Source organism: Simochromis diagramma, unplaced genomic scaffold (genome assembly GCF_900408965.1).
Source record: "Simochromis diagramma unplaced genomic scaffold, fSimDia1.1 OVJJ01000545.1, whole genome shotgun sequence".
NCBI lineage: Eukaryota > Metazoa > Chordata > Actinopteri > Cichliformes > Cichlidae > Simochromis > Simochromis diagramma.
In genome coordinates, this window is record NW_024387371.1 from 1 (window position 1) to 71,382 (window position 71,382).

The following is a 71,382-nucleotide window of genomic DNA, read 5'->3' on the forward strand; positions in this document are numbered from 1 at the left end:
GCCACCGCGTTGATGCGTTTCCGCTTGCAGCAGGCTTTATTCAGAAAACATCAAGTCATCCGGGAGGGAGTCATTCAAGCTGGGAAGCAGAACTTTCTAGACAAGGTCTTTGTGGAGCCGGAGATTTCCACCTCTGGTTGTGGAGGAATTTATCCCACCCATGATTTACGACCACCTGCGTCCCCTGTCCCGGTCCCCAGCCCTGACACCTTTGTTGGACTGAACAATTTGATCCGACTAAAGAAAGATGACGGCACTCCGGTGAGGACGCTGGTGACCACAGGGCTTCCAGGAGTTGGCATGAGTGTGTGTGTGGGAAAATTCTGCCTGGATTGGGCCGAACAGCGGGCCAATAAGGTGAGATGTTTACAAATCACAGCTTCAGTAAAGCCACAGCAGGGTGTGTTCTGGGCTGGTCCTGAGTGGGGAGGTCTGAGTTCTCTGAGCCTTTATGCTTTACATTCTGCGTATCCTGACCCAATGAGCGCCTCAGGGCAGTCCTGACAAGAAAAAGCGTTCGGGTTGGACCCTGCTGTGGATAAACACGTGGTTATACCGTCACTCCAGCAGGAGCTCACTGTTTGAACTATTTTCCAGTCTCGTGCACTTGATACATGAAGAGCGTTAGCAGTTACTTTGAAAGAACACAGAAATCCCAGCAGCTTCACTCGGTCTGTTTCACTCTGATAACAGCTGTAAGGGGAATGAACTTTTTGTATATGTCATCCATCCATTCATCCTCCTGAATGCTGGGTTAGGGGCTGTAATTAGCTCGTTCCATAAATGAAAGCCAGTGTGAGTTCTAGATGTGTTTGATATTTGGAATTACACAATATTTTGTCTACATTTCCCTTTTTATCATCTTATATACTGTGTGAAGCCTGAGCACTGCAGTAGCACGCAGCGTAGTTGGTTTGATTCGCCAGTATTTGGTTTTCCAGCTGCAGCAGAGACGAGCTGTGCTACTGTTCCTGTGTTTCGCTCATTACCAAAAGCTTTTCTGTTGATCTTTCTATCCAGGATATCCAGTTTGTCATCAAACTTTCATTCAGATCTTTGTGGGTCCTGCGAAACAAACACCTCCCTCCTTCTCAGACGATGTCCATCATGGAAATCATTGAATATTTTTATTCTGACTGCAAAGACGTAAAGCCTTTCCTGGAGGAGGACGAATGTAAATTTCTCATCATAATGGACTCATTTGATCGTTACCAGAGTTCTTTGGACTGGGAGGTAAACCCATCCATTCACATACTTTGATGTCTGACTTATTAACATCATTGGCTCAAGTCACATAAAGGAAACAAACACACGTCGATATTTAAAGATTTGAGTGAAAACCCTTTTTATTCTGTGAGACTAACTTCCTGTTCTCAGACTAACTAAACAGAACAGCAGCAGCGCCTCCTTCCAACCACACAACAAGCTGCACACTCATCAAACCATCTTTGATATGTAGTGTCAGTGTAACACATCTTCATCTCGTTCCCACAATGTCACCGGCATCATTCACAGCAGAGCTGTTCTGCTTCTAAAACAGCATCATGTTCCCCACAGAGGACGATGCTTGAGCAGTGGCATTGTGTGTGCTAGGAGCACATGGCGTTGTTTTTGCAATGATATCCTGACATGACACAGCTATATTAACCTACTGACCTGAGCTCTGTCACTGGGACCTGATGAATGTAAAAACTAAGAATTTTGTGATTTTTTTTTTTTTTTTTTTTTTTTTTTTTTTTTTTTTTTCTTACCTGATTTTTGTTTCTGAGAAAAATCAGATCCACACACGAGGACATTCGTTTTACATTTGGATAGAACAGTGGCAGCATAATGTCCCTGTAAGTGGATATCAGGCCCAACATTCAGTGTTGTGGTCTGGACAACCCAAAATTCAATGTGCAAGAAACCACACATTTCTAAAGGAAATGTGATGTCCACACATGTGGAGGTCAGGTCCTAGGAGGTTAAATGAAGATGGAGTAAAGTACTTGTGACGATCTTGTTTGTAACTGAGCAGGTTTAGCCAGCAGGAATAAACCTGGCTGCTAAGATAAGTGGCTGACTCAATCAGACGCATTTCTGTCTGTTTCCTTTTTCTGTCTCCAGAATGCTCCAGTCATACATGACAACGACACTCCGGCACATCCTGACGTCCTGGTAGTAAACATCATCAGAGGCACTGTGCTCCGCGGCGCCCGCCTCTGGATCCTGGGCAGACGGGGGGCTGTCTCACAGATACCTTCCAAGTTCATCGATGCGGTCACAGAAATCCAGGGCTTCAAGTATGGCGGCTGCTTCTTTCTGACGTCTGTGTGCACGTGATTTTGTTTCAGTGCTGTGAGTTAATCCGTTTGCCCCCTTTGTCCGCAGCGATGACATGAAAGAGTCCTACCTGAAGAATCGCTGGCAGAGCAATACGGATCTGGGAGCAAAGATCTTGTCTCATTTTAAGCGCCTCCCCACACTTGTCATGGCCGCTCGCCACCCGTTTGTGTGCTGGATGGTGGCCACGGTGTTCGAGCGTTGCTACCGTTACCGGGGCTACGGGAAGGATCCTCCCAGACTGACGCCGTTCTACGTCAACATTTTGATGGTCCAGATGAATCGCAGGCTGCAGTTTTACTATGACAGGAGGGAAAATGAGCTGGTAACGTGTCTGTGTTTCATTTCCAAACAGCTTCCAGTCCTGCTGCAGACTACTGCTGCTCTAGTTTGCTAGCTTTAGGAGAGAAAGAGCGGCTTTGTCCACAGTGTGTATTACACGAGTTTCTGAAGTGATGTCACAGAGGATGCATCCATCTTTTATATAATGTCTTTGTTTTTAAACTGGCCAAGTTACAGCCTTAGTATGACTTTGATGGGTCATATACTGTCTATACTGTCGGTGACTGAGTGTTAATGTATGACTGTCGGGTGTATGCTGCAGTCCCAAAACAGCAGAGTGGATGACATCGCAGCTGCTGTGAAAAGAAGAGCTGTTGAAACAGAAAAGTCCAGATGTGGCCCAGCTTTAAAGGAGCAATAAATCAAACACAGTCAAATCCCAGTTTATTTCCATTAAGACCGATGAACAGGCATTCGCCCTGGAACTGCAAAGCTTATGTTCGGTGTCAGAGCTTTGTTTTTATCTTCTTGTGCTCTTTGCACTCAGAAATGGTCCACTGATGATAAAAACCTGGTGGTACAGTTGGGAAGGATGGCCTTGAAAATGCTGGAGAAGGATACCAGCGTGTTCTATGAAGACGATCTGAAGGAGTACAGCCTGAATTTGAACGAGGTGGCCGTGTTTTGCGGCATGTGCACTGCGCTCCCCGCCCCAGCTGCCAATGGGAGGACAGTGTACTCCTTTATCCACTTCACCTTCCAGGTAAACATGTTCGTGCTTATTCTTTTCAAACAGACCTGACATAAGCTCTCTTCACAGGTCCCTGTTGCTCGGACATCAACCTTCCCATAAACTTTACTGTCTAAGGTTACGTTCACACTGCAGGCGAAAGCACATCAAATCGGACTTTTCTGACCCTATGCGACCCATATCCCATCATGGTATGACAGTGTGAACAGCACAAATCCGATCTGGGTCACTTTCGTATGTGGTACTGAATCCAATACATATCTGATGTTTTAGAAAGCGACTGCTGTTTGAATGGTCATGTTGCATTAAATCCGTCTTTTACGTCACTGACACAAGACAGACGCCAATTATCAGCGAGACAAACGAGAAAGCATGGCGGCCATTGTTAAAGCACAGGCCCTCTCTGTTTTCTCAGTGTCCTTCTTTCTCTAATTAATTTGTCAAAATTATGTCGGTTACGACTGTGCAGAAGTTGATAGACTGCTGCAACAACACCTACTCGCTCTGTAGCCGCCATTTTTACTTCCATAAACAGAGCACGTTGTGTGTGACATCTAAGGAGCTTGGAAAGAAAAGCATCTGGACTTCTTTGAGTTGCTTGAAGACGTTTCACCTCTCATCCGAGAAGCTTCTTCAGTTCTAAGGGTCAATGGTGGGGAGTCCCAGATTTAAAGACAGGCCTGTTGTGTCTGTCTTTCTTATCCTCCCTCGCTGGTGTGGGACTCTGGGACTCTCTGGGACTCCCCACCATTGACCCTTAGAACTGAAGAAGCTTCTCGGATGAGAGGTGAAACGTCTTCAAGCAACTCAAAGAAGTCCAGACGCTTTTCTTTCCAAGCTCCTTAGACTACGATGACCTGGATGACTGAGAACCTTCACAGACATATTGTGTGTGACGTCTTCTTTTGCACATGCGGGCTGCTTTGAGGGCCGTGACCCGTTCACAGTAGAGCATGTTTGCTGTCACATTTTATTTGTAATGTGAACAACCAGAGAGAAAAAAATCAGATTTGATCAAAAAATGGGAATTGAGCATTAAGACCTGCAGTGTGAACGTACCCTTAGACTCCATAAAGGTAGTGAAGCTAGCACAACTCAAGCTGCACTGCATCTTACACACTAACACGCCTTCTAGTATATCAAACATACACTTCACATGTAGGGGTCTGTTGAAGCTGCAGACTTTCCCATCTCTCCCTCTGTTTCAGCTACCCTAGCATTCGTGTCTAGATTTTTATTTTCTATTTAATTTCTATTTATATCATATGTGGTTAGCAGAGCATTAGATCTGAACTTGGGGGTTAGCATCTTTCCCGAGGCATTTGGGATGCAGCCTGGAGCAGCCAGGGATCAACCCACCCACCACAGAAACAGTATTTGTATGTGATTTTTTAAAAAGGGATGAAAGAGTGTGAAATGAAATGGGACGTGTCCATATTTTATTTTTGGTCTTTAGTGGAGCAGTTTTGTGTGATCTGGAGTTCGGAATAACAAGGACCGGACAGGGAATCCTTTTATAAATGAAACATTCCAACTTTTCTGATTGGCTGTCCTTCACAGACAGAAGGTTTGAACACTATGTGAGCTTTGTACTGAGAGAACCATATCAAGGATGTCCACTTTCACTGACATCATGCAGATCCAAGAATGGCTTTTGACGTCCAGGTATTAGTTGCACATATACTGGCCGAGCCTTTGGAACAGGACACAGAACATAAGGAAAAGCAGCAGGTCCACTTTGAGTACAGCGGGCCCTCGCTCTAACACGGTTCAGCTTTCACAGCCCCGCTGTGTCACTGATTTTTTTGTGCAATTTTGCATTTTTTATTTTTTACAGCGCATTGTGTTCTGCGTCCTGATTGGCTGCAGGCCATTGTTAATCGATCTCGTGCCGTGTCTCCTGTACAGTACAGAATGTGGTCAGCTTGTCAAATTTATATAAATCTTTGATCGCTAGCAGTGTGACTCTGAAGTGCTGCACTGTATGTTTGTAGGTTTGCTCCAACAAACACTGTCGACGAAACGTTTTGCAGCCTGAAAGGCAGCCGCGGGTGTGTTTGGTTTCATTCTATAATACTGGACTTATTTTCTACTACCAAGGTTTGAACTGTGAGCGTTTAAACAAGAGAGAAAAGTGTGAAAATGTTCATGTCTTTCTGGGTGTGTAAAGTGCGTAGTGAGGGGTTTTACAGCCTTCAAACATCTATAATAATTGTAAAAAAAAAAAAGCTGGCTACTTCGTGGATTTCACCTATCGCGGGTTACTCTTAGAACGTAACTCCCGCGATAAACGAGGAGCCACTGTAATCAACTGTTTCTTGTGACATACACAAAAATTTTTCACATTTTTGTGTATGTTGTAGATATCACGCTTTAAGAAGCTCTATCTTCCTTCTTGCAGGAGTTCATGGCTGCTTTGTATGTCTTCACAATGTTTCGCACAGAGGAGAAGAACGTCCTGGACTCTGGGATCTTGCACATGCCCAAGATCTTTGCATCCAAAGAACAAACAAAGTCCATCGCAGGCCTGATCCAGTGTGCGTTGGTGCGAACCTTTAACCATCCACTGGGTCACTTTGACATGTTCCTGCGCTTTCTGTGTGGCCTGCTTTCCCCAGACTGCCATGACAATCAGCTCTGCGGCTACCTCTTCCGCCAGAACGCCCCTAAGGTGGGAGGACTGGATCAAGCACGGCGGCTGCTGGAGCAGACCATACAGAAGGCTCCACCTGAAAGGGTGGATAACCTGAAGGAGTGCCTTAGAGAGATGACACAGAGCGATGAGTGATTCAACTCTGCATGGTTTCATGAAAACTTGACATAAATGTAATGAACATTAAAGTTTTTCTTGTTTGGAGTACAACATCAAAGATGATGATCATTTTACCGTTGTACCAGACAAAATCACGTTTTTATGCATTCCAGCAGAGGAGACTTGCAGTACTGCTTTATATTTATAAAGTCTTACACAGAGCACTAATAAAAATGTATTCACACAATGTCTTTACTTCATTTAGTCGCCATTTTTCAGCATCTGTTGTCTTTATTTCCCTCCAGCTTAATGTAAGGGAGCCGATATTAATTTACAGACGAGTGAAATAGAAACTAAATGCGTGTCATACACTGAACAAACTTCCACGAAAAGAATGAAAGATTGTTTCAGTTTTATTAATAGAGCACCAGTTCACAACAACAAAAAACACACAAGCTATGAGAGAGAAGACAAAAGTTTATCACATGAAATTGCTTAGAAGGGCTCAGAGAAGATGTGGAGGATGAAGCTCCCGGTGGTCCCAGTGGTAATCTGAGTCCTCCCAGTCTCTGAAGAGCGCAGTCCTAGGAACAGCCAAGGTGCTGCGCAGGACCCTCAAGGCCTCTGGTAGAGGACCCGGGCTGGAAGGATGGATCGCCCGCAGGGGCGGGAGGGGGATATCTATTATGTTACACAGATTGCCGATAACAAAGGTCCTCTTGGACCCGCTCTGAGCGCTGATTACTCGTTTAAAAGCAAAGCACTGGTAACCGTGCTACTGAACAAGGCTAGGTCAGGTTAGCAGGATCAGCGGTGCTCTGCGGGTGTGCCAACCTAACGTCTCCAAATTCTGGAGAAGTTACGCCCACATGTGAGCTTTACTGCTGTGCCCGACTTTCCTTCGTCTCAGTTCACGCAGCACAGCCGTCGTCTTATTCCAAAGGTGAGTGACATTCAGCCCACTTTACCGTCAGCTTTGTTCATGCGCCGCTTTCATTTGTTTGTGGCAGCGTGGATTTACTCTCTCGAGAGGGACGCAAAAAGCCGCCAGGTCAGTTCTCGGAACTATGTTTCTGCGGGGAAACTCATTTTAACGGGGCCCAAAGAAGTAAACGCTTTACAACATGTACGACTGTCTTAAACGTTGACTGATAAAGTTTGGTTTTGAAATGTAGCCTGTTGGTTTCCCTGCTGGAGCGCAGGGTGGCGCATGTCTGAATCTGTCTGTCTGCAGATGTCTCTGAGTGAGAAAAGCGACGAGGAGCTCGGCAGCTTGCTCTCTCAGTATGGCATCAAACACGGACCCATCGTGGGTAAGTACACACACAGGGATCGCAGTTTTGCGCCGTGAAGTGTTTTCCACACACGCAGATTATCCACGTGAGCGCTGTTCTGCATCTGAAACATGAGGAAAATGTTGCGGGAAACTTCCTTCACACTGGAAGTTTATAACGCGAGGCTACCGCTACGTCAGGTCTGGCTTGGTATATATGGACAGTATGTGGAAACTGCTTACACTGCATCATAAAAATGGATCCACGTGACATTAAAATCATTCATTACAAAAGGTCATGTGAACCCCAAAACTGCTTTTAATTCATTCCAGCATTTATTTAAATAAGTGTCTGTACTTTGTTCACATACTGAAGAAGTGTTTTTGTGTGAACACAGACTCCACTCGGCATCTGTATGAGAGGAAGCTTGAAAAGGCGATGGAGCAGGCTTCAGTGAAGACGTCCTCTGATAAGACCTACTACAGAGAGGAAGGTAGGAAGCAACCTGAGGTAGAAGCCGTCAGTGTTTCAGTCAGAGTGAAGAATACTAAGGATCGGGCTCATTTAGCTCCAATCTTAAACACACAAACGGTGATTGGGTAAAGTCAGGAGACTGTGGTGTTTGGTGGTGAACTGTAACTCTCTTCCCTTCATAGTTGTGAATTTGAAGTTTGAATCAGTTAGTGTTATGGAAACAGCAGCAGTGATGATAACTGGTCTGTATGAAGAGGTCAGCCCCAGCAGCTCGCTCTCAGGCTCACTCTGCTCCTCCTGTTTCTGTCCTCTGATCAGATTTGGAGGTGTAACTTTGAGGTAATAGTTGATGATTTGTGTTTCGTGTTGTTTTTTTTACAGAGGAGGAAGTTACCTACATCACATACCAGAGTGCAGTGAGTCCTGATTGTCTGCCTACCCCTTTGTTTTTGTGCCAACTCCTCTACTCTGGAAAAAGACAATAATCTTACAATTACTCCTGCTTTCATTTCGACAGGCTACACGTAAGCGCTCTGCCAACATGTGAGTACTGCTATAACCCACACAGAACATCACAAGGCACATTAAAGACACTCATGCAACACGACATCCTGATTAACCTGTTAGCAGAAAAAGAGCAGCAACCTGTTGTGTCGAGATCTGCGAGGCTGAGGTGTTGAGGGTTTATTTAGATCATCACCTGCAAAGTACGTTTACCTTGATTATAATGTGACTCTTTAATGATCTCATGGAGGCCTGTCTTCATTGTCCCCACAAACAACACTAATGACACTATTTCAGCAGCAAACGCACGGCTGAGGAGAGGTTAGAGCCACGGTGTCCAGCACCAGGCCTCGAGGGTCAGGGTCCTGCAGGTTTCAGATGTGTCCTTGATCCATCACTGCTGATTTAAAGGCTAAATGACCTCCTCAACATGTCCTGAGGTTCTCCAGAGGCCTGGTAATAAACTAATCAGGTGTGCTGACCCAGGGTGAGATCTAAAACCTGCAGGACACCGGCCCTCCAGGCCTGGAGTTGGACATCCCTGGGTTAGAGCATCTGGATGAGGCTCTAATTTAAGATCCTCTCGTCCCCTGAGACAATGATGGATCGATGAAGCCGCTCCGCTGACACGTGCATTTCAAACATGGTGCATGCGTGTGCATGCACAAATGTGGACATGAAACTATAGTGAAGCAGATTAAACAGAACATGAATCTCATAAAAATGATAGTGTGGGTTTGTGGCATTCATGGGTAAACAACATTCACCTTGACTGGCGAGATACTGGTGGTTCTCGATGCACCACTCTCTTTACTAACCATTTAGAAACACCAGTTGAAACCTGCCAACAACCACCAGACTGGTTTACAAACAACTAATACCCAGTTAGCAAACATCGTTCCATTCAGTGTTAACTGTAAAAAGAAGTTAAATGTTGTTTACTTAACTGACAGCACACCGCTCCGGTTGGATAGTCTTAAAGCTGATTATATTGCACCGCCCACATACAACACTGTGCTTTTATTTCCTCTATGAAATTCTCCCAAACTGCACTGGTGTTATCACACCTCATCTGTGTTATGGTCTACACTACCATGGAAGTAAAACTGAAAGGGCAGATTGTTGTTGTTTACCCAGATGATGTCAGTCAGTCTTAACCTGCAGGTAAGAACTCTGCAGAGTCACATTTCTTAGTACAGTGTTGTGATTTACACTGTAAGATGATAGGTTGGACTTTCTAGTATTTACACTAACGTTATATTAATCTGTGCAACTTTTTCCTTTATCTCTTGTTGTGTGTACACCAACCAATCGTGTGCTTTGTAACTCACTACACACACGCTATTCAGCCAATCAAATCATTTACATGTGAAAATGGGAGAACTCCAGGAGGTGACGAGGGAAGCAGAGAGATGGTTTACATGTGAAACTCAAACTGCAGCATTTCATTATTTTAGCTTGCTGACGCTGACGCAGCTGCCACGGTACTTACTGCCATTTGTTCCACGTGAGGGACTTTATCACGTTCTTGACCTTTGTTTGAGGATATTTTGTTTAATTGGACTTGATAACATTTTAATACCCAGCCATCCTTAAACCAAAAAGTGCATGCAGCTAACTACCAGTGCAAATCTGTTATGTGTGTTAATAAAATCCACTGTTCTTGTCAGCTCAGTCATAATGGTGATGACACGTTGAGGGTAAACCCTGGGGTAACCCTAAAATGTATCATAAATGTAGTGCAGTGAAACAAACCCAGTGCTGGCTTGAACATTAAGTATTGAACTGTGTGTTTCCTGCACACAGGGTGAAGCGAAGCGCTGAGCAACATGGAATGGAGGGACCAGACGCTGACACAGAGTGAATCCTGCAGTATGAAGCAGTCACATGTTTGAGCTCGTGAGTTTATAGCCGGATCTAACCCACCTCTTCTCCTTTGTGTCTCAGGGCTGCCGTGCAGGTCACCTACAGCTCCACCAATCACACCTCTGTACGATCAGGGGAGCCCACTGGAGACAAGTCCACAGGAAGCCTGTGGAAGATGATTCTGGTGCTGCTGCCTTTAGCTGTGTTATCAGCTGTGTGCTACTACGCTTACGCCTACATCGTGTGATGAACAGTGGAAGTTGTTCATTCGGGAATCATCTTCCTTTGGATGGAAGGATTGTTCCATCGATGTCACATCGAGACTCTATTTTTGAGCTTCACCACTTTTTACTTGGACTCTGCTACAGTAGCTTCAGATTCTGCTGTCCAACTTTAAAGCCAAAGCTTCTAGTGACCAGCCAGTTTTGATTTTGTACACCTGTAATACTGTCGATTATGTTATTGTTAATAAAGAAAAAAAAGTGGGACTGTCAGGTAATATCTGTGCTGACCTTGCAGTTATTGTTCCTCTGCTGGAATCATTTTACTGTTGAAAATAATACTTATTTATCTGTTACTGGCCTTTGGTGCAGCTCCCCAGTTCATCTTCTGTCTGAAACATCTGTTTTAGCTCCTCTAACATTAAAGCCATCCATTTATCCTTTTTCTTATCTAATTCAGGGTCAAATGTAATTGTTGTATTACAGTTTTAAGCAGTGTCCTTTTTTATTATTTTCTATTTACCCGAGTTTTGAGATGTACTTAATCATGTAGCACCAGAGAAAGAAAACCGAAGAAGATTCAAAACACCGGACTCACACTGACTCGTTGTGTCCACAGTGAAAGTACACGAGTTTATTACAGCGCTGTGTAACAAGTTTACACCTGCCTCTGTCCAGTTTATCCAAACCTGCTCCATAGGATTTAAAATGTTACTTTGTCCTTTAATGACTCAAAAGAATGAAATGCTGTCTTCCTGCTGTTCTGTAAAGTATCACTCCTAAACAGTGTGCGTCAGTGTAACAGTGTGTAATAACAATAATACAGTTTCTTAGTCACTGTAAAGCAGAAAGAATTACACTCTTAATAAAATGTCACTGACAAGAAATGTAACGAGGCAAATTATTAAAGGTATTTTTTTGTAAAAATAAAAATCAGAAAATGCAATGAAGACATTTTACGAGAAACCGTATGTCTGCATATCTGACATCATTTTTGTTGCTATGTTGAAAGACCTCAGTGATCTAATGTTTCCATGTTCTTCTGGCTAGAAACAGCAGCAGGCTAAGAATGACAGTAACGTGGATTCTGTGTTATGGTCAATGAGCTGGACTGTTACTGGAATGTCTCAGCAGATGGGATGCTGCACTAACACACTGACCACGATGTGGTTTAAAGTACTGTGTACCAGCACCCCCTGCTTGGGCCCTTCTGGATCTGAAAAATGAAGCCAAATTAAGAAATGCCAAAAAACTGCAGGACCTCTAAGTGCTGCTTAGAGGTCTGCAAACACGTTTTAACGTCTAGCTGTATAGCATAAAAAGCATGTTTGCAAACCAATTTGGCCTATTAATATTAATAGTTTTGATCTTTATTTAAAAAGAGAGAGTAGGGTCATTTCTTTTAATCTTTCCTCCACCTGATTAATTGAATTAGGGTACAGCTGCTGTGATAGGTGTCCCAGCCTTCTCACTGTGTGCACACTGCTGGGGTCTGGTGGACTATTTTTACTGAACTGTACCCATAAAACTATGGTCTGCTGTATGGTACAGATCACTGGGGAGTAAAAAGCTCACCAACACTCATGGTATTAGTCCAGGGGTCTCCCACTCCAGTCCTCGAGGGCCGGTGTCCTGCAGGCTTTAGATCTCACCCTTGGTCACCACACCTGAATCCAATGATTGTTTCATTCCCAGGCCTCCGGAGAATTTCAGGACATGTTGAGGAGGTCATTTAGCCTTTAAATCAGCTGTGTTGGATCAAGGACACATCTAAAACCTGCAGGACACCGGTCCTCGAGGCCTGGAGTTCCCCACCACTGATATACAGCGTTCTGCTCTACAAGCCACCTCAGGCTCACCTCAGCCTTTTGTCTACTGCCTCTGAAAGATGGCGCCATTGAGCCAGTAAACTTCTACAGATACATAAATAATAAATACATCACTAATCATTTCAGTGCATTAATGAGCCGCTCACGTCCAACCGTTCAAACAAATCACAGAGCAGCGTTTAATGCTATGTGAGCACAACTATGACTTTATTTAGTTAATATTGTATTTAATGTTTACCTCCAATGAAGAATACACATGACGAGCAAGTTGTTTCTCTGTCAGAACACCCGCCATTATCCAAACCGACCTCGGGTTCTTCTTCGTGGGTTTTATTGGCGGTTGTCAAACAGCGACAAACAGTGCATTGTGCGTGACGTGAGGACCAGAGGAAAGCCACTCAGGAATGTCGGCTGATGTTTACACGGGGTGCTGTTCCTGACAGTCCTCAAGGGATTTATGTCTCTTACCAAAGTCAAACTAGACATCTTTTCTTTGATATTTTATCCTATAAATCAATACGCTGTTAATCCAGCTGCCCTCGGAGAAAGAAAACAAAAATCAAAGGCTATCAGATAAATTAGTCTGTCTGAGAAAATGCAATATAGCCTGATATCGTTCATTTCTTCAGTTCTTTTACAGTATATCAATAAGATCCACTTTAACTTTCACTTTAGTGGGGCTTTGCATCAGTCGCTTTTCCCCAACTTCATATTTCTGACAGCGTCATCAAACATGTTCTGTGGTTTCATCTTCTCCACAACTGCATTTCCCCTCACGGTGGGTTCTTATCATAAATAATGTGCCAAAACGTTATTACCTGCCTGTTTTCACAGTGGGTAGTTGTTGGTAGGACTGCGTGAGCAGGGCAACAGAAGCTTTGACCTTTGGGGTCCCTGTATGGGCCTACAAAATTATTCTGGATGGGTTTTCTAAAACCTGCCGTGGTCCGGTTCCCTAATAACATTTCTTTTAGTCAAGTCATATCATGAAAGCAACAATAGCCTGAAATGTCCAAATGAATGCGATGCAAGAAAAAAGTGCAGTGTCTAAAACTAAACAGCGTGAATTTATAGAGTATGTAAATGAACTGTGATCATCACCATAGCCAAAGAAAGCTCGTTTATGACCAGCATCATGTAAATAAGCGCTCTGTAGAACCATCGCTCCATCCTCCAATCCAGCAGGTGGCGTCAGCGTGCCCGCAGGGTGAACGTCAGCCGCAAACGAAGCCGAAGAAAACGTTAGCGTCATTTCCTGGATGCTGTACGACAAGCGACGGTAAAACTCGAAGCTCTGAACGCGGTCCTCTGTCATATAAATCTGCGAGTGGTCTCTGCGTGAGGCGAGCGGCTTTTCCCGGTGAGTGAGAGATTGAGCGTGAGGTCCGGAGCGCGCACAATGAAGAAAAAGGGCTCTGAGAAAAAACGCCATGTGGTAGCCTGGCTTAACAAAGCGGAGTGGGATCAGGTTCGGGACTACCTTTACTCGATGGACTCCTCTCTGCAGAGGTTTGCGTTAGAGAGGATATCGGCTTGGAGGGCCAGGTGCGCTAATAGTTTTCCAGTGGCCGTGGACTGCACAGCGGACCTCGTGCGCTGCCAGGTGCGGGACCGGTCCGGACAGCTTACCGGAGATGACTTGATCCTGATGTACGGGACGGCCCTGGTAAGATTTGTTAATCTTATCACGGAGCGCCAGCAGGGAAGAACAGCCCGGCCGCTGAGGCGACTGGCTGGAAACTTGAACATCCCCGAGTGGGTGGTGGATCTGAGGCACGAAATCACGCATCGGACACTTCCTTCTTTGAAATGGTGCCGAAAGGGGTGTAAGGTGGTCCTGGAGTGGCTCCAGCAGGAGTTTTGGTCCAGACAGCTGGGAGGAGCCCCCGATGAGCGCTGGGACTTGCAGTCGGATGGCGAGGATGAGGAAGCGGACGTCAAGCGCCAGGAAGATGAGCTCGTTGCCAGGCAGAAAGAAGTGGATGCCTACAGAAACGCTCGGGAGCTGCTGATCTCTTATGAGAAGGACCAGTACCAAGCTTTTGATGATGGGTCTCCTGAAGACAAGGAGAAGAGCTTGTGGCAGGCCCCCTTAGCAGACATGAGTTGGTTGCTGGGTGAGATCAAGCAGTTTGCACTGGAGTCCAGTGAGCTGTTGATTGATGTGCTGCTGGAAGACGGTTTTCTTGTTCCTACCATGGAGCAGCTGGAAACATTAGGCTGTGCAACCTCTGACAGTGCCAGTCCCACTGAGCCCAGAGTCCCACAAACCGTCCTGCGCTTTTGGCTGCCCCTGCTAAAGATGCTTAACTCTCCGTCTTTCATTCACCTCTTCCTGGAGAAGCTCTTTGTGGAACTGAAGCTGCTCAGCAAAGAGCCCAACGGTCACAGGTGTTTCTATATTTCTGCATGGATTTCAGAAGTCCTCCTCTGCAACAACAACAAATTTGAATATCATTTTGAGACAAAGTTGCAGAAGAAAGCCAGAACGAAGGACAGGATTTTCATCAACCGCATCCAGCTGAGGTGGCAGCAGCTTCTCTCTGCATGTCTGGATGCCCCCTGCATCAGCACACCTCACCTGATCCAGCTAGTCCTGGATGACATGGAGCATCCCCCCCCTCAGGAAACCAGAGAGAAGCTGTTCCAGCTCTGCTCCATCTACACACAGACAGAGCGCTCAGAGGCCAGCACACCTCTGCAGCAGAAGCAGCAGCAGCCCATATATACTGTGAGGATGCTGCTGGACCAGATGCAACACTCCCGGCAGGACGCCCGTCCCTTGCATTCCTCACCGATGGACTCGGAGAGAAGTGAGGAGCGCAAATGGGCAGACGTGCAGGCTGAAAGAGCACTTGCCCTCAGAGGTTCTCCGTGGCAGGTGTGCGCTGATAATGTCACATGGAAGAACTACGCCCTTGGTAAAGTTCCTGGACAGTCGGACGACCCGTCGTGCCTCATGGTGGACAATTATTCGATAATGACTGTGTTTGACCAGCCAGTGGAGCTGGAGAGCAGCGCGACACGTAGCAGCATCCCCGGGGCCTCGGCTCCAGCCCGGCCAGCTGAGGGCCTGCTCTGGAGCAACAGCGAGCTCAACAAACTGAAATGTGGACTGAAGCTTTTTTAAGTCTCATTCCAGCCTCCGCTGACTCTTGTTGTGCTAGAAGCAGTTTTGAAGCAAAAATACAATGTTCAGAAGACAAAATGTTGTGGGAGCTTTAATCATGAGCACAGTGCAGGTTCAGCAGTTGTGATTGTTTCTGTCCAGTCGAGCTCGTTAACTAAACATGTTGGCAGAAGCAGAGATAAAACTTTCAGAAGACAAAATGTTCTGATTTAACAAAATGAGGTGTTTGATTACTCTGTGTCTTCAAATAAACCATGCTCTTTGCAAGTGTGTGACATTTAATAGACCAAACAATACATCTGAATCCTGAAAACTGATCATCTGATGAACTGACACTGAAAATATGTCGTAGTTGTGGTCATTTGGGCTGGGTGGAAGCCTTTATGTTCTTTGTGTATATTGTTAGTAGGTGGCAGAGAAAAACGTTTAACACATTCTCTGCACGCTGGAAAGTGAAATAAAAAGAGTTTATTAATCCCTGCGGAAATTCTGTGTTTACAGTCGCTCCGAGTCAATAAGAGCAGTAACACTGAACAAAATTAAATAACACAATACATTACACAGTTCCAAAATATAAGGTGTAGCTGTAATATATATAAATAGCTCCATTATAAATGTCCAAAATATTGCAGAGGAGAAATATATATCATTGACATTTTAGGCTAAACTGTAACAAATTGTTATTTTCACCGTAGAACAAAAGTGTGTGTCGTGCATTAGATGGAGGAGCTGTGCAGGGAGGTATCCACAGCCAGGAATGATTTCCTGTGTCGTTCACTGGTGCATTCTGGGTAATCTCAGTCTCACAGACCGTCCCACTCCACAGCCTCTCACTTCCGGCCTTCATAGTATTCATACAGGTACTGTATAGTTTGGTCAGTTCAAATCAGATTTAGCGCTGACTGTGCTGTGAGCACAGTGCAGGTTGAGCTTCTGATATGAAGAGTCTGTTTATTTTGTTTCCATACAGCTGATCAGAGTTAGTTTCACCCAAGGTCGTTCACTAAAACAACATGTCAACCCCCAACGTGTTAAAAAAATAATGCTTTTTTGCCATTAAATTCTATTGCATGCCATTGATCACGCAGATTTAATGGACATTAACTGGAATCGGAGAAACCTTATTCATCGTAGAGCAGCAAATATACAACAAACTCATAAAAAATGAGTGTAGAAGCAGAGACATTGTTAGATAAATATTAAGCTGACTAGATGAATACAGAGATGTAGGTATGAGTATAAATAAGGACAAGCATGTGTGCAAATATATGTCGTGGTGTATAAAAGTGACGGTGCACTGAGGTGAATGAAGTCTTTACCTGTGCCATTGTAACTGGCTACAGTCTGAAATGAATTCAAAACTGCTGTAACTCATTGATATTGGCCTAGGTTCAAATGTCCAGAAATATTACAAATGTTCCACATAAATACACGGCTGCATCAGCGTTTGCAAATGACAATAGAATAGAGTAGAATAGCCTTTTACTGTCCTTGTACATGCAAAATCCATGATAGGTGCTGCACGCTGACTGTGCAGCAGTAAAATATAAACAGTAAGACAGCAGGAATGAATATGGAGTAAAATATGTCACATTTATGTGTCGTGACATCCAGTTTTGTGGGACTGCGTGCACTGAAGTGACCAAAGTATTGCGAGCATCCTGCATCACCGTGTTTTCTCGTGTTCCTGCGCTGTAATTTGCCTTCAATTCAATTCAATTCAATTTTATTTATACAGCGCCAAATCACAAAAGCAGTCGCCTCAAGGTGCTTTATATTGTACAGTAGACCCTACAATAATAGATACAGAAAAAACCCAACAATCACATAACCCCCTATGAGCAAGCACTTTGGCGACAGTGGGAAGGAAAAAGTCCCTTTTAACAGGAAGAAACCTCTGGCAGAACCAGGCTCAGGGAGGGGCGGGGCCATCTGCTGCGACCGGTTGGGGTGAGAGAAGGAAGACAGGATAAAGACATGCTGTGGAAGAGAGACAGAGGTTAATAACAGATATGATTACATACATACATTGAATGCAGAGAGGTCTGTTAACACATAGTGAGTGAGAAAGGTGACTGGAAAGAAAAAACTCAATGCATCATGGGAATCCCCCGGCAGCCTACATCTATTGTAGCATAACTAAGGGAGGATTCAGGGTCACCTGGTCCAGCCCTAACTATATGCTTTAGCAAAAAGGAAAGTTTGAAGCCTAATCTTAAAAGTAGAGATAGTGTCTGTCTCCCGAATCCAAACTGGAAGCTGGTTCCACAGAAGAGGGGCCTGAAAACTGAAGGCTCTCCCTCCCATTCTACTTTTAAATACTCTAGGAACAACAAGTAGGCCTGCAGTGTGAGAGCGAAGTGCTCTAATAGGGTGATATAGTACTACAAGGTCATTAAGATAAGATGGGGCCTGATTATTTAAGACCTTGTATGTGAGGAGCAGGAGTTTGAATTCTGGATTTAACAGGGAGCCAATGAAGGGAAGCCAAAACAGGAGAAATCTGCTCTCTCTTTCTAGTCCCTGTCAGGACTGTTGCTGCAGCATTTTGGATTAGCTGAAGGCTTTTCAGGGAGTTTTTAGGACATCCTGATAATAATGAATTACAGTAGTCCAGCCTGGAAGTAATAAATGCATAAACTAGTTTTTCAGCATCACTTCTTCCTTTCATTAAAATCACAATCAATCTGAGATTCACATTCTCTTGTCATTTTTTCACTACGCAGAAGAGAGACCCCCCCCCCCCCAAACTTATCCTGCTCTTTAAAAAGTCACGAAGAAACTTCAATCAGTTCTTTAACAGCAATCATCATTTACTTTGACCCACACTGCAGCCTCTCCGTCACAGCTGACCAGGTGCAAAGTCAGCTGAGGCAGATGAAAACCAGGAAGGCCACGGGTCCGGATGGAATCAGCTCCAGACTATTGAGGGACTGTGCAGATCAACTCTGTGAGGTTACCACATCCATCTTTAACCTCAGTCTGAGCCTGGAGAGGGGCTGTCAGACTCTATAATGCAGCTCAACATTCTTTGATCATCTTACTCACCAGCTTGTTTGTTTACTGCACATTTAATACATAGCTCTGTGCATTGTTACCTAAATATACGAACTTCAGTTGCTTATGTATATAGGAACAGTTTGTGTCTTCCTTTTATATTTTATATTGCCCCTGCTATAAGAACTGTAACACCCACATTTCTCATCCGTGGGATAATAAAGGTTTATTCTATTCTTTTCTATTCTAAAAATACTTTGAAAGTATTTTTCACTCAAACTGGAATAACACAGAGAGAAGCACAGCTGTTCTTTAAGCCATTTTCATTCAGACAAAGTCAATGATGTCGCTTGCCAATGAAGACGAGCAGCAGCCCCACTATGACCTGTAACGCGGTGGACAGGGTCAGCAGCATGATGAGGGGGACATAGAAACGATACTGCGGACCCACATAAAGGATGGTCTTCAGCTGAGACGAGTTGGCCATGAGCAAGGCCACGTCCAACATGCTCTGAGCCGCACTCTTCTTAGTGGCATAGTGATTCATGTCAATAGGTCGGAGTGCTTTTCTAGGCTGGGCCTGTGAGAGGACAGGTTAGATACGAGAGCAGGAACACAAATGCAAAGTCAAATAACTTTTCACAATGTTTCTCTCTTTAACAGTGTGACGTCTCTGCACACGTGTCCACGCTTTTTTCCACACACGTTTAGTTACCTGTCCCTGGGGTGTGGCATTAAGGACAAAGGTAGGAGTGGCAGAATAACATATGTTGACTCACCTGAGCTAACATGGGCTAACATGCAAAGAGGTGTGGTTTTCTACATACCTGCCAACTTATCACATGAAAACATGCATGTGCAGAGAACAATTGAACTGGTCCTGTGTCTGAGCTGATAAATCCAGGTGACCGCCGCCATGTATCTCAGAAATACTGGGAGAAAGTTTCAACCAGCTGAGACATTAACTTAAGTCCAGCTGTGTAGCACAAGGGTGTGAGACGTCACACCGGGGTGCAGCCCTGTCTCAGCCCCAAAGCTATCATTCAGCTCTCTGTACAGCTGATGAGTGGAACAGACACTGGAGAGGGGTCGTTCCTATTTTCTCTCCCTGTTATCATGGACTTTAATAGCATAATGATGAAGTGACACTGAACTGAATCATTAATCTTTTTGTTTTTTGTGACTTTGTCATTCTGATTGTTCTTCGAGGTTGATGTGATGTCAGGGATTAGTGCTGCATGCTCAAACATCCAAGTAAATCCCAAAAGGTTGGTTGTGTTCACCCGGACGTTCTCAGTTTTCATCACTGTACAGGTTATCTTTGTTATAGCATAGCCTGCACATGCCTGACGTGGATCTGAGCATTAAGAGAACACATAGTTACTTTCAGCTACTTTAAAGCAGGTTCAGAATGCCCATCGCTAGCTTCACCACATAAATAAATCAGGAATAACAAAAGCCAAAGACATTAAGACGACACACAGCCCCAGCCTTTGTTAAATTTATCGGTAGGATTAAAAGAGACTTCTTAAGCTCACATCAAATACCTTAATTTTATTATTGAATCACAGTTCAACATGATCCTTATTTATCTCATGTTGGGCCTTTGTGTTCATCGAAGGTCAAAAATGAGCTGTTTTAGCCTTTTTGATCCACCTTTCTTTTGGCTCCTCAGAAACAGAAATGTAGAACATCATGTGGGTGAGACTAAAGTCCTGCTAGAAAGAAGCTACACCTGGTTCTATGAAAAAGCCCCATGTCTAAATGACCGGTGGGGAGAGAGCCACAGCTTTACTTTTGCTTCAGAAGTTTGGTCAGTTTGCCCCAAGACAGGATAAAAAATTTGTTTTTCCCCACACAAGCTATAATTCCATATACAATTCTGCCGTTACCTTCAGTAACAGCTTCATGATGTGCCGACTTAAACTGGACAAACTTTAGGCATTTCAGCTACGAGCACCGTGGCCCCCGAGGGCAGAGAGGACGAGACAGGCTTGATGCTTACCTCTATGTCGCCCAGTTTATTTAGAGCCATGCCCTCTGCATTAAGCGTGTGCTCTGCCATTCTTCTTTCTGCTGCTGGAGTCTGTGCTGTACTGGCTGCAGAAAGACTCGAGGCTGGAGACAGGATCAAGTCTGGCTGCTCCTCCTGTAGGATTGTTAAGCAACTCCCACTGCATGCCTCTCTGTCACTTTCCAACACTCGTGTCATTCATAATACAAGAACTTTGAGCCCTTTAACTGAAGTATCTCATCTTTCTCAAATGTCTTGTCTTTTAATATCGCTGTACACAAATCAACACGAATCAGATAAGATAAGATAAGCTTTATTAGTCCCACACGTGGGAAATTTGTTAGTGTGATCAGTGTGCCGGCCTGCCTGCAGCAATGAGAAGAATTATACGTCCTTTACTGAGGTGCTCTGTTGGGTTCACAAGGGATTTTTTTATCCTTTTGTTCCCATTATGATGGATTCAGACCAGTTTACAGTTTAAAACCTAAAAACTGTCTATTTCTGTGATTAGAAAAGTTTCAACATTTCACCAAAAGTGAAGAGTTCAGCTGTTTTTAGGTCTCTTTAACCATAATAACATTTCTCTGCTCCTGATTTTAGATTTTTATTTATTAGACTGTGTTCCAATCTCATACTGGGCGTACGAGCTGGACAGACTGGTTTAGCTCCCCTCTGCTTTTGTTTCAGCCAGTGTCTTTGGAAAGGCTCCCCTTGTAAACAGGGTGGATGAGATAGCTGCTCCCTGTCACATGAAGCAGGCTGAGTAGAACTGTGTGAAATAGAGTGGCTGTTGGTCTGAAGGCTGAATATTTGAATCACACCCCTGTACATGAGCTTGAAACCATATATATACACATGAGATATAAAACAAGGATAAGTTGAGCTCACGTTTATGTAATAAACCTTTGAACTACTGTTAATAATTGTGGCGTGATAAACAATGTTTTCCTTTCTGCTTTCTTAACATGTAGTCGAGTGTTTAACAAAATATAGAATAAATGTGAATTTCACAGTACTCAGTTACAGATTAGGAGAGTAGATTTCTAATTGAATAGCAGTATATATGACCCAGATACTGATGACCCCTCATTCTTCCATGTTTGTTACTCTCTGAGCACCTAGACTGTGCCCTTGTTCTCTGGGGCGACTTCAGCTTTGGACTAATGAAGACGTGAACAAGCTCAACACAGCAGGAACTCGACTGTCCACCAGTTATTCTGTATTTATACTGTACTTTGTTACCCTGTATTTATACATGTGTAATGACGAAGTTGAATCCTAATAATCAGACAGTACATGAGTGATTTTGGTCTTTGCGACGCATGGCGCTTCCTTCACCCCAACTGTAGGGAACATACTCTCTTCCCACTCTGGTCTGGAGTACTTCCCAGCACGGCTGCAGTGAGATGTGATGTGACCGAGTGTAAAATGGTCAGTTTCAGTAATCATCATGAAACAAAGAAGCATAGCAACATGTTTAATGTCATCACTGATTTCTCCAAAAAAACGATGTAAAAACTTTCGACTCACCAACAGTGACACTTTCTGTTTCACACAACATGTCAGTCATGCTCAGATTAAACAGGGTGTCTGACTGCAGTGACCACACACACGTCTGTCCCTTACACGTCTGTCCCTTACACGTCTGTCCCTTACACCTCTGTCCCTTACACGTCTGTCCCTTACACGTCTGTCCCTTACACGTCTGTCCCTTACACGTCTGTCCCTTACACGTCTGTCCCTTACACCTCTGTGAAACACGTCCAAGCTGTGTTGTCTCCGTCTTAACACCACCAGAGCCTCAGTGAATCTGATGAGTGCATCCCTCTGAATGACGTTATGAACTAAGCTGAGACAGAAAGCCTCCAATTCGCCCGATAACCTTCTCCAGTTGATCAGCTAGTGGAGAAAAAAAAGAGGAAACAAATAATAAACAATATGTAAGAAACTCTAAATATGAGTGTTAAACTGACTTACGTAACGTGTGCTTCTCTCCTCGGCTCCAGTAGCGAGGCTGCGTTTGAAGCTGCTTCACCTCCTCGCTCACCGACTCAGAAGCTTCTGACACTTCCTTCAGCATTTCCAGCTCCTGACAGACGCATACACCAGAGGACAGAACACGTCACTATGTTCCTGTCCTACGAGCAGTGTCAGTTTATTAGTTACACCGACCTGCTATCAGGCCTGCAAACAGTCCGGACTAAATGAAGGTTCAGACTAACTGTTTCAGAGACGTTTGGTGGGATAGATTCAACACCTCTGTGAAACACGTCCAAGGTATCTGCTGCCACTACAACAACCCTGAATAAGCCATTAGTATGCAAAGCTAGGACCTGAAGAGGTTTCAGGTCAGACCAGGCTGTACAGCCGCCTGTGTCTGCACACCTTCCCATCAACGTGGCACCAACTGCTGGGTTATAAAAACAGAACGATCAAAACACCATTCAGTTTAAGGAGGAGGAAAATAATTTAGCTACAGAAACAGGTTTTTGTTTCTGGCTGTAAATGTATTTTTTTAACCGTGTCTTCACTTAGATCATCAGTGTCTATAGAAAGAGAACAGCTGGAAGCTAATATCTGAGTCTGTGACCGGAGTTTGGGAAAAGCTTCACGGCAGCCCTCTGACTGACAGCAGGTAGATCCCAGGTACTACTGAGACGAAACAAAAGAGCAGAGTGTGGGCACGAAAACGAGAACAGACGCTGTGAAATGCAGGAATTCAAACAGTAACAAAACTAAAAGGGGAGTGTATGAGGTGCAGTCACACTCCCAGAATTAAGACACATCTCCATTTCTCTTCCCACTGTTGCCAAAGTCCTTGCTCATAGGGCCGGGGTAGGCAACTCCAGGCCTTGAGGGCCGGTGTCCTGCAGGTTCTAAATGTGTCCTTGATCCAACACAGCTGATTGAAATGGCTAAATGACCTCCTCAACATGTCCTAAAGTCTTCCAGAGGCCTGATGAACTAATCATGTGATTCAGGTGTGGTGACCCAGGGTGAGATCTAAAGCCTGCAGGACTCCAGCCCTCGAGGACTAACGTTCCCTACCCCTGTCATAGGGGGTCATATGATTGTTGGGTTGCTCGGTCAAGTTCATGGTAAAGAAGTTTGAGTGTGTGCAAATTGCTATCGTAAAAACTGAAGCAGCAAACTTTGTGAAAACTAATATTTGTGGGTTTCTCAAAACATTTGGCCACGTCTGTAAATAAGAAGGTAAATGATTTGCTTTGCTTTCCCTCCACCAAACTCGGTCAACTGAGACTTTCCTCATTTGCTAATATTTAGTCAGTGATTTAAGGGCAGCCCTAGAATGATTTAATGTGCAAGTCTCTGGAACTGTGGGTGTCCAAATGACACAGGTGTGACTTTAACAGAGTGGGCTTATTTGCGAGTACCGTGTTGCAGGCCAGCAGCAGCTGTTGGACCCTCTGAAAGACTTCTGTCTCTGAGCTGAAGCTGGGGGGGTCTCTGCTGCAGTAAACTCTCAGGTCTGTCTCATAAACATGGCTGAAGGTGGCCATCAGTTGCTGGAGGTCAGACGCTGCTACACGCAGTGAGCTTGGAGAGAAGGCGGGAGGACTCTGGGCCTCGCTGTTCAAGAATACACACTGAGGGGACGAAGCAAACGGCATGCTTTACCACCATGACAGTCACACATGTCAAACAAGATGTTTGAGCTTTCTGTTGGTGCTTTAATAAAACAGCTTCCCTTTTTTCCCCCCTTGTCAGACCTTTGACTGCAGCTGCTCCAGTGCTGATTGCGTCGCCTGTAGAAGGGCAACAATATCTCCATTTTCTTCTCTGTTTGGCTTATAAGATGACTTTGTGTTCTTCCACAGAGCCCTATGAGGTACAGAAAAGAAGTCAGAGAGACTTCTCACCTACAAACCAAATCAGAAAGAGTTGGGACAGTTTGGAAAAAAAAAAAAAAAAAAAAAAAAAAGTAGTGATTTCTAAATTTCCTTTGACTCGTGTTTCATTGCAGAGAAACTGAACACAAAATATTTCATGTTTTGTCCTTTTCTGTCATTCAGACCTGCAACACATTCCAAAAAAGGTTGGGACAGGAGCAATTTAGGACTCGTAATGACGTAAATTGGTTAAATATTGATCCGATTGGAAACAGGTGATGTCTAAGCAGCATCTGAGAAAGGTCTAGTCCTTTCTTGGAGTCTCTAGGAGCAAAGATGGGCCGAGGAGAAGCAGTTTGCAACAAATACGAGACAAAATGTTTAAAGACAATGTTCCTCAAAGAAAGATAGGAAGAGATTTGGATATTTCACCTTCAACAGTGCATAATAGAATTAAAGGATTCAAGGAATCTGGAAGAATTTCAGTGCATAAAGGACAAGGGCGCAAGCGTAAGCTGAACAGCCGCTCCGATCCCTCAGGCGGCACTGCATCAAGAACCGTCATTCATCCATAAGCGATATCACCGCATGGGTTTAGGACCGCTTTGGAAAACCTTTGTCAAGTACCACAGTATGTAGTTACATCCACAAATGGCAGTTAAAACTGTACTGAGCCAAAGGGAAGCCGTGTGTTAACAGAAGTGCCGTGGACTTCTCTGGGCTCACAGGCATCTGGGATGAACCACATCACAGTGGAAACGTACACTGTGATCACATCAATAATTTCATATCAATTGGGTGGCAGTAGCTCAGGCGGTAGAGCAGGTCATCTACTGATCGGAAGGTTGATGGTTCAATTCCTGGCTTCCCCTAGTCTGCGTGCCAAATATCCTTGGGCAAGATACTAACCCCAAATTGCTCTCCGATGCATCCATCAGAGTGTGAATGTTAGTTAGAAAGCACTCAGAAAATGTGCTTGTGTGAATACACAAGTTGTTTACAGCACTTTGAGTGCTCAGAAGAGTAGAAAAGAACCAGTCTGTTTACCATCAATCACTGTTTTTTGGGAGAAATGGATGCTGTGTGCTCCGGACCAAAGAACAAAGTTACAAAGTCCTGCCTGCAGTCCTGACAGGTCTCCAGTCCAGAATGTGTGGTGACAACAAAGACCCCGTACTGTTGCCCAGCTTAAGACTTGTTTGCAGGAAGAAATGGGACAAAATGACACCTGAATCACTTCATCACTCGGTGTCCTCAGTCTCTAAACGTCTTTTAAGTGACAACATTACAAAGCAGTACATGCTTTACTGTTCCAACTGCTTTTGAAATGTGTCGGAAGAACCAAAACTGGAATATGTGTTTATTTTGAAAACAACAATAAAATTAATGAAGAACACATTAAATAATGTGCTGTTGTACTGTTTTCAATATAATACAGGTCAAAGATCATTTAACGAAGCACTGTTTCAGTTTGATTTTACTTTAACACACGTCCCAACTTCTTCTGATTTGTGGTTGTACAACAGCACACAATGAATTCGATTAGGATTCACCAAGCATCCATGAATGAGTCTTTCAGCAATGTGTGTAAGAAGAGATCATCAGACAGCAAACATACTTGATGTGTGTAGGCCAAGGGTCAAATGCAGGACTGAGCGTCTGTGTGAGGTGCGGCAGATTCTCAGCACCAAAGAACTCCTTCAGCAGCAGCTCTCCATCAGCTGTGTGCACAGCAGACTTAACGCAGCCTGGGACGAAAGCTAAAAGCTGCTCCAGAAACTGAAGTTGCCGCCGCGGACTTGCATCACCCTTCAGAGATTAAACACAGAACCATGGATGTGTGATTACTGTTTGTGTTTATTGTGATGCTGCATGTCTGTATGTGTGAATCAATAACATCACTAATTGAATACAAACTCTCACCCTAATCAGGTCCACATCAGATGCTCGGCATAGCAAAAGTTCCTGCCCAAGAACAGCCATATCTGCTTGGACATAAACCACCACAGTTAGTGTCAAGCAGCAAAAACATCTGGTGGACTCTGTGCACAGCTACGTTACCTTTAGTCAGAACATCAGGCTCCTTGGATCTCACTGACATCGGCTTTGAACTGGTGAAGCTTGGGCTGATACTGTGAAGTGAACACACGGCCGAGTTCATAATGATGAACAGATTATTTGTGGTACATGAGCAGAGCTTCTCCTACCTGCTGCAGATCCACGCTAGTATGTCCGTGCGGTGCTGTGAGGGGGCACACAGCAGCTGCAGCATACTGTCTGCTTCCTGCAGGTACAGACCTTCAACCAAGGGGCAGGACGCAGCCTCAACACACACACACACACACACACACACACACACACACACACACACACACGACAACAGAGTCACATCAAGGCAAAGGAAAGAGTCATGACCAAAGGCACAGCGGATCTGTGGCTCCAGCAGTACTGTTTCTATTCGACCGCATGAGGCAGCAGTCATAAGATCAAGAAGAAAGGACGCAGCAGGAAAACCACTGTAAAAATATTCATGTAGAACAAGTCCAACATGTACCGAAGCCAAATCAGCTACACAGTCCCTTAGAACAGCGGTCCCCAACCTTTTTTGCGCCACGGACCGGTTTATTTATGCCCGACAATATTTTCATGGACCGGCCTTTAAAGTGTCGCGGATAAATACAACAAAATAAAACTAGTACCGGTACCGAAAAAAAGAAAATGTATTCATAACACACAGGAAAAGACCCAGGAAAACCGAGTAAACGATAAAAACGATGACAAAATAATGCTGAAAACCGACAAAAACTATACATTTCACACCTGAGCCTCAACTCTCGCGGCCCGGTACCAAACGACTCACGGACCGGTACCGGTCCGAGGCCCGGGGGTTGGGGACCGCCACCTTAGAAAACATCACTAATCATTTCAGTGCATTAATGAGCCGCTCACGTTCAAACAAATCACAGAGCAGCGTTTAATGCTATGTGAGCACAACTATGACTTTATTTAGTTAATATTGTATTTAATGTTTACCTCCAATGAAGAATACACATGACGAGCAAGTTGTTTCTCTGTCAGAACACCCGCCATTATCCAAACCGACCTCGGGTTCTTCTTCGTGGGTTTTATTGGCGGTTGTCAAACAGCGACCGTGTGCATTACCGCCATCCTTCGGCGTGACGTGAGGACCAGAGGAAAGCCACTCAGGAATGTCGGCTGATGTTTACACGGGGTGCTGTTCCTGACAGTCCTCAAGGGATTTATGTCTCTTACCAAAGTCAAACTAGACATCTTTTCTTTGATATTTTATCCTATAAATCAATACGCTGTTAATCCAGCTGCTCTCGGAGAAAGAAAACAAAAATCAAAGGCTATCAGATAAATTAGTCTGTCTGAGAAAATGCAATATAGCCTGATATCGTTCATTTCTTCAGTTCTTTTACAGTATATCAATAAGATCCACTTTAACTTTCACTTTACTGGGGCTTTGCATCAGTCGCTTTTCCCCAACTTCATATTTCTGACAGCGTCATCAAACATGTTCTGTGGTTTCATCTTCTCCACAACTGCATTTCCCCTCACGGTGGGTTCTTATCATAAATAATGTGCCAAAACGTTATTACCTGCCTGTTTTCACAGTGGGTAGTTGTTGGTAGGACTGCGTGAGCAGGGCAACAGAAGCTTTGACCTTTGGGGTCCCTGTATGGGCCTACAAAATTATTCTGGATGGGTTTTCTAAAACCTGCCGTGGTCCGGTTCCTTAATAGCATTTCTTTTAGTCAAGTCATATCATGAAAGCAACAATAGCCTGAAATGTCCAAATGAATGGCCCACCATGGTATTATAGGAAAAACCATAAATCCTTTGAATGAAAACAAACGCTGTTGTCACAGTGATGTACACTGTCTTGTTGGTATATATGTATCAGTCTAATAAACTAAACTATTCTGGTATTCTAAACAGTACCCGAAAGTAGACTGCTTGGTCGAGTTAACCTCCTAAACTATCTTGAACACATGGTGAAAACCTGAAATTAAGACAGAGAAGACTAGAGGAGAGACATGATCATTACTGATTACTGATGACAGATTTAGATAAACCATTCATTTGCCACATCAATAAACAGCATGGCAGGGCAAAATATTTTTTCTAAGATGGCAACCTTTAAAAAGTGAAAGGAGACAGAAAGACAGGTGAGAAAGAATAAAACTTAATTGACTTTTTGTTGGCATTTTACACACAGTACTGGTACAGAATCTAGAAAATGTGGGAAAATACTGGCAAAATCAGCTGATCACTGATCAGTTTCATGATTGAAGTAGGGAGGGGAGAGAATGAGAGAAGAAGAGGCAGCTGTGCAGCAAAGACAGAATAACTCCAGCTTTGTGTCTTTTTCATTGTAGCTGAAGTCCGGGACAAACTGTGTTCCTTTTCACCTCAATACGAAAAACGCGCAATATTTTCTCTGAATACGAGACCATTCCGTTTTTTACGGGACAGTTGGAAACTCTAATAACTAACCTTATAAATAAAATAAGATAAAACAAGTTCAACATCAATAACATCAGAGCACCCGCCCAGCAGTATATAAACTCCACAAAATATGAATAAAAACAGACAGGAATATTATTCCAGATTAAATAAACTTAAAAAAAACAACAACCTGTAACTTTAAATATTTTGCTCTTCATAAAAATATATCCTGTCAAAATTATGCAAGTTAGAAATATGAACATGCTGCCAAAATCCCCCAGAAAAAATAAATGAAAGCATATACAAGGTTATGTTGACGGAGCTGAGGCATTGCTTCAGGAACTAATAAACTGTGCGGGCCATTCAGTGTCGTACTTTGCCTTGAGTGTATCATTACACTGCAGCTCCATCTGAATCTGCACAGGTGCAGTTCAGCAAAGTCCGCTGACTTGGTTCAACATTACTTGGCAACAGGGAAAGTGAGGCAGGTTGCACTGGTACATTTGTGACAGCTTCACTTGAAATGCCTTCACCGCATCATACATTATTAAAGTTTGGGCTTAAAGGGTTAAGGCTGTAGGGTTAAGGCCATGAACTGACAGATTTCCTCGATGAGCTCAAAAACTCTATTGAGAACTTTTCCCCAACTCAGCCAACGGACCTCTGTATGATAAGGAATGTTGGCAAATTCTGAATCTATTAAATTAAATTAAATTAAATTAAATTAAATTAAATTAAATTAAATTAAATTAAATTAAATTAAATTAAATTCACCAATTTAATACTTCAGTGTAGAAAACTGAGCATAATGGAAATCTTTTGATAAATTTGTCAAAAATAAAGATACATTAGAAAATACAAAATAAAGTATAAATAAGTATTTGTACATTACTGGCAGTAATAAATGGTGGTTCACAGCAAGAAGGTCCTGAGTTCAATACCACCACCAGGGTCTTTCTGTGTGGAGTTTGCATGGGTTCTCACCCACAGGCTGTATCCCAATTCAGGGTCTACAGCCTTAAAGGCCCCGGACACCAAGAACCAACGCACCGACCCCTGAGGGCATCAGCCACTGGCAGGGAGTATGGTGAGGGGAGATAAGCCTCCCCTGCACACTGGTGACACCCCTGCACCCCAAGGCCCTACTTGTGTGGGCTGGGGGATGGGGGGGGGGGGGGGGAATAGACCACTGACCTTAGTAGGCACCCCCAACACCCACCAAGGCAACGGGGCCCAGGCCCATCCAGACTGGGGCCTACGGCAGCAGCACCGCCAAGCCCCACAGGACCCAGGGCAGCCCACCTGACCCCACCGCAGAGGAAACTACCCACTCCAACATTCAATCATCTCCCAGACTACACAAGACTATAGACACCCAGGTTGATTTTATTCTCCACCTCTCATATGTCTCTCCCCCACCTGCAGAGTGGACTTCTGCAAGGAAACCAATGGATTAAGCTGGTTTTAAAACTCTGGTTACAGTTTCTTAACAAGAATGATTGGAATGAAGAGGCCAGGATCTTAAGATGATGCGCTTATGATCTTGATTTTTTTACCCAATAAGTTAGATGTGAGATAGAAAAACTGGGCAGGACAAGGCTTAATTCAATTCAATTCAATTCAATTTTATTTATATAGCGCCAAATCACAACATAAGTCGCCTCAAGGCGCTTCATAGATACAGAGAAAAAAACCCAACAATCATATGACCCCCTATGAGCAAGCACTTTGGCAACAGTGGGAAGGAAAAACTCCCTTTTAACAGGAAGAAACCTCCGGCAGAACCAGGCTCAGGGAGGGGCGGCCATCTGCTGCGACCGGTTGGGGTGAGAGAAGGAAGACAGGATAAAAGACATGCTGTGGAAGAGAGACAGAGGTTAATAACAGATATGATTTAATGCAGAGAGGTCTGTTAATACATAGTGAGTGAGAAAGGTGACTGGAAAGGAAAAACTCAATGCATCATGGGAATCCCCCGGCAGCCTATGTCTATTGCAGCATAACTAAGGGAGGATTCAGGGTCACCTGGTCCAGCCCTAACTATATGCTTTAGCAAAAAGGAAAGTTTTAAGCCTAATCTTAAAAGTAGAGATAGTGTCTGTCTCCCGAATCCAAACTGGAAGCTGGTTCCATAGAAGAGGGGCCTGAAAACTGAAGGCTCTCCCTCCCATTCTACTTTTAAATACTCTAGGAACAACAAGTAGGCCTGCAGAGCAAGAGCGAAGTGCTCTAATAGGGTGATATGGTACTACAAGGTCATTGAGATAAGATGGGGCCTGATTATTTAAGACCTTGTATGTGAGGAGCAGGATTTTGAATTCAATTCTGGATTTAACAGGAAGCCAATGAAGGGAAGCCAAAACAGGAGAAATATGCTCTCTCTTTCTAGTCCCTGTCAGTACTCTTGCTGCAGCGTTTTGGATTAGCTGAAGGCTTTTCAGTGAGTTTTTTGGACATCCTGATAATAATGAATTACAGTAGTCCAGCCTGGAAGTAATAAATGCATGAACTAGTTTTTCAGCGTCACTCTGAGACAGGATATTTCTAATTTTAGAGATATTGCGCAAATGGAAGAACGCAGTCTTACATATTTGTTTAATATGTGCATTGAAGGACATGTCCTGGTCAAAAATGACTCCAAGGTTCCTCACAGCGTTACTGGAGGCCAAGGTAATGCCATCCAGAGTAAGAATCTGCTTAGATACCATATTTCTAGGCTTTTCAGGGCCGAGTACAATAACCTCAGTTTTATCTGAATTAAGAAGCAGAAAGTTAGCGGCCATCCAGGTCTTTATGTCTTTAAGACATTCCTGCAGTTTAACTAATTGGTGTGTGTTATCTGGCTTCATAGACAGATAGAGCTGGGTGTCATCTGCATAGCAGTGAAAATGTATGCTATGTCTTCTAATGATACTGCCTAAGGGAAGCATGTATAATGTAAACAGAATTGGTCCTAGCACTGAACCCTGTGGAACTCCATAATTAACCTCAGTGTGTGAAGAGGACTCTCCATTTACATGAACAAACTGGAGTCTATTAGATAGATATGATACAAACCACTGCAGTGCAGTACCTGTAATACCTACAGCATGTTCTAATCGCTCTAATAGGATATTATGGTCGACAGTATCGAATGCTGCACTGAGGTCTAGCAGGACAAGCACAGAGATGAGTCCACTGTCAGAGGCCATAAGAAGATCATTTGTAACCTTCACTAAAGCTGTTTCTGTGCTGTGATGAGCTCTGAAACCTGACTGAAACTCTTCAAATAAACCATTCCTCTGCAGATGATCTGTTAGCTGTTTGACAACTACTCTTTCAAGGATTTTTGATATGAAAGGAAGGTTGGAGATTGGCCTATAATTAGCTAAGACTGCTGGGTCTAGAGATGCTTTTTGAGTAAAGGTTTAACTACAGCTAGCTTGAAGGCCTGTGGTACATAGCCGATCATTAGAGATAGGTTGATCATATTTAAGATTGAAGAATTAATTAATGGCAGGACTTCTTTGAGCAGTTTTGTAGGAATGGGGTCTAAAAGACACGTTGATGGCTTGGAGGAAGTAATTATTGAAGTTAACTCAGAAAGATCAATTGGAGAAAAAGAGTCTAACTTAACATCAATGGTACTAAGAGTAGCTGTAGATAATATTACATCTGTGGGATGATTACTGGTAATTTTTTCTCTAATGATAAAAATTTTATTTGTGAAGAAGTTCATGAAGTCATTACTAGTTAACGTTAAAGGGATTGTTGGCTCAAAAGAGCTCTGACTTTTTGTCAGCCTGGCTACAGTGCTGAAGAGAAACCTGGGGTTGTTCTTATTTACTTCAATCAGTGATGAATAGTAAGATGTTCTGGCTTTGCGGAGGGCTTTCTTATAAAGCAGCAAACTATTTCTCCAGGCTAAATGCTTAGCGGCATACTGTATGTTTTATGATAAGGGAAATCTTAGGGACTTCCAGTCAGTTAAGCAAGACTGATTTTTTTTTCAGGTTTCTCCAAATCCCGCATCATTTACATAACTTTATACCCAAGAGAACAAATCTTTTCTTTCTTCCTGTTCTGAATAGATTTGTTGAGGCATACCATGTGGATCCTGGTCTCAAAGTGATTTCTAGACTGTACAAGGGTTTACAGGAGGTTAGGAATTTGAATACAATTTACATCAAACAAAAATGGGAAAGAATCTCTAGCTCTAATATATGGAGATGTTTTGGCTGGAAGAGTCTTTGCCAATTTTTTATTAAACCTGCACAAAGTAAACATTATTCCAACTCCTCCAGCAGCTGGAGAAACTGTGGGGCCCAAGGAGTAAAGCACCTCCACTTGTTTTGGTCCTGTCCATTGATAAACACTTTTTGGGTTTCGATTCATTCTGAGTTACAGACTATTCTTAGTATGCAGCTTCCCTTTAACTGGGATGAACTCTTGTTTGGATGTTTATACTCGGTATTGTGGATAAAGTGATCAAGCTATTATATGGCATTTTGAGTGTGGCTGCCCGAAAGACTATCACTAAGAAATGGCTAAGTGTAAAAATTCTGTCACTAAATGACTGGTATGAGGTTGTCTATGGTTGTTTAAAATGGAAAAAAATTACATTCTCTAACAGATTTCAATATGACACATTTGTTGTGATTTGGGACAAATGGAAACATTAACTTTTTGCTCTCACAGTGACCTTTGTATTGTAAGCAATACAAGGTCAGGAATAATACACCGTTGGTAAGCACACACAGAAAGTGGCAACTAAAAAAAATCTTTATTTATATAGCTCCAAATCACAAAAACAGTCACCTCAAGGTGCTTTATATTGTACAGTAGATCGTACAATAATAGATACAGAGAAAAACCCAACAGTCATATGACCCCCTATGAGCAAGCACTTTGGCGACAGTGGGAAGGAAAAACTCCCTTTTAACAGGAAGAAACCTCCGGCAGAACCAGGCTCAGGGAGGGGCGGCCATCTGCTGCGACTGGTTGGGGTGAGAGAAGGAAGACAGGATAAAGACATGCTGTGGAAGAGAGACAGAGATTCATAACAAGTACGATTCAATGCAGAGAGGTCTATTAACACTCCCTCTGGCGCAACACTGCAGTTGTCTTTTACTCGCGAGGACGGTCATAGAGCGCTCTTCCCCGCAGCCTCCTCATCATCCCAGAACCACCTCATTTCTTCAGCTATGGGATCTTCTGCTTGCTGGGCCGGGTTTATTTCCATTTCTCCTGCTGGGATCTCTGCTCTGTTATTGACCCAGGGTCCTTCTACTTGAGGTGGAGAACACGGAGAATTTCTTAAGTCAAGAGGCCGCGCAGCAGACCAATTTGAAGCCAGTGGACCATCGGGTGAATTGCTTCAAAATTTTCACTGTACTTGTACTCTGGATATTGCTCCATGTCATTTACTAAAAGATGTTATGACACTGTGGGTATGAGTTTGCTGTCTATTGTCCATAGCAGTCTTCAGTCTGGGTGTGTCCCTGCTGACTTTAAACATGCTGTGGTGGAACCTATTCTACAGCTCCAGACCTTTCTAGATAAAAATGGCATTAGTGAAGTATTTCAGTCATGTTTTAAAGCCCACCACAGCACTGAAACTGCTTTTTTAAAAGGTTTTAATGACCTTTTCACTTTTGCTGACTTGGGAGATTCTGCCATTTTAATACTATTAGACCTCAGTGCTGCCTTTGATACCGTAGATCATAGGATTCTTATCTCTCGGCTTGAACACTGTCGGAGTCAAAGCGACTGCATTGGAGTGGTTTAAATCTTATCTGTCCAACCAAAGCTTTTCTGTTAGACTGGGCGATATACAGGGAGTGCAGAATTATTAGGCTCGAAAGCCTACTACCAATTTAGCATTTTAGGTGATGTGCATCTCTGTAATGAGAAGGGGTGTGGTCTAATGACATCAACACCCTACATCAGGTGTGCATAATTATTAGGCAACGTCCTTTCCTTTGGCAAAATTGGTCAAAAGAAGAACTTGACAGGCTCAGAAAAGTCAAAAATAGTGAGATATCTTGCAGAGGGATGCAGCAGTCTCAAAACTGCAAAGCTTCTGAAGCGTGATCATCGAACAATCAAGCGTTTCATTCAAAATAGTCAACAGGGTCGCAAGAAGCGTGTGGAAAAACCAAGGCGCAAAATAACTGCCCATGAACTGAGAAAAGTCAAGCGTGCAGCTGCCAAGATGCCACTTGCCACCAGTTTGGCCATATTTCAGAGCTGCAACATCACTGGAGTGCCCAAAAGCACAAGGTGTGCAATACTCAGAGACATGGCCAAGGTAAGAAAGGCTGAAAGATGACCACCACTGAACAAGACACACAAGCTGAAACGTCAAGACTGGGCCAAGAAATATCTCACGACTGATTTTTCTAAGGTTTTATGGACTGATGAAATGAGAGTGAGTCTTGATGGGCCAGATGGATGGGCCCGTGGCTGGATTGGTAAAGGGCAGAGAGCTCCAGTCCGACTCAGACGCCAGCAAGGTGGAGGTGGAGTACTGGTTTGGGCTGGTATCATCAAAGATGAGCTTGTGGGGCCTTTTCGGGTTGAGGATGGAGTCAAGCTCAACTCCCAGTCCTACTGCCAGTTTCTGGAAGACACCTTCTTCAAGCAGTGGTACAGGAAGAAGTCTGCATCCTTCAAGAAAAACATGATTTTCATGCAGGACAATGCTCCATCACACGCGTCCAAGTACTCCACAGCGTGGCTGGCAAGAAAGGGTATAAAAGAAGAAAAACTAATGACATGGTCTCCTTGTTCACCTGATCTGAACCCCATTGAGAACCTGTGGTCCATCATCAAATGTGAGATTTACAAGGAGGGAAAACAGTACACCTCTCTGAACAGTGTCTGGGAGGCTGTGGTTGCTGCTGCACGCAATGTTGATGGTGAACAGATCAAAACACTGACAGAATCCATGGATGGCAGGCTTTTGAGTGTCCTTGCAAAGAAAGGTGGCTATATTGGTCGCTGATTTGGTTTTGTTTTGTTTTTGAATGTCAGAAATGTATATTTGTGAATGTGGAGATGTTATATTGGTGTCACTGGTAAAAATAAATAATTGAAATGGGTATATATTTGTTTTTTGTTAAGTTGCCTAATAATTATGCACAGTAATAGTCACCTGCACACACAGATATCCCCCTAAAATAGCTAAAACTAAAAACTACTTCCAAAAACATTCAGCTTTGATATTAATGAGTTTTTTGGGTTCATTGAGAACATGGTTGTTGTTCAATAATAAAATTATTCCTCAAAAATACAACTTGCCTAATAATTCTGCACTCCCTGTATAATCCTCAAAAACCTCACTCGCTTGTGGGGTCCCCTAGGGGTCCATTCTTGGCCCAGTTCTCTTTTAAATTTATATGCTCCCTATGGGTTCAGTTTTAAAAAAAAAAATATGGCATCTCATTTCATTGTTATGCAGACGACTCACAGATTTAGCTGCCACTGAAATGTACATCTTTGAATCCTCTGAAGGGTTTGCTAGATGTCCAGGAGCAAAATTCAGAGTTTGAGTTGTTTTCTAGGTGCCCCATCTTCTTCTTCATCATCATCCTCCTCCCTTGGTCTCCTCCTTGAACCTCCCGGTACTGGGCTGGGGGGCAGTGGCACAGAGGCATCCTGAACATTGTCTCTGCCATCATCATCGTCATTCCCATCAGTGTCATTGTTGTTGCTATCAGTGTCACTGTGGTCGCTGTCACTGTCAGGACCACTCTCAGGGTCACTTTCGTTGTCGCTCTCATCCTCCTCATCATCCCAGAACCAGTTCCCCATTTCTTCAGCAATGGGATCTTCTGCTTGCTGGGCCGGGTGTATTTCAATTTGTCCTGCTGGGATTTCTTCTCTGTTATGGACCCAGGGTCCTTCTACTTGAGGTGGATTTATTTCTATCCCCGCTACTGGAACATCAGCCTGTTCCTCCTCTTCGTTATCAGCCTCTTGATCATTGTCCTGAACTCTGTCCTCCTCCTCATCATTTCGTTGCACTTGATGAATAACTTGGCCCAGAACACGGAGGTTTTGCTCAGTTAAGAGGCCGCTCAACACACCGTATTCAAGCCAGCGGACCATCGGCCGAATCGCTTCAAAATCTGGACGCTGTTGCAGTTCCAAAATCAGTTCATCGACGGGTACCCCTACAACAACAAACAGGGAAATATATTATTGTTATCATTCATATGATGAGAAAACTGTCCACAAATTCCAATTTATGCAAAATAACTACTTAGGAAACATACAAACATACGCCCACTACACTTATTACAGTGTGATTGCTCCTTCAAATAAAAAAGGCTTCAGTCGATGAGCAGCAACGTGTAAATGTCCTCATGTCAGTTTTCAGCCCTCACTCACAGTTGTAATGCACTATTAAATTCAATTATTAGGAATATGTTATAATTAAGTGCAAAGTCTAAATCATTTTTATAAAGAGACATGTGTATTCCCAGTGCACCAGGAAATACACAGTACCACACAGATGTTTTCAGGGCTCAGAGCAGCCTCTGGGCTTGTGTGACTGAGGCCTTAAAACTTCAGAAACTTTCATGTGTAGAAACAAACTGTCAGATAATCCACGAGAAAAACTGCAAAGAGAGACCACACTCTTGTCACACCCCTGAAAACACGGGGGAAAGAATCACGAAAGTGATATTTCGTTGTCTCTCTCATGCAGTAGTTTACAGCGGTCCCTCGTTTATCGCGGGAGTTATGTTCTAAAAATAACCCGCGACAGGTATAATCAGAAGTAGCCAGCTTTATTTTTTACAATTATTATAGATGTTTTAAGGCTGGAAAACCTCTCACTACACACTTTATACACTTTTCTCAGACAGGCACGAACATTTTCACACTTTTCTCTTTTGTTTAAACTCTCGAAGTTCAAACCTTCGTAGAAACATAAGTCCAGTATTATAGAATGAAACCAAAGGCAGCCGCAGGAGCCTCTGACGGTGCAAAACGTTTCGTTGGCATTGTTGTGTTTGATGGGGAGAAAACTTACAACATACAGTACAGCACAGAGTCACACTGCTAGCGATTGAAGATGTGTGTAAATTCGACAAGCTAAACGCATTCTGTACTGTACAGCAGCGGTCCCCATCCTAAAACCAGTTTATGTCACCTTTAAGGTGTGGCGGATAAATACAACAAAATAAAATGATACGACCAAGACAAAAACTGTGGTATTTTGTAAATATAATATATAATAATATATAACTTTATTAGCAGCGTCCTCCTGAAATGCACCAACAACATTGAGAGTAACGTCCGATCCTCTCTGCGCCTTAATGCTCTCTGGTCGCTATGGTAACGCGTAAATAGTTATTTCAAAATAAAACAACTACACAAGGGGAAAAGACCCAGGAAAACCGATAAAAACCCTGAAAACCATAAATTTCACGGCCTCAACTCTCGCGGCCCGGTACCAAACGACTCACGGACCGGTACCGGCAAAGATGAGAGCGCGCGGTGGAGGATGGAGTCACTAACAATTGAAAGGCGATTAGTAATGGACTGATAAAATGCAACCATTAATGCAACATGAAAAAAATAATAACAATTTTCTTATCGTATTTACATCGTTTTTATGCTTATGGCACCTAATATGAATTAGTATTAACTGTACACCTTTGCTTTGTTGTGAACCCTATGAATAACAGCTATATAGCTTTTTGATACTGCCTATGGGGAATAACAGAAGTCTTCCAACCTATCACGCACTTACTTTGAATCGGGATGTTTAGTCCGTCTCCTCTGTCCATTCTTCTGGGATGATACACAATCTGGAGGAAACTAAAGCAGTACAGCTCTCAAACTTTACGGATTCAAACTTATCCAGAGTTATGACACAGTCCTTAAAATGCTGTGAAATCTTTTAGCTCTCAAAGTAATGATTTTTTTAGATGATGGTGCTTATTCCGCCATACAAAGTTAACAAATAAGTTATTAACATTTTTACATGTGGAATCATACACATTAAGGGAAAGGGCTGGATACACAAATCTGGAAACACCTTCAGCTTTAGTCAAAAGGATTCTACCAAAAATTGATAGGTCTCTTTGGAGCCATAAGTTCAGTATAGTTTTAGTTTTTTCCATCCTGGGAGAAAAGTTGAGTTGTTGACGTTCTGTGTCATTCTTACAGATATGAATACCAAGGTATCTAACACAGTCTTTGACTGGAATATTGTAAAAGGATTTGACATTTGATTGGTACAAACATAAAATTTCACATTTAGATTTATTTAGTTTTAATCCAGAGGCAATTGAGAAATCATTTATTAATGAGATAGCATTTTCAATCTGATCTTTGTTTTTTAAGAATAAAACGGGGTCATCTGCTAGTTGAGTCACTCTGATTTCTTTACCAAAAATAGATAAACCTTTAATGACTGGGCTATTCAAAATGTGTAATGAAAGTAGTTCAGCTACAATCAAAAATAAAAAGGGTGAAATTGGGCAACCCTGGCGAACAGATCTCATGACTGGAAATCTTTTAGTAGTATTTGGATATAGTATAACACAACTGTCAATATTTTTATAAAACATTTCGATAGTTGACACAAAGTTTGGACCAAAACCAAAGGTTTTGAGTGCTTTAAATAAGAAATAATGTTCTACCGTATCGAAAGCTTTATAAAAATCAAGAAACACAATAAGGGAATCATCATCTATATTGTCAGAGTAGTCTAATAGGTCAAAAATAAGCCTTATGTTTGAACTGATATGGCGGTTGGTCATAAATCCGGTTTGCGTTTCAGCTATGATCTCATCCAGATTTTTCTTTAATCTTTTGGCATAGACCAACGAGATAATCTTATAATCTATGTTCAAAAGTGTGATAGGTCTCCAATTTTCTATAACAAGAAGATCTTTATCAGGTTTAGGAATTAAAGTTATAATACCCTGTTTCATGCTTGTGGACATTTCTTTTCCATCAAGGCATTCCTTAAACAATTATAATAAAGGATCAACAATGATATCCCAGAACTGTAAATAAAATTCCACTGATAAACCATCATTGCCTGGAGATTTGCCCTTTTTCATTGATCGAATTGCCTCTGAAATTTCTGATTTTGTTATGGGACGTTCACAATTAGTTTGAAAGTTTTCTGAGATAGTTGGTGCAAAATTTTTAACTGACTCGATAAATCTATCACAATCATTGATCTTACAATTTGATTTGTATATATCTTTGTAGAATGAACCAACATGTTTTGAGATATCTAAATAATTAGTGGTTATGTTATTATCAATCTTAAGAGCAGATATATTGTTTCTTCTTTGGTTTCGTTTCTCAAGAGCAAAAAAGTAACTAGAATTTCTTTCACCTAGTTCTAGCCATTTTGCTTTGGACCTTATAAAAGCCCCTTTAGCCATGTTAATATATGCATTATCTATTTCTTCCTTTAGTCTTTTCAGTTTAATTTCTTCATCATCTGATAGAGCATCTTTCTTCATTAATATGTTTAATTCCTTCATAATACTGATTTCTTTAGTGTCATTTCTTTTTTTAATTTCTTTGCTTCGCCTTATTGCCGCTTCCCTTACCTTGAATTTGAAAAATTCCCATTTTAGTGTGTGATTCATATTGGTATCCCCGAATGTCTGTTCTGCCATTTTTTCCACTATACTACAAAATGTATCATCATTCAATAAATTATTATTTAGCTTCCAAAAACCACGTAGTTTACTTTGACTTTGTTTATTGCCAACTAAGTGAATTGTGATTAATTTGTGATCAGTTAATGGAGCAAAATCATGAGAAGATTCTGAAACAAAATGTAAACACGAAGAAGATATTAACCACAAATCGATTCTGGATTGTAGAGATCTATTTGCATTGCTCCAGGTAAACTCTTTTGTATCAGAGTTGAAGAATCTCCATACATCTATAACTGCAAGTTGTTCACAGAAAAATGCAGTGCTTTTAAATTTTGAGTGTTGAGATGTTCTTATTGGTACTCTATCTATAAGATCGTCTGGAGCATCATTATAATCTCCTCCAAGAATCATGTGGGCTCCCTTATATTTTGATTTTAAAAAAATCAAGTTTCTCAGATAATTGTATGCACATAGATTTGGCCTGAGTTGTGTTATTATGACTGTATAAATTACAGGCTATAAAGAAGGTGTTGTCCAATTTGAAAACCAGAATAATCCATCTGCCTTCATCTGAAGATAATGATTCAATAATATTACCTTTAAAGTTGTTAAGGAGAATGGCTACGCCTGCCGAATGTTGAGAGGCGTGGCAAAAATAACACTGATCACCCCACTGTGCTTTCCAGAATTTTACATCATTATCACTCGAATGAGTTTCTTGTAGAAAAATCAAATCAGCATTTTTTCGTCTACAGAAAATGAAAATTGACTTTCTTTTGGTACTGTCACGAATACCTCTAACATTAAGGGATAGTATTTTTAAGGAACTGAAATGTAAGTCTGTCATAAGAGAAGAAGGGAATGAATAAAGTGAACTGGATGTCTGTAAAATTAACTAGAAATGTATAAGGTGCTAAGGTATAAACACCTAAGGAAGATACTCTCAAACAGGAAAACTAAATGTTGAGTACCTAAGTAAAAGTCTTCAGACTCAGTTTGTTTTTCTTTTCCCCATTGAAGTGACCCAAATACTTTAAGCAAATTAACATTTATACACCAATAAAAGTAAGATGTTTAACTACTCACACTGTAAAACATAGGCAAGTCCAAACATAACCAAAATAATGATTGCCAAGTATTGGAACAACTAACTTGGAGGTATGAAAGTTTTATAGAAAACTTAAAGAGGATATTATTGGTTGTAAAGATATTACCTAATGAACCTGAGGTATTTCAAGCAAAACAAAAAAACCCAAAAATATACAATATACAAGTGCCTCAAAATTATTAAATATTGAACAGTAACATTGGGAGCCTGAGGTAGTTGAAATACCTGTTAATGTTACGTAACTTACAGAGTGAACTTAAAGCATTTCAGTCATCTTGCTGATCTTTTAATAACCTCTTATTTATGCAGTGTGTCTTACACCATCAATGATGGCCACAGGACCAATCCATTTGGTCTTCTTTCCCTCGTCACGGGCTTGTTTGACAGTTGGCCACAGTTTATTTCTGCACTGTCTCTCCATGTAGGTGAGATCTTCAGCCAACCTGAGATTCTTCTTCTTCATCACATCAGAGTTGAGGGAAGCTCTCCACACTTTGTGTCGGAAGGTGCGCATGGTGAACTGTATGATGATGGGGCGTGAGCGGTTTTCATCTCTTGTTCGACCAACTCTGTGAACAGTATCTATCATGAACTCGAATTTGTTCTTTTCCTCTGGGATGATCAGGGCGATTATATCCATCACCTCTTTTCTTATATCTTCATTACTATGCTCTGGAAGATTCAGCAAACGCAGGTTCCACCGCTGACTATATCTCTCCTTCTCCTCTTGTTTCTCTTGAAGTGCAGCAATGCGATCTTTCAGCTTCTTCACAGTAACCTCTGTCTCTTTGCTTTGTATTTCAAGACCTTTCACTTGATCCCACACGGCAATAATCTCCGCCGTGTTTTTGTTCACCATTTGTTCGAATTTGGAGAATCTGTCATTCAGCCCATTAATAGCTTTCAAGATGTCAGCATTGGATACAGCTTCCTCTCTTACCTCGTGCACTTCGATGCGGCTCTTCTTTGGGTTGGGGCTCTTTAGAGGGGTCTGAGGGAGAGGTTTGCATAAGCTTGCAAAAGGTTTTATCTGGCTCCAAGTCCATTATCAGTCCTTCCTTTCTTTTTGCCTCTTTTTTGGCCATGCTTATCCCGTGGCTATTAGCTAAATGTTTCTATACAAGCTAACACTTCACCGTGTCAGAATTCGGCAGGGAAAAAAAGAAACTCAGTTCGGCCTGATGTTATAAAGATGTCCTGTACGTGTGCAAAACACAAGTGCAATGAGTCACTTCTAATAAAGGAATTATCTGAGTCCGTTTAGATCATTTAAAACGTTAGGTACTCATCAGAAATTCACGAGCTTACGGAGAAGCGTCCACACAGGTCGCCATCTTGGCCACGCTCCTTTCGTTAACTGATATTTCTCCACCAACTATTCAAATATAATGATGTCACACGTTAACTTTGTAGTTTTGCGTTCTGACTCTTCGGTGACGTCATCGATTGAAGCTGCTCAAGTTCTGCTGGTGAAAAAATGTCACTTTGAAACTTTTACAGGTGAAGCATTTTTTTTTTTTTTACAGTTTTGAAGGTATTATAGTGACAAAAGGGGCCACGAGATGGCGCCATTTTCACGTAGTTGATACCGTTGGCTGTTTGGTTTCTGTTCACACCCCTCCACGAGTGTTTTGCATAAAGTATTCAGGCTCATGATTTCTGCTTCCTCTCTGGCTGAATTATATTACATTAAATTAAATTAAATTAAGGAAACTAGAGCGAGTCTTTCATTAATTAGTTATTTACCTAAAGTGCATTTTTGGTGCTTTACATGTTTGCTGAACTGCTTCATGGGCTAAAAACCTTCTGATTCGTTAGACGCTGACTCTGTTCTTCAAATAAAATCTAAACTTTTTCATTTGGCTTCCTGGATTGCCAAGTTTGAAAATAAAAGCATTCAACAGAGTGTCAAAATGTGTTGTGTAAGTGTAGAAACACTGAACAAAAATATAAATGCAACACTTTGGTTTTTGTTCCCATTTTTTCATGAGCTGAACTCAAAGATATGAAACATTTTCTACATGCACAAAATACCCATTACTCTCAAATCAGTCTAAATCTCTGTCAGTGAGCACTTCTCCTTTGCATCCCACCTCACAAGTGTGGCATATTAAGGTGCTGATTAGACAGCATGACTATTGCACAGGTGTGCCTTAGACTGCCCACAATAAATGGGCCTGCAGGAGGGTGTGCCCATATAGCTTTTTTTAGGCTGCACTTGGCCAGGCCACATGGGCAAAGGCCCAGCCATCAGGCTGTCTGCAGCTGCAGTCACAACTGACAACATACAAAAAGGACGACGACCTGATGAATTTTCTTTAAAAATATCATTTTTAAAAATGGCTGCCAATATTTATTTCAGACAGTTTGACAATAATTACAGTTTACAGCATTCAAAAATCATGTTCACCACTCAGCTGTTTTAGGGAATACACCAAATACCACGTGTTATTATAATGTGGTCAACGTATTTTCACTTTATTTGTCACAAAGTTCATCTGCTTTTCATGTTGGTGCATTTCCACATCTCATTGTTCAAGCAGCAGGCTTATCTTGAAAACATGCATTTTCCCCCCCAAGGCTGGTAAGGTGTTAGAATATTCAACCGTTGCTTTGGTTTCAGACGTCAGTGATTGTGGCTAAATGCACTTTTTTTTTCTTTATTTTCTCAAAAACAGATTCACTAACTGTCAATTTGTTTTCCGTTTTACGATTAAAAAATATTACAATACCATTGGGCTGGAGAGGCATCTGGGTGACAGTGATCACAACTTTGTACAGTTTGTTAAAAATCTACTCTACTATGTAACAGTATCTGTGTGAGGTGACCTGCACCCCTAGTGTCTGCTCAGTAGCTGAGTATCTGTTGCGCAGAACTGCTTTGCTGCTGAGGGGTGGCTGGCTGGCTCTGGCTGGGCCGGCCTGGATCTGGGCCTCCTGCCTCTCCCCATGTGCACCCTCCACCACTGGAGTGACCTGGCTGCCCTCAGCTGCAGGTACAGGCCTCCATGCCAGAGTCGGGGCCTCTAGCTGGTGGCCCATGGGGTTGACCAGAGTGGCGAAGTTGATGAAATGGGCGACGGACTGGGGTGTCCCGCTTCCAGCAGAACCTACAGTCTCTGGGATGAGTTCTGCAGACCGGTTGTGCAGCATAGCGGAGCCACTGACTGTGTCAAAGGTGACCGTGAGGATGGAGTTGTCCAGTGTGAGGGGCCGGTCGCTGGCTGTCAGGTGGCCCACGGCGACAGGCTGCAGGCTGGTAAACTGGGCAGGGGCGTGGCTGGTGATGGGCGTGACTGTGATGTTGGCCAGTCCCACTGAGCTATTGGGGGAGGAGGCTGATGGAGCACTGGGTTCGGTCAGAACCACCACCTGAAACGGCAACAATGAAATCCATTGCAACTCGATGATGAAAGCAGCTCATCTGGTGCCAAAGCACAACACGGTTGTTATAATCTAAGTTTGTAAGGAACAGTAGCTGGCTGAGGCCGTGAGTCAAGCTCAGCCAGCGATCCTGGCAGACCAGCTGACTGAACTGAACTGAATTTTATTGCATTCACATAGCACCAAATGACAACGGTCACTTCAAGGTGATTTATATTGTAAAGACTTTACAATAATGCAGAGAAAACCCCAACAATTAGACACCAGCCAGTGATCAAGCACTCTGTGACAGCGGGAAGGAAAAACTCCCTTTTAACAGGAAGGAAAGTGTTGTTACTGATGCTGCCGCTCTCCCGCCATCTTGGCTTTCCATACTGCACGTTAGAAAAGTTCCAGAACAGAGGCCAAATATAAATTACTGCAGCTGGAAAAACAGTCTTATATTGACTCAAGTGGCCCAGACAGAAATAATGTAGTAAACACATCTGAAAAATAAATACAATTAGAAAATATGTCTTATTTCACATTTTTAAATCAAACTATTTAAGCATCATGCCACTTTGTATAGTTATATTATTAAAATTGTTAAAGGTCTAATGTGTTTGAGCACATCTGTAATCGCAAAGCCTTAGCTGTCAATTGTGGCTTCAAGCGTTGCACTGCATTTGTGTAATTTCATAACACTGTCTTAACAGTAGGAAAACAATTTGATATTATAAATGTAATCATTTTGTGGTTTGACTGTGTGTATTTTACACCTGCTTTACTCAACAGATCCACATTTTATCCTACAATTCCCAATGAAGTCATAACTACTAGGTCAACAATTACCAAAGTCAGCAATTTATTAGGTTATGTAACATTATAGCCCATTCAAAAAAACTTTATTAGACAACTGCCACAGTTATTAAATGATGACTTCATATCAAATAATCAACAAAACAAGTGCAAATCCAGATTTATTCAGCCTTTCATCGGCAATGTCGAGCCAGCCGCTGTGGGTGACTTAAGGGCTCTTCAGGGAGAAAAACTTCAGTCTGTGTTTTCCTTTTTAATCAGGCCGCCTGCCTTTATCCACTTATCGTGGTGTTCAGGGGGGAAAGAAGTTGGACACGTTATTGTAGCAACAAAGCAGAATCTTCTGGGGGAAATGTGCACATGTACAGTGGGGCAAAAAAGTATTTAGTCAGCTACCGATTGTGCAAGTTCCCCCACTTAAAATGATGACAGAGGTCAGTAATTTGCACCAGAGGTACACTTCAACTGTGAGAGACAGAATGTGAAAAAAAATATCCATGAATCCACATGGTAGGATTTGTAAAGAATTTATTCGTAAATTAGGGTGGAAAATAAGTATTTGGTCACCTCAAACAAGGAAAATCTCTGGCTCTCACAGACCTGTAACGTCTTCTGTAAGAAGCTTTTCTGTCCCCCACTCGTTACCTGTATGAATGGCACCTGTTTGAACTCATCATCTGTATAAAAGACACCTGTCCACAGCCTCAAACAGTCAGACTCCAAACTCCGCCATGGCCAAGACCAAAGAGCTTTTGAAGGACACCAGGAAAAGTATTGTAGACCTGCACCAGACTGGGAAGAGTGAATCTACAATAGGCAAGCAGCTTGGTGTGAAAAAATCAACTGTGGGAGCAATCATCAGAAAATGGAAGACATACAAGACCACTGATAATCTCCCTCGATCTGGGGCTCCACGCAAGATCTCATCCCGTGGGGTCAAAATCAGTGGCGGCTCCTGAAAAAAATCTCAGGGGGGGGGCAATTTTTATGATATCGACTAAAATGACCCATTTAATGAGTACATCAAACAACACAATTTTAATTTGTTGCTAGGTGATTAACTCATACAGTGATACCTCATGCCCACTAGATGGCAACACACAACAGAAAGCTTGGCTTGACCTAGTGTGGTCTGTGCATCTTGGCTTTACACAAACCAGAATGATGAAGTTTAATTCTGATATACAAATTTAATTACTTCAAAATTAAATGTGCACATGGTTGGACTGTGCACCAGAGCATAATTCAAAACAAGTAAGCAGGAGCTTTTGATAGAGGCTACTGAAAACATTGATGAAAGTTATTGGTAATAAGCAATTTGTATAGACTCCCATATTCTGCCTTGTATAGATTTGTGAAAATGAAAATAGAGTGGTAGACATTTTGCCTGAAAACAGCATTTGAAAATAATTCTAGAGAGGTTAACACAGCTATTTGTATGGTTTTGTAAATATGAACAACCATCTTCAGGCCATTTGTATATTTGGAAAAAATGAACAACCATATTCTGGCCATTTGTATAGATTTGTAAAAATGAACAACCATATTCTGGCCATTTGTATAGATTTGTAAAAATGAACATGAACAGATTTTTTTTTTTTTTTTTTTTTGAATGAATGAAAAATAACTATTGAAAACAACAACTGTAAACTGATTGGGGGGGTGGGCTAAAGAGAGAAAGAGAGAGGGATGGAGAAAGAGAGTAAATATGGTTAAGGGTTCTTATTTGTACAAGAACTTTGCTCGCCTGTCTTTCTGAGTGGCAAATTTCTCGATGACCCTGGTGTTGAAATCAGGAAGTTCTTGTGTGAGTTTTTTCTCTATGGACAGCATAGCCAGAGCGTTGAGCCGATCCTGAGCCATATTGTTTCTCAGGAAAGTTTTTATCCTCTTTAAAGTAGAGAAACACCTCTCCGATTCTGATTTTGTCATTGGTGTGGTGATGAGGATGTTAAGAAGACTTACAGTTTCGGTGAATGTGTCTTGAAGGTTGTTTTCCATCAGAACCTGATAGAGCGCCAGCGCACCACTACAACTCTGAAACTCCTCGTTGTCGTAGATCAGGGACAGTTCTGTTTTAAGTCTGGCTTTGTCCAATGAGGGATAGGCTTCCACTGTGGTTTGTAGTGCTGCATCTGGAAAATTTTTGCTGTGTTGTTGGAACAAGTCTCCTTGCAACAGAGTGGCGCTGACAAGGTGCTTGGTGAAAGAAAACCTCTCCTTGGCATGGCTCATAATGGTGTCGCACACCTATCCAATAATATATAATTGGTAAGAGTTAGATTCAGTGGTAAGACTTTGGCACATGTCTCATGTTAATCATTATTCTGAAAAAAAAAATCTGTCTATAACAAAACAAAACAGTCATGACCACTATATCAAATGACATCTGACAGCATCGTCATTAGATTTTATCTGATGATCCGATTTAAATCAGACCAAGCAGCTAGTGCTTACCTCCAGTGCCAAATGGTGTTGCCTGTCTTCCCCCAATGTTCTCCATCTCTTTGTGGGTGGGTCTTGAACAGGTCCCCTGTACTCCTCATCCACAACCAGATTAGGAAGTGCCTCCCTGATCCAATACATAAGTTTCATTAATGGCTTCTGAAAACTGAATAGGGATATATTAACCAAACACAAACCAAACAAAGGTTGTGTTCTAATTACCGGGAATTACCGGATTTAATTAATAACCGGACCTGGTTTAATGGCTGGGGGAAAACCAGTGCAAGTAAATAAAGGCCCTGGCCATAATTTCAGGAAATAGCCTATGGTATAGGCTACATCAAATCATTACTGGGAATATACTTCATCAAATATACTTAATCAAATATTTTTCATAAAATTACTTCAAAGGCTGATATAAATCAAAATTATCTGAATTCCATTAAACATTTAAGTCACAGAACACAGAATATATGCAGAGAATTTGATAGAATCTATGCATAGATAATTAACATTTATTCTAGGTTACATATTTATGCTTTTATGCCTACCTGATAGCCTGCATGCGGCTGATGAATGTCTGGGTGATCCCTGCGATGGTGACAGAATCGATGTTTCTCTTCTGTAGGTGGTTATACAGCATGTCTACATGTGGCATTATCTTGTGAAACAAGGCCAGGAAAAAACAGAAAGCTTCGTCTTCCAGCATTCTCACGAAACCACCGGCATCTCTCTTTGTAGGGGCATCAAATCCTTCACTGTTACGGATGGTCTGAAAACACCTCACCAGATCGTCTTTATGTTCATACACTGTATTCACAGCACGACTGTTGAAGTTCCAACGGGTTGCCGATGCACTTGGAAGTCGGTGCGCCACCACCTCGTCAAGCACTGCAGTCCTCTTGCTCGATTTAGTAAAAAAAGAAGCGAATCCTGCTATGTCGGAAAAAAAGTGACTGATTTGAGGGATGTGGGAGGTTGCTTGTTGCATTACCAGGTTTAACTGATGGGCATAACAATGTACGTAGTGAGCGTTAGCATAAATGTCCTGTATCTTACGCTGCACTCCTCCAGTGGTACCCCTCATTACAGCGGCCCCATCGTAGGCCTGGGCGATCAACTTTCTCTCTTGTCCCTGGGGGAGGATGAAGCGCAGCCTCTCCGATAAGGCACTGGCTATTGCATCTGCACAAGCATTGGGTAGCTTGATGAATTCAAAAAAACGCTCTTGAATACGGTTTTGTTGGTCAATGTATCTTAGCACCATGACTAACTGACAGTGTGTAGAAATGTCAGTGGTTTCATCAGCTTGAATGGCTAAAAACTTCGCTGCCTTTACTTCTTCCACGATCCTTTCTCTCAGAACTGCCAACATGCAATCCAGGATCTCGTTCTGGACTGTTTTCGAGGTGCCTTTAAATACAGTAGCATTTTCAAGGTGTTGCCTCAAGTCGTGATCAATTGATGCCATCAAGTCGACTAAACCTCTAAAAATCCCTGGATTGTCTGAGGAATCACTTTCATCATGTCCCCGCATTGCTAGCTCAAAAGCACCACAAAACTTAATACAATCGATGATTTTAGATAAAATATGACGGTTTTTATCTACCTCTTCGTTGTGCCTTCTTAAAGCAATCCGATGTCCATCATCTAGCTGCGCCGCTATGCTAGTTTTCCCTAGCACAGCTAGCTTTACACTGTTGTCCATATGAACTCGTGAGCTTTCATGTTTCTTGATTCGTTCGGAGAGGTGCTTTAAGTCGGTTTGTCCAGATTGTGTCCACGTCAAATCACACTTGTCACTTTTGAACAGTATGCACGGGAAACAAAAAAGTGCATTAGCTGTTCCACAGCCTGTCAGCCACGACTTGCGCTGGAACCAACTCCGACAAAAAGTCCTGTTGTATGCTTTTGACTTCTCCTTCGTTGCCTGGGTTAGTTGAATTTCGGGCTTGTCAGGTCCCAACTCTTTAACTTGCAGTTTTTCTGCCATTGTCCTTCTGGCAAAAGGGTAGGTTAGAAGCGATCTAACCGAATTTGGGGGAGGCTGTGCCTCAACCGTTAACAATACCGCTGCCATCGTCTCTCTCTGACCTTATAGCTCACTTAGGCTACTGACTGAGGTAAAATTCTAGAACAGCAAATCTTCGCGCGTTTTCTGCAGGGGCGCAATTTTAAGCGCCCCCAAACCATTTAATTCAGCGACGCTGATAGGTCAAATATTTATTATTTTCCCCTGGCAACCATTTAATGATAGGCTATTTCGCTGCATATCAAGGGCGCTTTGACAAGCGCCCCAGAAGAAGAAAAACACCGTTTGTTGGTTGAACTTTAATGAGTCAGCTGGTGAAAATGTTAAAATACGCCTGGCTGTATATGGGCACACACATAGTAAAACTATCATTGATGAATTTTTTAAAAATATATATTTTTACTCCTCCACATTTGGGGGGGCGGAGCCCGAGCGCCCCCTATGGGCCAGCCGCCACTGGTCAAAATGATCATGAGAACGGTGAGCAAAGATCCCAGAACCACACGGGGGGACCTGGTGAATGACCTGCAGAGAGCTGGGACCAGAGTAACAAAGGTCACCATCAGTAACACACTACAACGGCAGGGAATCAAATCCCGCAGTGCCAGACGTGTTCCGCTGCTGAAGCCAGTGCATGTCCAGGCCCATCTGAAGTTTGCCAGAGAGCACATGGATGATACAGCAGAGGATTGGGAGAATGTCATGTGGTCAGATGAAACCAAAGTAGAACTTTTTGGTATAAACTCAACTCGTCGTGTTTGGAGGAAGAAGAATACTGAGTTGCATCCCAAGAACACCATACCTACTGTGAAGCATGGGGGTGGAAACATCATGCTATGGGGCTGTTTTTCTGCCAAGGGGACAGGACGACTGATCCGTGTTAAGGACAGAATGAATGGGGCCATGTATCGTGAGATTTTGAGCCAAAACCTCCTTCCATCAGTGAGAACTTTGAAGATGAAACGAGGCTGGGTCTTCCAACATGACAATGATCCAAAACACACCGCCCGGGCAACAAAGGAGTGGCTCCGTAAGAAGCATTTGAAAGTCCTGGAGTGGCCTAGCCAGTCTCCAGACCTCAACCCCATAGAAAATCTGTGGCGGGAGTTGAAAGTCTGTGTTGCTCGGCGACAGCCCCAAAACATCACTGCTCTCGAGAAGATCTGCATGGAGGAATGGGCCAAAATACCAGCTACTGTGTGTGCAAACCTGGTAAAGACCTATAGTAAACGTTTGACCTCTGTTATTGCCAACAAAGGTTATGTTACAAAGTATTGAGTTGTATTTTTGTTATTGACCAAATGCTTATTTTCCACCCTGATTTACGAATAAATTCCTTACAAATCCTACCATGTGGATTATTGGATTTTTTTTTTCACATTCTGTCTCTCACAGTTGAAGTGTACCTCTGGTGCAAATTACTGACCTCTGTCATCATTTTAGGTGGGGGAACTTGCACAATCGGTGGCTGACTAAATACTTTTTTGCCCCACTGTACCTGCTGGATGCTCTGTACAGCAGAGCTCATCTCAGTCTCATCACCGACAATGCCTTGGTTCAGCAAAATCAACGTATTCATCGGACTCAGAGAGCTCCGGCTCAGCTGAGCTTCTCTGCTTCTTCTTGGGGTGTCGGGAAGGTCGACTGGGCCGCTCCTGACACATCCCGTCTTTTTCCATGGTCAGAGAGGGCTGCAGAAGGAAGTGAAACATCTTTAGTGTACAGAAAAATGCAGATTTTAAGGCAGCTGACACCACAGACATATTTAATCCAATATGGTTTCTTGTTGTTTGTCAGTGTTTCCATAGCTACACCTCCTAAAACCACCTTGCTTGTCAATAAGGTCAAAGGTCAAGGTCAAATCTATTTATACAGCACATTTCAAACAGCCGATGCTGCACAAAGTGCTTAACAATATAAAAATGGCATTAAAAAGCAAGAATGTAATACAATAATAACAATATAAAACAATAATAGGACAATAACTAAAACTATTTAAAATAAGACCAGAATGCTTGGGTCATAGTGTGTTAAAAGCCAGGGCATAAAAGTAGTGATTTAAATTGCTCAAGTGTTTGTGCAGATCTAATATTTAGGGGGAGACTATTCCAGAGTCTGGGACCTGTCACAGAGAAGGCTCTATCACCACGAGATTGGAGACAAGTCCGTGGGATGGACAGCATTCATTTTGAGCTAGTCCTCATGGTTTTTCCTGGAGCATAAACAGAGAGGAGCTCAGGCAGGTAAGAAGGCGCTCGGGCATTAAGCGACTTAAAAACAAAAAGTAAAAGTTTAAATTGGATCCTGTAGGAGACAGGAAGCCAGTGTAAAGAAGCTAAAACTAGGGTTATACGCTCGCCGTTTGATACCAGTTAGCAGGCGAGCAGCTGCATTTTGGACCATCTGAAGACAATGGATGGAGGCCTGGTCTAGACCAAATACAATGAATCGTTTTTGGTCTGTGGTGTCAGAAATCCAGAATTTTATTCTAACCTGCACAATGCTGATAGATGAATCATTCATTGACAAATTTTCCTGAAGATCATCAAACTCGTCGATTCTCACAGACACCACCTGTAGGCATATAAGAGAAGGACAGCATTTCAGGTCGAGTCTGCCTTTAGGGTGCTGTAATATGGGTTGTTTCCTCTCAGGTCTGACCCCACTCACCTCGGGATGTTTGCGTCGCAGGTGTCGGTTCATAGAAGCGCGAGTGGACACCTTTGTCCCGCAGAGGTGACACGACTGGGCCTCTACCTTTTCATGGGTCAGGTGGACGTGCTTCTGCAGCATGTACTCTGTCAGATATTTCTTATTGCATGTGGGACATGTCCACGTCTTACCCACTGCAGCAGCCGAGAAGGAGAGGAGGTCAGCTCAACAGCATCACTTAGTATGAAGCCCCAAATTAAACTCTATCATATTCAATGTTGTGTGTAATGCACTCCAAAGCATCTTTGCTTTGTGTTGTTGGATTTGTGTTCATACATATGAAAGATCACATGTGTGTTCTGACTTTGATAGGGATATATGTTGGTGTGTAGAACAGCAGAACTGGTAATTATGTGAATGTGTTTCAGGTCAATTTATGGAGCAAAAGTAATGTACTGAATAGTGTAACAAATGATTTACTCCATCACAATTTTGCTCAATAACGTATTAATCTCAGTGGCTAAATCTCCAAGTCCTTCCCTGTCTTATTAAACTTTTGTTTAAGAAAGAAGACACATTTTCCTAAAAATTGTTTGTAACTTTGCTTCATAGTTCATGCTTCATACTATTCTGACTGGCTGCATCACCACCTGGTACGGCAGCTGTAATGCTCTGGACCACAAAGCTCTGCAGAGGGTGGTGAGGACAGCACAGCCATGCAGGATCTCTACAGACAGCGCTGCATGAGGAAGACTATGCGCATCCTCTCCGATCCCAGCCACAGACTTTTCTCACTCCTGCCATCCGGCAGGCGGTTCAGGAGCATTCAGACCCACGCTAGCAGACACAGAGACAGTTTCTACCCACAAGCCACCAGGCTTTTGAGCTGCTGACGTTCTGCACGCACCATTACACACTCACTACAACTACAGGACTCTAGACACTGTCACTTAAATGCTTATTGCACAAGTTTTGCACAACATGTAAATACCAACTTGCCCTAACTTTTAAATATTTAGAGAATTTTTTCTTTCTTTTTCTCTTTTATCATTATTATTATTACTGCTATTTTCTGCTATTCCCTTCTTAATATAACAGCACACTTTCTACATGTTCATGTAAAGGTGAGGAGCACGAGCCAAAGAATTTCATTATGGGTAAATGTGGCTACACTCTTTCTCTGGACATGAACTCAATAGAACGCGAAACTACTGCTTAGTTAGCTAACATTACGCTAGTATTTGTCTCAGTCCAAAAATAGCAGGCGTTTACATGAAAGGATACAACATGCTTCTTAAATCATCAGGTCCTGGCAGCAGCTGCATGTCACGGGCTTTTTGACAAGTTTACTTTTGGACCAAACTGCATGGCCATCGGGCATACCGGGCATACAGATGGTGATTTTTCGTTTTTATGGGCCGATGGGTTTTTTTTGTTGTTGTTTTTTTCCATAACGGTATAAACACTGCACATGTGTCCAGGCTAACTGGGAACATTCCCGCGTCAATCAAGTCAAACTTCTGTTATTGCGCAGCTAGCCGCTCTCAATGGTGGAGAGAAAAGTTGATTCTGAAAGCAGAGCCTTTCAGCGCCAGTGGGTGACTGAATATATGTTTACATACATTGCTGGTAAACCCCTGTGTCTTAGTAGTGGAGCTAATGTGGCTGTAATTAAGGAATTTAATTTAAGACGGCACTACGAGACAAAACATCAGGATAAGCTGAAAACCTATATGCAGAGCAGAAACTACAGAAAGTAGAAGAGCTAAAGAAGAATCTGACATTTCAGCAGACTTTTTTCACCACAGCAAAATCATAAAGTGAAGCTGTTGTGAAAACAAGTTTTATTGTAGCAGAGGAGCAAAATCAGCCTGGTACCACTCTGAAGAGCTGCATGATGAAGCTGTGCAACGTCTTGTGTCCAGACAAAACGCAGATTTTGGCAAATGTGAGCCTGAGCAGAAATACGATTGATCGGGTTTGTGAGATGGCCACTGATTTAAGAACACAGTTGTGTGAAAGCAGCAAAAACTTTATTGCATACTCTCTTGCTGTGGATGAAAGTACAGACATGATGGACATTGCACAGCTGGCCATCTTCATCCGTGGAGAGGAAATATTGAACATTAAATCGATGCACGGGACAACGACAGGAAAAGACATTTTTTAAAACGTATGTCAAAGTGAAAACGACATGAAACTGCCCTGGGACAAACCTGTGGACTTACAACAGATGGAGCGCCGGTGTTGTGTGGTGGAAAAAAGCGGACTAGTCAGCACGTTAGTGCAGGATAAACAGGTTAGTTTGCTGTGATGGTTTAAAGTAAAGAACAGTGTGTGAATGCTGCTACACATCATGTGTAGCAGAGATTCAGATGACTTAGCTGATGATGGTTGTATAGTGTCTAATATAAAGACAGCATAAACTGTGTACTGTCAGTGTGGAGGATGAAATCAGGACAACTCATGAAACATCTGCTCACATCTGGTTAGATTCAGGTGTGTCCATCCACAGAGAGCAGCAGGTCACCTGATCACACTACGAAAATCTACTGGAGCTATTAATATAGCACAAGGTTCAGTGAGCTCTGAACTAAAGTAGAAACATCCTGCAAACAGCTTTTTCTTTCTTTCTCCGAGTACATTTCAGTACTTTTACTTGAGTAAAGAAGTTGAATCAGTACTTCAAATTCTACTACAGCACTTTAGTACAGAACATGTGTATTTTTGCCTTTGCTGGTATGGGGAGTGCTTTATGGGGAGTCCTTTAACAGTAGTATGTGTACTGAAGTTACAACCTGTGTCTGAGACCTCCTTCAGTTCCACCTGCAGCTCTCAGTCTGCTGTGGAAAAAGGAAATCCAGGTGAGTTTCTCCTGATCACCTGAGGCCGTTATTACTGTGTGAACGTTACCCACACACATTGTTGGGACGGTTACTTTTAAAATGTATTCCACTACAGATTACATGCCCCAGAATGTATTTTGTAATGTATTCCGTTACGTTACTCGATGACAGTAATGAATTCTGAATACTTTGGATTACCTATAATACTAGCATGCCTTTTACAACTACATGAATGTACTATTGCTGTGTGAATTATGACTTTTACTGAAGGTTACTCGCCATACCAATACTGACTACATTTTAAAATCTTAATATAAATGAGTAACAGTAGGGTGGACATTAGATAAGGCTGCACTTTTTGCAGCGATCTCGTATAGAAAACTATTCCACACGTATATAAAACAGGTCCACGGCTCCGAACCGTAGTAAAGGGACCTCTGGCTAATACGGCGGGTTCGTGTCGGGCTTGTAGCTGAAAACTAGCTTTACTTTGTTGTCTGGGTCAACTTTGCTAGCAAGAGACAGAGAGAGGCGTTGAAAGGCTGCTCCAACGGAACTTATTGTTTGGGAGCAAAACACGAACACAGTGTACAGTCCAGTCTTAATAGCTTACTTACAACTGGGCTCGTCAGGCACTCTTTTTGGCTGCAGTGGTTATTATATTTGCATGCTTCCAGCTCCCGTTTCTGCTCGGGTACAGCTCGTACTTTTCCTTTTTTCTCCCTCCCTCGCTCACAGACACATAACGGGTATGGCAGTCCATTCTCCCTGCAAGCACGGACTACACTGCCCATGAGGCTACATTCTTTAGTGCGATGCCTGTAACACTCTGCCTATTGCCTTCATGTGAAATCATTTTTGTGAATAATTTTAAAAAATATTTCTTCACGTCATTATACGGGGTGTAGTAGAGGTGACATGGGCCACGAGATTAGACACAGGCCTCTTAATGCGCGTTTTGTTTGGGGCGTGGAAACCAAAAATAGAGAGGGCACAGCTGACATATGAAACAGGAAGACTGCTGTGTAATCACTTTGGTCGTGTCCAAATTCATGGGCTGCATCCTTCTGAGGACCCGGTCTTTGCAATATGTGGGCTGGGTGCTCAGAAGATCGGATAGGCCAGAAGTAAACGGCTGGGGAAACTGGACGGTCTAGCCTTCTGCTGTCTCGGTGGAGTTTAATAAACTTAGCTGTCTGCTCCTAAAATATAACAGGACACGTAAATTCTCGACCATCTCACACTTCTGTTTGATCTTTATTCAGCTTTGTAAAAACCACCCGGGGGATTAATAAAGTTTTATTTTCTCTAATCTAATTTCATAACTTTAATCTCAGCCAAACCAATTTACTCACGAACAAATACAACACAGAAAAAAGCCCAACAATAACATTTTTAGGTTGTCTAAGTCAGCGGTCCCCAACCCCCGGGCCTCGGACCGGTACCGGTCCTCTATGGAACTCCAAAGTGTTCAAAATTAAATAAATAAATAGGTCAAGATGACATAAATAACTATGTGAATAAATAAGACACAGATATGTAATGTGAGAATGATATTGTGAAATAATGGAACACATTTTGAAAAAAAAATGCTCATTATTGTGAAATATATTACATTCTGCTATATAAATGTACTTATTATTGTGAAATATTATTTCATGGTCATTATTTTTCACAATAACAGATTATTCCTGAGGCATTTTATTTATTTCCAGCCGTTTATATTCCAAAATGTCCTTTTTTCAAAGTCAGTCTTTATTTCAAAATCCCGTTTTTCCCGATGGTCTATTTATTTCATAATGTGACTTTTCAGCAGAATGACTTTGTCTGTCAATCAAGAGAGACAGGGCGGAGCCAGTTGTGTGATTGGTTGCTCCTTTACTCAGACATAAGTAATAGCACATGAATTGTCGATTTAGGTTTAAGGGTGCAATGCGTCTCCTATGCAGCTGGCGGCAGTATGCAGCTCAAAATAAACTTAATAGTTGAGGTCCAACTTTCAACACATTCCTCCTCTGGGACACCTACTGTACCTGTGTGCCAAGTTTCAGCCAGATTTACTGTAAAATTACTCAAAAATTAAAGGACATTTATATGCAATTCAATTTACAAGTCACAATGCACTACTATTATGGAAATTTCAGAAATTCATTAAAAATCACCCATAGTAGTTGAGGTCCAACTTTCAACACATTCTTCCTCTGGGAAACCTGCTGTACATCTGGGCCAAGTTTCAGCCAGATTTACTGTAATATTCTTCAGAAATTGCAGGGAACAGGGACGTGCAGAGGGGGGGGCTAGAGGGGCTTGAGCACCCGCCCCTTTCCTGATGAGTGCCCAAAGTGCCCTTTTGTTGAGGCAACTTTTAAATTTTTTTTATTTATTTATTTATTTATTTATTTATTTATTTATTTTATGTGTGTGTGCGTGCGGAGTCCTGTCTGTGCCCCTCAACAATAATATTTAACTATTAATCATAGTTTTGCTAAATAAAAGGATCTGGCTTGCATCAGTCACATGATCACATTTAACCAATGATCGCCCTCGACGGCAGAACGCGCTGGTTACGAACCGGGAACGAGCTCACAAAGAGCACGCGCATTTTTTGCGGTCCGGAGCTGTAGGAGAAACACAAGTTAACTCAGAGACACAGACTGATGCAACAAACCCAGTAAGTAGGTGTACAGCGTACACTGTAGTGTGTAGCACACAGGAGTATTGGCTTATTACGTACACGTTGGTAAGTTGGCTTGTTGCAACTGACGAACTGAAACAAACGAGCGTGCTGTGTGTGCAACAGCGCGACAAACATTACCTGTCCTTTTATTAACTGCACAAGTAGTGCTGGTCATAGCTGCTGGCTACCTGTGTAAGGCTGTCATGGGTCTGTAGCTCTGTCACCGTTTTAGGGAACATATTTAGTTTTAAAGTAAGTTTCTGGGCATTTCCTGCCTTTCTGGAGGGATTATATTTCACTAAAAAACGATCTAATATGCATGTCCACATAATAATTATTATAATTATAATATATTAAAAAACACACGCTGTATTTTAAAGAACATACATTAAGAAGCAGATTATATTAGATTTATATTTTAAATAAGACAAAAGTTGGATTTTACAGCAGTAAAATGATTGTATCTCTACAGTTTAAAAATGTAATAAGCTTTGCCCCTGCACAGAGTGGATAGTGAAACAAATGGAATCATCATAATGACATTATTTCATATTTATTACTTCCCCCTCCTCATTGCTTTATTATTGTAGCTCTAGTAATAAATAATAATGTAAGGATGCCCATAGTATATACAGTATTCTGAAGAAGGTCTAAAATGTCACTGTGTGTGCATGTGTGTGTTTTATTTAGCTGGATTTAAAAAAATATTACTCATGATATAACATTGTGCAGACATGGCTGGTAAGGACATGAGGAGGAAACAGTAGGAGCTGTATGAGGCTACTAAAGGCAGGGCTATAACATTTTGCTGTCATCATTTTATTATAGATTAAGTGCAAGAGTTGTTAGGTGTGGATAATTAGATTATAGTTTATTGCAATAGCAAGTTGTGCCTTGTTCTCAGATAGACAGCAAGTGGAGAGTGATATATGAAATGATGGGAAGGAAGGAAGAAGAGAAGCAAAGAGTGATTCACAGGCAGAGCCGAGTTTATGTCACAGTTTTTCGTTGCCTTATGGTTCCAAGCGCTGTCACCAATCTTTGCATTTTGTTATTATCTCATGACACTTGTTTAATCAGCTACCATCTCTCCTGTGGACTTTTTAATGTCTACAGTCTCAGATCAACACAGCCCTGCCCTTCCCATATTAGATTCTTGATGAATGTGTGTTGTTGTTATTCAGCATGGTTCAATGTGCCCCTTTTTAACTTTGAGCACCCGCCCCTTTAAACCTCTCTGCACGTCCCTGGCAGGGAACTTATGTTCAGTTCATACAGTCAATACACTACAATTTTGTCTATTTCAAAAATTCATTAAAAATCATCCTTAATAGTTGAGGTCCAACTTTCAACACATTCCTTCTCTGGGACACCTACTGTACCTCTGGGCCAGGTTTCATCTCAATCTGCTGCATCAATAATTGTTTAATATTGATGGATCAAAAGTGCTGCTGAGAGAGTCATGACAGGGACTATAAAGAGACAGCATATTTGCTTGTCTTCAATGACTCGCTTTGAAATCCAGATTTAAAATTTTGGAATATTAGGTGTACTTGTGGTTCCTATAGAATTTTAATGTTGAAAAGGAATCAGAGTCTTCATCTCTCAGGCCTCTCTTCTGTGGATGCAGCTCACATCATTCTGTACAATACGATAATTTTTAATTCTGTTAACTGTTTATAACCTGCATAGTTCACATTTCTGTAAAGCTGTACATCTCATACTTCTGTATAGTTTTTTCATATTTATATCCTGTTCATAGCTTGTACTCACTACAGCCTGTACATACTTATAGTTATAGCATATTCATAACTTACTTCATACCATGTACATTATAACATACCATAATAGACCCATTTCTGTAATATAATTGCATACCTATATTATTGCTAATATATATTGTAATACATCTATTACAATATATACTTCTTGATGGATGCAAACTGCATTTCGTTGCCTTGTACCTGTGACATGTGCAATGACAATAAAGTCTAATTCTATTCTATTCTATATTAATTCAGAAGACAAACACCCATCTCTGCTTTTGAGATTAGCATTAAAACCCTCAGTTTTGACAAATAATACAGTTATAGTGGATCAGGTGACCCTGAATCTTCCCTTATTTGTGCTGCAATAAGCCTAGGCTCTTGCTGGCTTCCCATCATGTATGAATTTTTTTCCTTCTTTGCTTGTTCTGTGTTTATACACCTCTCTGCATTTAATCATTAGTTAGTATGTATCTCTTGCACAGTGTATATGTTGTCCTGTCTCCTTTTCATCAACCTCAGCCAGTCACAGTAGATGGCTGTCTCTCCTTGAGCCTGTTTCTGCCAGATGTTTCTACTTCTTCAAATGGAGTTTTTCCTTCCCACTCACACTAAATGTTAGCTCATATGGGGTACTTAAATTGTTGGGGTTTTCTTTGTATTATTGTTGTGTTTTTACCCAGCAACATAAAGTGTCTTTAGGTGACTGTTGTTGCGATTTGGTGCTGTATAAATAGAATAGAATCGAATAGAATAATGTACTTCAGACCGGGAGATTGGCAAAATGTATAAATATCAAATCAAATCAAATCACTTTTATTGTCACATCACATGTGCAGGCACACTGGCACAGCACATGCGAGTGAAATTCTTGTGTGCGAGCCCCACAAGCAACAGAGATGTGCAAACACAACAACACAAACGAGCAAAATACAAGAATGGCCGACCTGAAACTAATAAATATATGTACAATATATAATAATGTATGCATTTCTGGATGTGTATACTAAATATTTTCCTACGTGTGTGTGTGTGTGTGTGTGTGTGTGTGTGTGTGTGTGTGTGTGTGTATACACATTTTTACAAATTAAATAGTAAAAAAAAACAATAATAATAATAAAATATATAAAATATACAGAGTTGAATATGTGCAAAACAAGTGGCATTTATATATAGTGTGGAGTGCATTATGTTAAAGTTCCAGTAGTGAAGCTGAGGTGTCTATGACGTGTTCAGCAGTCTGATGGCCTGATGGAAGAAGCTGTTTCTCAGTCTGCTGGTACGGGACCGGATGCTGCAGAACCTCCTTCCTGATGGAAGCAGTCTGAACAGTTTATGGCTGGGGTGACTGGAGTCCTTGATGATCCTCCCCGCTTTCCTCAGGCAGCGCTTCCTGTAGATGTCTTGGAGGGAGGGAAGCTCACCTCCAATTATCCGTTCAGAGCACCGCACTACTCGCTGGAGAGCTTTGCAGTTGTAGGCGGTGCTGTTGCCATACCAGGTGGTGATGCATCCAGTGAGGATGCTCTCAATGGCACAGTGATAGAAGGTCCTGAGGATGCGGGGGCTCATGCCGAATCTTTTCAGTCTCCTGAGAAAGAAGAGGCGCTGCTGCGCCTTCTTCACTGTTTTGTTTGTGTGTACTGACCACGTAAGATCCTCAGCCAGATGTACTCCAAGGAACCGGAAGCTGCTCACTCTCTCCACAGCAGTGCCGTTGATGGTGATGGGGGTGTGTACTTCTCTGCACCTCCGGAAGTCCACTATCAACTCCTTTGTCTTTGCGACGTTGAGGGTGAGATGGTTGTCTTGACACCAGTGGGTCAGGGCGCTGACCTCCTCCCTGTAAGCCGTCTCATCACCGTTGGTGATAAGACCCACCACTGTAGTGTCGTCCGCAAACTTCACAATGATGTTGGAGCTGTTAGTGGCAGTGCAGTCGTAGGTGTAGAGTGAGTACAGGAGAGGGCTCAGTACACACCCTGTGGAGCACCAGTGTTCAGTGTGATGGGGGATGAGGTGATGCTGCCCAGTCTGACCACCTGGCGTCTGTCAGACAGGAAGCTAAGGATCCAGCTGCAGAGGGAGCTGCTCAGTCCTAGATCCTGCAGTTTCCTGTCCAGCTTCGAGGGAACGATGGTATTGAATGCTGAGCTGTAATCTACAAACAGCATCCTCACATACGTGTCTCTCTTCTCCAGGTGTGACAGGGCAGTATGTAGTGTCAGGGCTATGGCATCATCAGTGGACCTGTTGTGGCGGTATGCAAACTGTAGAGGGTCCAGTGATCGGCGGGTAGTGCAGAGCAGATGAAGTCCCTGACCAGCTTCTCGAAGCATTTGCTTACGATGGGGTCAGGGCTACAGGTCGCCAGTCGTTCAATGAGGAGATGGTGGAGGATTTGGGTACAGGGACGATGGTGGCCATTTTGAAGCAGGCTGGGACTACAGACAGAGAGAGGGAAAGGTTGAAGATGTGCGTGAACACTCCAGCCAGCTGAGCCGCGCATGACCTGAGGACGCGGCCGGGAATCCCGTCCGGACCAGTAGCTTTGCGTGCGTTTACCTTCCTGAAGCACTTCCGCACATCCTCCTCAGACACGGTGTGCGCACTGACGTCATCCGCGGTGCGCACACTGTCCGGTCTCATGGTGTTCGCTGCGTCGAATCTAGCGTAGAATACGCTAGAATATAAAATAGGATGGCGATTAGGGGAATTGGAGACAGCTGTGTAACACAGCAGGGATACATTGGGAATAAGAAGACAGTGGAAGTAAGACTCAACACAAGAAAGAGACAAGAGGCCACCAAACTAAAACACAGACTAAGACACACGAGCTTGACACAGACAAAAGCATAAACAGACATGAAGACAAGACTGGCTTTAACACTAGAGTGTTTTCACAAGTCTTCCATCCACTTGTGGAACGCTGAAGAAGAACTACACTTAAAAGCAATATGGAACTGAAAACAAAAGAATACATAATGTAAACATATCATCAAATAATCCAGGACTCAAACAATGATATGATGAACAGAACTATAAAGAACAAAACTGAGAAATGCTTGGTAAACTGACCAAGAACTATGTCATCATGTCATTTTTTAATATCATAGTTAATGTGTCCTGATTTGTAGATAGTGCCATCTTACAAATACCAGGAAATCCAACTGGGTGACAAGCCAGAGTTGTTTGCCCACACACCCACTGACTAGAAAAAGGGTCCAGGACTCTTCAAGCTGGGATACAGGCATCAAAGAAAAAGATGTAAATGGATATAAAGTCATTAGGAAGGCATAGTCTGTTGTTGCTGCTGCTGTCAGACTTTTTAAATTCATCCACTTGTGTCAGACACATATTGAACAGGAATAAACATGACTCACTGCACTCTCTCACTTTGTATGCCACAATGTTTGCTTAGACACCTGTATGCTTATATTACATTAATGTTAAAACTTGTGTTCCTATGTCTATATATAAGTTTATTTTCATATCTCTATATTAATCTATTTATAGCTCCATTCCCTCACTTCATTTTATACAATTGCTTTGTTCCTGCATGAGAGCTATTTAAAGTGGTTTCACACACAGTGCCTCTAGATGAATACAGAGTAGTTTTGGACAGCAGAGGCTGGAGAGTGGTATTGCTCTCTGTGTGAAAAATAACTACTTATTTGAAATGAAGATGAATGTATGTTGTCAAGGCAAAAAAAACCTTTTTTCTTTTAAACAGTACATTGCATAATGAGAGTTGGCAGTTCGTCTTGTAATTGGAAGGTTGCCGGTTTGAGCCCCGGCTCCCACAGTCTCGGTCGTTGTGTCCTTGGGCAAGACACTTCATCTAAAACCTACTGGTGTTGGCCACAGGGGCCGATGGCGCGATATGGCAGCCTCGCTTCTGTCAGTCCGCCTGAGGGCAGCTGTGGCTACAACTGTAGCTTGCCTCCACCCGTGTGTAAATGAATAGTGGAATTGTAAAGCGCTTTGAGGGTCTCGAAAAGCGCTATATAAATGGAATCCATTATTATTATTAGTATTATAAGATTAGGGAAACCTGCAGTCAGCTGAGACTGCAGAAGTCACTTGGATGAGTGACAAAACTTTTCTCCCATTGAAAACGCTACCTCCAGATGAACAGAATCAACCTTTAGGGATTTAATTACCTGGATGATTGAGCATGCATCAAAACATTCTCCGTGTTGTTTCTGAATTCTTTGTCTCCTTATGAATAATGTATATAATTTTGAATAATTTAATGTAAATTTAAGTCTTATTAATAGAAACTGAGGAAAGAATGTAATTTGTTTTTACACGTCTTGATACTTGGATATGGGGATTAATAGGTAGTTATTTATATATTTTCATTATCTTCTGTATTTCAAACTGTAAATTAAGCTTGTTTGGTTATATTTTTTATTGCACTCTTGGAATTTTTCATGCTTATACTTTTAATACATTTTTGATAACATAAAAATAAATCTGAAAGATACCTGCATTTTTCAATACAAAATTCACAGATATTTTCAAAATTGATTTGGCATGCAGCGTTACATTGGTAAAGTATAATATATTGCATTAGAAACATTCACAGGATCAGTACTGGACTATATCAAGTTCTGTATTGCAAATGTGACTGTGGACAAAAGCATTCAGGTTTTCCCAAACCAAAAACCCTGGATGACCAGCGAAGCGAGGTCTGCACACTCCTCAAAGCCCACAATGTCGACTTTAGGTCTGTTGACAGAGCTCTGTACAGGTCTGCTCGAGCTGACCTGAAAAGGGGTCCCACCTGTCCAGCATCAACACATGAGAGGTGTGGCAGGGAATAATAGACATAAACCACAGAGGCAGAACTGTGAAAACAGAAAACCTGAGTGTGCAATAGCAGCAGCATTCATCTGCCTCAGCCCTGCTCCCATCCTCATCCTCACCTGGTTCCTGCACCGCTCCATTCACTGTAACGGAGCACGATGTCAGATGTGTGTTCCTAGCAGTGAACCCCAGGAAGGCGGCCGGTCCAGATGGAATACGTGGTAAAGTGCTAAGACCATGTGCCCACCAGCTCACCCTCATCTTCACCAGAATCTTCAACCTCTCACTGGATCAAGCAGCCATCCCATCCTGTCTAAAATCAGCCACAATCATCCCAGTGCCAAAGAAGTCTCCCATCACCAGCCTGAACTATTATTGCCCTGTGGCCCTCACACCGGTAATCATAAAATGCTTTGAGAGACTAGTCCTTCAGCACACCAAGGATTACCTCCCCCCAGAATTCGACCCCCACCAGTTTGCATACCGCGCAAACGGATTCACAGAAGATGCCATCACCCTCCACTCGGTGCTGAGTCACCTAGAACAGCGGCAGAGCTACGCCAGAATGTTCTTTGTGGACTACAGCTCAGCCTTTAATGCAATCATCCCAGAAATCCTCTGCTGACCTTCCACCACTCGCCCATTGAGAGCCTACTAACTTACTGCATCACAGTATGGTACGGCAGCTGCACTAAGGCGGATAGAGCCACCCCCAGCATGTTTGCAATGAGTAGGAGATGCTCTGTATCTCACTGTACAACTGTATAGTGACAAAGGTATTCGATTCTTTTCTAAAAATTGCTATAAACAGAGGAACCCAAACTGATGAAAAGTGGCGAATATTTTTTTTCAAATGACTATTTTTAGTGGATTTTTGATATAGAGGCAGAATGTTAAAAGAAGTTACTTTTAGTCACTCTAAGCTGGGCATTGCGTTGTCTGGCTGTTCAAAGCCATGGAACTTTAGACTTTCCAAGCAAATAATGATGGCCATACTGATGTTCTTTTCAGCACATTTTACTTCATGTTCATTTTTATGATGTTTCTATTTTTACATAATTCCTCCCACATAGCAAAATTGGTATGGCCTGGATCTGTCACACACAATTTGCTTACACATGGCCTGCGTACCGCAAAGAATGACGGCCCTCTGGTGGCCCAGATCTGGTTTACCAGAGGTGGCCCACACATGAGCCAGCACAAGGCCAGTTGCAGACACACTGCTGGCCCTGTGCTGGCCCAGAACAGTTTCAGCTCTGGCCCCAGATGTCAGCCTAATGTGTACCTTAGCCATGTAAGCCATGTAATAACAACATGTGCTGGAACATAATAGTGCAAAAGTAACATGACGAAACTCTGTTCAGACAGTGAATGGACTGATTCTTATACAGTGCTTTTTTTACTCACCCATATTACTCAAAGTGCTCTATACTAGGGCTGGGTATCGTCACTGATTTCTAGAATCGATTCAATTCCGATTCACAAAGTCCCGAATCGATTCGATCCACGATTCGATTCAATTTGAATCTGGGAAATTTTGACAGAAATATAATTCAGATCAGTACATTTACATATTTTTGTATCTATAAAAAGGAAGCTGACACACGCAAGACTTTATCAAAGGTGTGAGCATCACAGCAGAGACCTTTGTGTCAAAGTAGCTGAAGATAAAACACAGAAAAACATGAAGGTGATTTTCCAGGCCTGGGATTTTATAAAAATATTCTGCAGTACATCAAAAACGAAAGAAAACCATTAATCAACACATGATTGTAATCTGAAGTTACAGCGGTTTTATTAGAGACAAGGCTAAGCATTTTGCATAATCTTAGAGAGAGAGAGAGAGAGAGCTTTGCGGTGTGTGTGGTCGAAGCATAGTTTGGATCTTCTTTTGCTGCTGGTTCGGTCAATATTGTTTGGAGAGACATCAAACTAGCTGATTCTGATCCGCGGGTCGCACTGTGTGTTTAAGTCTTTGTGCAGAATCCATGTTCCTGCTCTCATTTACTGTCTTAGCTGTTTGGTGGTGGTTGAAATTTTGTGAGATTTCACCAGAGATTTCGGGCAAAATAAATTTATATTAAAAAAATCGATTCAGGATTTTAATGAATCGATTTTACGTTATCCAAGCCAGAATCTATTTTAATCGATAAATCGATTATAAAAACCCACCCCTACGCTATACAACATGTCACATTCACCCAATCGGGCCAAATGTGGCATGCCATCACATAAACAGTGCCATCTTACCATGCCAGAAGTCAGCCAGCAGTGCCGGCTTGACACCAGATCCAGGCAAGACCCGTCTGCTATGTGGGATGACTGTTTGGGCTGTGTCTCTTGCCCTTTCAGTATTGTTTTCTTGTGCTTCTAAGTGTCCCTTTGTTTCTTTTTAGGTTATGTAGTATGGGTTAGAGATATTTTGTATGTTGTTTTTGTTTAATAAATCCGCCTTTTGGATTATTCCCTGATGTGCCTGAGTTCTGTTATTTAGTGTCACTTTGAAAGGACACACATCCAGCATTGGCATATAATTGTTCTTTCAATTTTTGATAAAGATTACAGTGAATTGAGATGAAACTTGGCCCAGAGATACAGTAGGGCGCCCAGAGTAAGAAAGTGTTGAAAGTTGGACCTCAACTACTATGGATGATTTTTAATGAATTTCTGAAATTTCCATAATTGTAGTGTATTGGCTGTATTGAATTGCATATAAATGTCCTTTAATTTTTGAGGAATTTTACAGTAAATCTGGATGAAACTTGGCACACAGGTAAGGTTGGGGACCGCTGGTCTAAGTGACTTATATATTACATTTAACCTGAGTAGCAAAAGACCGCGGTGATCTGAAAATGATGTGCCGGGAGTTGTGCCGTTCTCAGCGGCTTCAGTGACCCTCCAGCTCCCGAGCCGGTGGGTAGCAGATGTCTCCGAAAACGTCGAAGCACTTTTGCAAATATGCGATATCTTGATAAACAGAGCAGATATTTGATGTTAACACAGCTACATTCTCGCCTGAAAATATCATAAAAGTTTATTTTGTGACCCAGAAAGATTAGTAAGAGTAATTTTAAAACTTAGTAGCTGCCACCATTATTGGAAATTGGAGTTTGGCTGGGCCACGCTATGAATTCTGGGATATGGTAGGCCACGAAGGACACACCCGACCCATCCTTCAAATTCGGGGAAAAGGAGGACGCATTTGTCGGCTGCATTCGGAGGATTCTACGAATTTGGACAGCCCTCAGCGCGTCGCTGTGACGCAATTGGTCTACAAATGCATCTCAGGAGGATGCAGCCCATGAATTTGGACACGACCTTTATTTCAGCAAAGTAAGTATTCTAAATACCACCTTTTTAAATGGTAACTGTAACGGAATACAGTTACGTATTTAAAATACAAATGAGTAACAGTGGTACATGTATTCCGTTACTCCCCAAACACCACTCCTCCCACCTGCTGTACACTACGGCTGTGTCCAAATTGCATACTTCAATGGCCGCATTTGTGGGCAATGATGTCAAAGCAACGCGACAAAGGCTGTCAACGGATGTCCATCTGTATGGTGAACATGAGATATTTGTGGGGTTGTGTTTTGTGACATTGTAACCAATACGTCTACTCACCAAAGAATGAGTGAAGCAATATGGATAACAGCAGAGGACAATTTATTTAGGGTCTGATGGCAATTTACCATCGGTGTCCAGCACTTTAAAGGATTGATGGACTGGAGCACATCTGTCCTTAACATACCCTCTTAAACATCAGCTTGACACTGATACATCAAAGGAAACTTAACAGACTCTAAGTGCAAATGTTTCAACCTGAACAACTTAAAACTTCTCTGGGATACAATGTAAACAAAGACAAGAAGAAGAAAAAATATTTCCATCAATAATCACTTCTCCTAACCAGGAGACAAGTGAATATATTATGTAGAGAGTCTTTTTTTCTCAGTCCTGGGGTTGTAACACCACAACCTCCTCAGTCCGTAATCAGAGAGTGTCTATTTGACAATAACCAAAATGTCTTTGGATAGTCTTTGTGAATGCAAAAACAAAAAAAAAAAAAAAAAAAAACAATGATGTTAGCTGGCCAGCAAAATAAAGAGACTGTATGGCACTGAGTGCGGGCGTGTGTGTGTCCGGATGGCGTGTGTGTGTCCGGATGGCAGCCGCTTTTCCTTTAATGGTACCAGCGAGGCAGCACAGCAGTAAGGCAGCACAGCTGTAAGGCGTCTGGCAGGAGAACGAACAATAGTCTTTTTTTTAAGGCTACTGCAGAAGAAGATATTCCCCGCTAGCTCACCCAAGCTTGCTCTCTGGCACAGCTACAAGCCACGTGAGCTCATAGCCCCTCCCGCTAGGATGTACTACCACAGTCGACTGTCGTAAAGCAGCCGCAAACCAATAGCAATAAAAAAAAAAAACCTCAAAATCATTGAAGAACATTTTATAACACCCAATATAGATATATACATATATACTGAATATCACACAATATCAGATAACCAAATTAACACTGGGTTAAACATCATCAGCAAATGTTAGTGCAAAAAGTGCAAGAAAGAAAAATACCATATCAGAGGTCGGCAGCCTATCTATATCATTCCTGCACTGTAAGAATCAGCAGGCTTTGAGGAACAATCAGGGAAAGTTTCAGGTCTTTTGTGAAAATCCATGTAGTAGATTGGAAATGAAGCAGTTTGTTCTCTTGTCCTGAGTGTGAAATCACAGGAGGACAGATTTGGTACCCTGAAACAATTTTTAAAATCGACGCACTTCTTAGACAACACACAAAAAAAAAAAAAAAATCAGAATAAAGAAAATTTCCATGTGAAAAATTCATGTCTTTCTGTTATACATGTAGCATACAGCTACAAAGACATACAAGTAGCCAACTTGTGATATGCTAAGGTTAATTGCCACTCTGTTTTCGCAGAACACGCAATTTTAATGTAAGGACTGTTTTTTGGGCTTTTAAGTGGTTGAACATGTAAAACTTGCATGTGCCATTCTCCCCCATTTTTAAATCACTTTTTTTTCTTTAAGTTTTTTTTTGAGGGGGGGGGGGATGGGGGAAGCAAAGTTTGTGTGTGGATGTTTTGTTGTTCTTTGTTCAGTTTATTTTGACAGTATGAGGACTAAAAAACTGTGGAGCAACGAGGCTGTGGAGGAGCTTCACACGTGTTTGGAGTCTACACACTGGGACACAATGAAGGCTGCTTCTAACAGCTTGGACGAGTTTACGGACACTGTCACCTCCTATATCCACTTCTGTGAGGACAGCATTGTGCCATCACACACCAGGGTGAGTTATAACAATGACAAACCCTGGTTTACTCCTAAACTCAAAAAGCTGTGGCTGGAAAAGAGAAAGGCGTTCAGAAGCGGAGACAGGGACTGCTACAGAGAGGCCAAGTACAGGTTCACTAAAGAAGTGGACATTGCTAAACATCAGCACTCTGAGAAGATGCAGCAGCAGATCTCAGAGAATGACTCGGCCTCTGTGTGGAAAGGTTTTAGGAATATCACAAACTACAAGCCTAAAACCCCCCACTCCACTGATGACTTGCTCTTGGCCAACACCCTCAACGACTTCTACTGTCGTTTTGACGAGCCATCAGGCAGCCTTCACACCTCCAACGGCCCCAACAATAGAGACACTTTGGACACTAATTCCCCCACCTCTCCCCCCTCCATAGAGCCATCACCACCTTCAAACCGTTCACCTACAACACCCCCCTCCTCACCCCACACAAAAGAGGATTTCACACCACCTCCTCCCACCACAACTCTTCATATTCATGAAGCAGATGTGAGGAAGCAGTTTAAGAACCTGAATGCTCGGAAAGCTCCCGGCCCAGACGGTGTGTCTCCTGCCACCCTCAGACACTGTGCAAACGAGCTGGCCCCAGTGTTTTCTGGCATTTTCAACTCCTCACTGCAGGCATGTCATGTGCCTGCCTGCTTCAAGTCCTCCACCATAATCCCTGTCCCCAAGAAACCTAGAATCACTGGACTAAATGACTACAGACCCGTGGCTCTGACATCTGTGGTCATGAAGTCCTTTGAGCGCCTAGTTCTCTCCCATCTCAGGACCCTCACGGCCCCCCTCCTGGACCCCCTGCAGTTTGCATACAGAGCCAACAGGTCTGTAGACGACGCCATCAACATGGCCCTACACTTCATCCTGCAGCATCTGGACTCCCCAGGAACCTACGCCAGGATCCTGTTTGTGGACTTCAGCTCTGCCTTCAACACCATCCTTCCAGACCATCTCCGAGGCAAGCTTTCCCAGATGAATGTGCCTGATCCCATCTGCCGGTGGATCACTGACTTCCTGACGGACAGGAAGCAGCATGTGAGGCTGGGAAAGAATGTCTCGGACTCCCGGACCATCAGCACCGGCTCCCCTCAGGGCTGTGTTCTTTCTCCTCTGCTCTTCTCCCTGTACACCAGCTGCTGCACCTCCACCCACCAGTCTGTCAAGCTAATCAA

The 71,382-nt window shown here is 42.5% G+C and overlaps 5 protein-coding genes and 1 pseudogene across 6 annotated transcripts; 2 read left to right on the forward strand and 4 right to left on the reverse strand.

Annotated features, from left to right (window-relative positions):
- The first annotated feature begins 8 nt into the window (after positions 1-8).
- On the forward strand, positions 9-6,354 carry LOC120719145 (protein NLRC3-like). The gene is made up of 6 exons (XM_040008117.1): positions 9-357; positions 1,021-1,233; positions 2,107-2,282; positions 2,371-2,647; positions 3,152-3,367; positions 5,757-6,354. Exons 1-6 carry the CDS (start codon positions 13-15, stop codon positions 6,141-6,143), a joined length of 1,614 nt encoding a protein of 537 aa, XP_039864051.1. The 5' UTR covers positions 9-12; the 3' UTR covers positions 6,144-6,354.
- A 7,141-nt stretch (positions 6,355-13,495) lies between these two features.
- Positions 13,496-15,885, forward strand: las1l (LAS1 like ribosome biogenesis factor). Its single transcript, XM_040008116.1, has one exon. The coding sequence runs from the start codon at positions 13,675-13,677 to the stop codon at positions 15,403-15,405; it is 1,731 nt and encodes a 576-aa protein (XP_039864050.1). The 5' UTR covers positions 13,496-13,674; the 3' UTR covers positions 15,406-15,885.
- Positions 15,886-17,988: 2,103 nt separating this feature from the next.
- LOC120719224 (ninjurin-1-like) lies at positions 17,989-22,044 on the reverse strand. The gene has a single exon (XM_040008262.1). The coding sequence runs from the start codon at positions 18,947-18,949 to the stop codon at positions 18,740-18,742; it is 210 nt and encodes a 69-aa protein (XP_039864196.1). The 5' UTR covers positions 18,950-22,044; the 3' UTR covers positions 17,989-18,739.
- A 14-nt stretch (positions 22,045-22,058) lies between these two features.
- On the reverse strand, positions 22,059-27,504 carry haus7 (HAUS augmin-like complex, subunit 7). Of its 2 annotated transcripts, none has more exons than XM_040008261.1 (9): positions 27,301-27,504; positions 26,475-26,590; positions 26,329-26,378; positions 26,191-26,252; positions 25,886-26,076; positions 24,148-24,259; positions 23,812-24,024; positions 22,394-22,505; positions 22,059-22,315 (listed from the first exon to the last, which is right to left on the reverse strand). In XM_040008261.1, exons 1-9 carry the CDS (start codon positions 27,355-27,357, stop codon positions 22,254-22,256), a joined length of 975 nt encoding a protein of 324 aa, XP_039864195.1. In that variant the 5' UTR covers positions 27,358-27,504; the 3' UTR covers positions 22,059-22,253. The 2 variants fall into 2 exon arrangements, with proteins under 2 accessions (XP_039864195.1, XP_039864194.1); XM_040008260.1 differs by having other exon boundaries at positions 22,062-22,315; positions 26,329-26,399; positions 27,301-27,497.
- An 8,643-nt stretch (positions 27,505-36,147) lies between these two features.
- LOC120719220 (acidic leucine-rich nuclear phosphoprotein 32-related protein-like) lies at positions 36,148-38,634 on the reverse strand. Its single transcript, XM_040008256.1, has 2 exons — positions 38,483-38,634; positions 36,148-36,896 (listed from the first exon to the last, which is right to left on the reverse strand). The coding sequence occupies exons 1-2, from the start codon at positions 38,517-38,519 to the stop codon at positions 36,262-36,264; spliced, it is 672 nt and encodes a 223-aa protein (XP_039864190.1). The 5' UTR covers positions 38,520-38,634; the 3' UTR covers positions 36,148-36,261.
- Positions 38,635-43,821: 5,187 nt separating this feature from the next.
- LOC120718870 lies at positions 43,822-54,161 on the reverse strand (annotated as a pseudogene).
- Positions 54,162-71,382: the final 17,221 nt, after the last annotated feature.

Coding starts and splice junctions, on each gene's coding strand:
- LOC120719145 (XM_040008117.1), top strand. CDS start 13: ATGCGTTTCCGCTTGCAGCAGGCTTTATTCAGAAAACATCAAGTCATC. Junction 358..1,020: donor CCGAACAGCGGGCCAATAAG/GTGAGATGTTTA, acceptor CTTTCTATCCAG/GATATCCAGTTTGTCATCAA. Junction 2,283..2,370: donor ACAGAAATCCAGGGCTTCAA/GTATGGCGGCTG, acceptor CTTTGTCCGCAG/CGATGACATGAAAGAGTCCT.
- las1l (XM_040008116.1), top strand. CDS start 13,675: ATGAAGAAAAAGGGCTCTGAGAAAAAACGCCATGTGGTAGCCTGGCTT.
- LOC120719224 (XM_040008262.1), bottom strand. CDS start 18,949: ATGAATCACTATGCCACTAAGAAGAGTGCGGCTCAGAGCATGTTGGAC.
- haus7 (XM_040008260.1), bottom strand. CDS start 27,357: ATGGCGGGTGTTCTGACAGAGAAACAACTTGCTCGTCATGTGTATTCT. Junction 26,253..26,328: donor GCCTGATGTTCTGACTAAAG/GTAACGTAGCTG, acceptor ATGTCCAAGCAG/ATATGGCTGTTCTTGGGCAG. Junction 22,506..23,811: donor TGCTGCTGGCCTGCAACACG/GTACTCGCAAAT, acceptor TGCGTCTGTCAG/GAGCTGGAAATGCTGAAGGA.
- LOC120719220 (XM_040008256.1), bottom strand. CDS start 38,519: ATGGACAGAGGAGACGGACTAAACATCCCGATTCAAA. Junction 36,897..38,482: donor ACTAAACATCCCGATTCAAA/GTAAGTGCGTGA, acceptor TTGTTGTTGTAG/GGGTACCCGTCGATGAACTG.